General features: G+C 41.8%; 3 protein-coding genes and 1 long non-coding RNA gene across 5 annotated transcripts; 2 read left to right on the top strand and 2 right to left on the bottom strand.

Moving 5' to 3' along the window:
• Positions 1–15322: 15322 nt before the first annotated feature.
• LOC106580040 (lysosome membrane protein 2) lies at positions 15323–37911 on the bottom strand. Of its 2 annotated transcripts, XM_014160602.3 has the most exons (13): positions 37160–37894; positions 30040–30197; positions 29532–29679; positions 28826–29020; positions 27627–27718; positions 27171–27290; positions 26496–26674; positions 24430–24548; positions 23472–23545; positions 23297–23348; positions 22918–23070; positions 22098–22145; positions 15323–19361 (listed from the first exon to the last, which is right to left on the bottom strand). In XM_014160602.3, exons 1-13 carry the CDS (start codon positions 37280–37282, stop codon positions 19224–19226), a joined length of 1599 nt encoding a protein of 532 aa, XP_014016077.1. In that variant the 5' UTR covers positions 37283–37894; the 3' UTR covers positions 15323–19223. The 2 variants fall into 2 exon arrangements, with proteins under 2 accessions (XP_014016077.1, XP_014016078.1); XM_014160603.3 differs by lacking the exon at positions 22098–22145 and having other exon boundaries at positions 37160–37911.
• A 12329-nt stretch (positions 37912–50240) lies between these two features.
• Positions 50241–53392, top strand: LOC106580044 (uncharacterized). The gene is made up of 3 exons (XR_001322791.2): positions 50241–50448; positions 51893–52068; positions 52731–53392. It is a non-coding gene; the product is annotated as an uncharacterized LOC106580044 (long non-coding RNA).
• Positions 53393–53409: 17 nt separating this feature from the next.
• LOC106580042 (coiled-coil domain-containing protein 158) lies at positions 53410–63688 on the bottom strand. The gene is made up of 24 exons (XM_014160606.1): positions 63640–63688; positions 63018–63072; positions 62697–62839; positions 62288–62484; positions 62014–62123; positions 61571–61877; positions 61392–61468; positions 61111–61221; positions 60816–60930; positions 60376–60495; positions 59937–60134; positions 59375–59827; positions 58941–59109; positions 58334–58477; positions 56872–56984; positions 56496–56657; positions 56312–56404; positions 56074–56193; positions 55586–55734; positions 55291–55350; positions 55059–55129; positions 54674–54850; positions 54369–54473; positions 53410–53537 (listed from the first exon to the last, which is right to left on the bottom strand). The coding sequence occupies exons 3-24, from the start codon at positions 62803–62805 to the stop codon at positions 53428–53430; spliced, it is 3270 nt and encodes a 1089-aa protein (XP_014016081.1). The 5' UTR covers positions 62806–62839; positions 63018–63072; positions 63640–63688; the 3' UTR covers positions 53410–53427.
• Positions 63689–64036: 348 nt separating this feature from the next.
• On the top strand, positions 64037–71583 carry LOC106580043 (cyclin-G2). The gene is made up of 8 exons (XM_014160608.3): positions 64037–64252; positions 68143–68272; positions 68362–68499; positions 68729–68979; positions 69115–69193; positions 69283–69381; positions 69650–69852; positions 70081–71583. Exons 1-8 carry the CDS (start codon positions 64215–64217, stop codon positions 70193–70195), a joined length of 1053 nt encoding a protein of 350 aa, XP_014016083.1. The 5' UTR covers positions 64037–64214; the 3' UTR covers positions 70196–71583.
• The last annotated feature ends 506 nt before the right edge of the window (positions 71584–72089 follow it).

The following is a 72089-nucleotide window of genomic DNA, read 5'->3' as shown; positions in this document are numbered from 1 at the left end:
TTCAGCCAATCATTTGTGTTGTGACAAGATAGGGGTCGTATACAGAAGATAGCTCTATTTGGTAAAATGTTACTTTAACTCTGTGAAGCATTTATTTGGGCTGCAATCTGAGGTGCAGTTAACTCTAATGAACTTATCCTTTCAAAGTTCTTGAAATGTTCCAGATTGACTGACCTTCATGTCTTAAAGTAATAATGGACTGTCGTTTCTCTTTGCTTATTTCAGTGGTTCTTGCCATAATATGGACTTGGTCTTTTACCAAATATCTTCTGTATACCACCCCTACCTTGTCACAACACAACTGATTGGCTCAAACGCATTAAGAAGGAAATAAATTCCACAAATTAACATCTCAACATCAACTGTTCAGAGGAGTGCGTGAATCAGACCTTCATGGTCGAATTGCTGCAAAGAAACCACTACTAAAGGACACCAGTAAGAAGAAGAGACTTGCTTGGGCCAAGAAACACGAGCAATGGACATTAGACCGGTGGAATCCAAATTTGAGATTTTTTGTTTCAACAGCTGTGTCTTTGTGAGACGCAGAGTAGGTGAACGGATGATCTCCGCATGTGTGGTTCCCACCGTGAAGCATAGAGGAGGAGGTGTGATGGTGTGGCGGTGCTTTGCTGGTGACACTGGCAGTGATTTATTTAGAATTCAAGGCACACTTAACCAGCATGGCTACCACAGAATTCTGCTGTATCAGATGACCTGGCCTCCACAATCACCCGACCTCAACCCAATTGAGTTCGACCGCAGTGTGAAGGAAAAGCAGCCAACAAGTGCTCAGCATATGTGGGAACTCCTTCAAGACTGTTGGAAAAGCATTCCGCATGAAGCCGGTTGAGAGAATGCCAAGAGTGTGCAAAGCTTTCATCAAGGCAAAGCGTGGCTATATATATATATTTTGATTTGTTTAACATTTTTTTGGTTACTAAAGTGTCCAAACTTTTGACTGGTACTGTATGAACAAACTGTTCCGAACTGTTTCAGAAGGGAAGCATGTGGACAGCTTAACTGGGTGGGGGGTGTTGTTAAACCATGGGGGCTGTTTGAATTTTACATTTGGGAGGTGTTAAAACATTGGAAGTGTTAATTAATTTACCTGCAAAAAATTATTACACAGGTGCACTTTGTGCTGGGGACAATAAAAGGCCACTCTAAAATGTGCAGTTTTATGTGACAGATGTCTCAAGTTTTAATTTCTCTACCATAAGCCGCCTCTAATGTCATTTTAGAGAATTTGGCAGTATGTCCAACCGGCCTCACTACCGCAGACCACGTGTAACCATGGCAGCTCAGAACATCTACATCCAGCATCTTCACCTGCGGGATCGTCTGAGACCAGGCACCCAGACAGCTGATGACACTGTGGGTTTGCACATCTGAAGAATTTCTGCACAAACTGTCAGGGAAGATCATCTGTGTGCTCGTCGTCCTCACCAGGGTCTTGACCTGACTGTAGTTTGCCGTCGTAACCGACTTCAGTGGGCAAATGCTCACCTTTGATGGCCACTGGCACGCTGGAGTAGTGTGCTCTTCATGGAGGAATCCTTCTTTCAACTGTACTGAGCAGACGGCGGTTTGCTGATGTCAATGTTGTGAACAGAGTGCCTCATGTTGGTGGTGGGGTTATGGTATGGGCAGGCATAAGCTACGGACAATGAACACAACTGCATTTCATCGATGACAATTTGAATGCACAGAGATACCGTGATGAGATCCTGAGGCCCATTGTCGTGCCATTCATCCGCCACCATCTCCTCTTGTTTCAGCATGATTATGCACAGCCCCATGTCGCAAGAATCTGTACACAATTCCTGGAAGCTGAAAAGGTCCCAGTTCTTCCATGGCCTGCATACTCACCAGACATGTCACCCATTGAGCATGTTTAAGATGCGAAGGAGATGTTTCACGCTGCATGAGGAAAATTGTGGTCACACCAGATACTGACTGGTTTTCTGATTCACGCCCCTACCTTATTTTTTAAAGGTATCTGTGTCCTACAGATACATATCTGTATTCCCAGTCATGCGAACTCCATAGATTAGAGGCTAATGAATTGATTTCAATTGACTGATTTCCTTTTATGAACTATAACTCAGTAAAATCTTTGAAATTGTTGCGTTTTATATTTTTGTTCAGTGTGGCTGGCTAGCCAGCTCATATAATTACCAGAACATATCTGCCAACGTTATTGCGTTTGACTCTAGCCTACTTTTTATTCAACATAACTAGAAATGAACACATTACAAGTTAATCATTTACAAATGATTTACAAGAATGGCGAGCTGATAACTTAAATACATAATTTTTTTTCTGTTGGAGGAATTTGCTGTTACCCCTACCTCTTTCAGATATACCAAGAAGCAGGCATGGTACATTCGTGGGATCTTGGTCTGTGTATGAAAGGGATTTATGAAAGGGATTTTACAGTACAAGAGTTAGTCAACTGAATCCGCCAATAGTGTTTTCAGAGTTCAGTATATTCTCATATGATAAATCAAATCAAATTTTATTTGTCACACACATGGTTAGCAGATGTTAATGCAAGTGTAGTGAAATGCTTGTGCTTCTAGTTCCGACCATGCAGTAATATCTAACAAGTAATCTAACAATTTCACAACAACTACCTTATACACACAAGTGTAAAGGAACGAATAAAAATATGTACATTTAAATATATGGATGAGTGATTGCTGTGCGGCATAGGCAAGATGCAGTAGATGGTATAGAGTACAGTATATACATATGAGATGAGTAATGTAGGGTATGTAAACATTATATAAAATGGCATTGTTTAAAATGACTAGTGATACATTTATTACATCCAATTTTTAATTATTAAAGTGGCTAAAGATTTGAGTCTGTATGTTTGCAGCAATCACTCAACGTTAGTGATGTCTGTTTAACATTCTGATGGCCTTGAGATAGAAGCTGTTTTTCAGTCTCTCGGTCCCAGCTTTGATGCACCTGTACTGACCTCGCCTTCTGGATGATAGCGGGGTAAACAGGCAGTGGCTCGGGTGGTTGTTGTCCTTGATGATCTTTTTGGCCTTCCTGTGACATCAGGTGGTGTAGGTGTCCTGGAGGGCAGGTAGTTTGCCCCCGGTGATGCATTGTGCAGACCTCACTACCCTCTGGAGAGCCTTACGGTTGTGGGCGGAGCAGTTGCCATACCAGGAGGTGATACAGCCCGACAGAATGTTCTCGATTGTGCATCTGTAAAAGTTTGAGTGTTTTTGGTGACAAGCCGAATTTCTTCAGCCTCCTGAGGTTGAAGAGGCGCTGCTGCGCCTTCTTCACCACGCTATCTGTGTGGGTGGACCATTTCGTTTGTCCGTGATGTGTACGCCGAGGAACTTAAAACTTTCCACCTTCTCCACTACTGTCCCGTCGATGTGGATTGGGTATAAGCATTGGCTAAAAGTAGTGTACTATTTAGGGAATAGAGTGCCATTTGAGATGCAGACATGGTCTTCTCTATATCCCCTTATCCATATACCAGTCATTTGTTTACTGTTGTTTTTGTTTTTCTTATAATTGCCTATTGTAAAGTCTTTGGATCTGAAAAAAATGATTAGATCCTGGACCTGCTGTGGAGTGACCCCATGCCTCAGAATGGCTGCGTGCCCAGCGAGGTGTGGGGAGGAGGCTGCTCCTGGGGGCCAGATGTCACCCAGGGCTTCCTCAACAGACACAACATGCAGCTCATCAGCCGCTCCCATGGGTGCAAGCAGGACGGCTACAAGTTCTGCCACAACCGCAGGGTGAGAACAGTCAGGCTACAGATGTCTAAGGGTTTACATAGGATGGGTAAGACCATGACCCATATTCAAAAAGTGTCTCAAAGTCGGATTGTGGATCTAGTATCACTTCCCACCTGTCCATATAATCTTATTCATTATGATCTAAAAGGCAAAACTGACATCAGATCAGCACTACTGAGCCGAGCCCAAGAGTTTTTCCTGACCATGTGACCGGATCATGAAAGATTCTAGACCCTCGTTATAAGCTATAACTTTGGCTCAGAGTTTGTCCTGGGTCGGTATCCAGAAAGCATCTCAGAGTAGGAGTGCTGATCTAGGATCTCTCCATATGATATTATTCATTATGATTGAAAAGGCAAAACTGATCCAAGATCAGCACTCCTACTCTGAGAAACTGTGGATATGGACCCTGGTCAGGTTACAGTATGTAGCCAGGAAGAACCTCCTGGGCTTGGTAATGGGGTATTTTTAAAGCTACATCTCTTTAGGCCCATAATGCTAATATGCCCACTGACTTATCATGGCATAGGCCCACACTATGGTATTATCTCACTTGGCAGACGGGAGGAGTTGCAGAGTTAAGAGATGTAAAGCTTCTCACTTACCTGAGTCAACTTAAATGTGTCTGCTTTGGAAGTGCAGTACAAGAGGTTTCTGGTACATGTGCAACTAACTAAAACACTGCTTTACACTGTATGGTAATTATGTATAGTTTACTTCTGTACAACATGTCCTCACCCCATTCTCTGCCTCCAACTAGTGTGAAGTGGGCTGCAACAGGGGGGCCTACATGAAACTGGGACCAGACCTTGTGCCTTACTTGATTCAGTATCAGGCTAGCAGTATGACTCGAACTCACCCTGAGGAAAAAGTAAGATACAACAGACAATGGAAAATTACATTATGTATAGTTTCCCTGAGAACGTTGCGCTGTGATATTTAACATCCAAGACTGTAATTATATAGAGACTGATATGACACTCCACGAGAGAATGCTTTGGTCTCTTGTATTAAGGATCAGACAATAGCTTGTACACAACTACGCTTGCATACATGTAAACAAGATTGTTCCTACATACAAAGTATTTAGATTATTCAAGTCACAAGGAAAAAGTTTGATCTGCTCTCCCTGTCTGGCTTACAGTGTGCGGAAGGCGGGAATATTCAGCCCTCAAGGTCCTGCTGGAACAGTTGTTTTCACACAAGTCGGACCTCGTCAGTGCCTTTCAAGAGTTTGACAAAGACAAAACAGGCGTTATAACCTCAGTATAGACATGATCAAATATTATTCCAAAGGATTATGAGTTTGTGGGTTAATCCAACCAACACCCCTTTCACTTGTTTGTGCTCATATTTCATAAGAAATAAACAGACTAAAACATTAAGCAATTCCCTCTTCTCAACACAGGGCAGGTGTCTCTGAATGACTCTGCCACGGAGGTAGAAAATGTGCTGCGTCTAGGCCTGTCCTGAAGGATGCTGCTCTCCGGGCTAGCTAGCTGAGACCACGGGGGGCATGTTGGACTACCAGGAGTAGTTCTGGGAACTATCCATAAAAAGACAAATATCCTGTTTAGGAAAGGCGTGCTGCTAGCGGGACACCTCGACAACATCCGATGAAATTGCAGAGAGCCAAATTCAAATTAAATTATTATAAATATTTAACTTTCATAAAATCACAAGTGTAATACATCAAAATAAAGCTTAACTTCTTGTTAATCTAGCCGCTTGTGTCAGATTTCAAAAAGGCTTTACGGCGAAAGCAAACCATGTGATTATCTGAGGACAGCGCCCAGCACACACAACCAACCATACAAACATTTTCCAGCCAAGTAGATTAGTCACGAAAGTCAGAAATAGCAATAAAATTAATCACTTACCTTTGATGATCTTCATATGGTTGCACTCACAAGACTCCATGTTACACAATAAATGTTTGTTTTGTTTGATAAAGTTGCTCTTTATGTCCAAAAACCTCAGTTTTGTTGATGCGTTTTGTTCAGTAATCCATTGGCTCAAAGGCGGTCACAACAGGCAGACGTAAAATCCAAATAGTACCAGTAAAGTTCGTAGAAACATGTCAAACGATGTTTATAATCAATCCGCAAGTTTTTTTAAATCTAAATAATCAATAATATTTCAACCGGTCAATATAAAAGAAAAACAGGAAAGGTGCGCTCTAGGGCGTGCGCACCAAACAGGTCTGGGACTTTCCACAGTCCACTCATTGAAAGTGGTCATTCTCCCTCATTTTTCAGAATAAAAGCCTGAAACTATGTCTAAAGACTGTTCACATCTAGTGGAAGCCATAGGGAACGCAATCTGGGTCATAACCCTTTATATGGTGGATAGGCTTTCAATGGAAAAACACCCATTTCAAAATAATGGCACTTCCTGGATGGATTTTCCTCAGGTTTTCACCTGCCATATCAGTTCTGTTATACTCACAGACATTATTTGTGTTTTCTATCCAAATCTACCAATTATATGCATATTCTAGCTTTTGGGCCTGAGTAGCAGGCAGTTTACTTTGGGCACACTTTTCATCCGGAGGTGGAAATACTGCCCCCTTTCCCAAACAGGATATGGAGGTCATGGCATGTTAAATCTGTTATTTAACTTCCATATTGACCCTACTGAATAAAGATGACGCCGGAGGGGATGGCTGCCATCTTATCGGCTCTTAACCAACCACGCAATTTTTTTGCGTTGTTCGTAACTTGTTTTGTACAAGTTACTGCTCCCATCTCTGACCGAAAAGAGCTTATGGACATCAGAATTGCAATTACTCACCTCAGATTAGACTAAGAGTTTTTCTTCAATGAGTCGGACGGGAGGGATATACTACAGACACCCGACCAGGCCCAGGTCCCCGTCATTTGCTGGAGAAGGAAAAGGAGATTTTGCGGGAAAAGATCAGGGTGCCTTGTGAGGATCAGGCGATGAGTGGCTAATCTGCCTTTGCCTTCCGTCCTGCTAGCTAACGTTCAATCGCTGGAAAATAAATGGGACGAACTGAAAGCATGTATATCCTACCAACGGGACATTAAACATTGTAATATCTAATGTTTCACCGAGTCATGGCTGAAGGACGAAATTAAGAACATACAGCTTGCGGGTTATACAGTCTATTTGCAGGATAGAACAGCAACCTCTGGTAAGACACGGGGTGGGGGACTATGCATATATGTAAACAACAACTGGTGCACGATATCTAAGGAAGTCTTGAGGTTTTGCTGCTCGCCTGAGGTAGAGTATCTCATGATAAGCTGTAGACCACACTATCTACCTTCATCTGTATTTTTCGTAGCTGTCTACATACCACCACAGACTGATGCTGGCACTAAAACAGCACTCAATGAGCTGTATACCGCCATAAGTAAACAGGAAAACGCTCATCCAGAGGCGGCGCCCCTAGTGGCCGGGGACTTAAATGCAGGGAAACTTAAATCAGTTTGACCTAATTTCTATCAGCATGTTAAATGTGCAACCAGAGGGAAACATTCTAGACCACCTTTACTCCACACACAGAGACGCATACAAAACTCTCCCTCACCCTCCATTTGGCAAATCTGCCCATAATTCTATCCTCAGAGTGACTGTACGTACATACCCCAACCAGAAGCCATGGATTACAGGCAACATTCGCACTGAGCTAAAGGGTAGAGCTGCTGCTTTCAAGGAGCGGGACTCTAACCCGGACGCTTATAAGAAATCCCGCTATGCCCTCCGACGAATCATCAAACAAGCAAAGCTTCAATACAGGACTAAGATCGAATTGTACTACACTGGCTCTGACGCTTGTCATGTGGCAAGGCTTGCAAACTATTACAGACTACAAAGGGAAACACAGCTGAGAGCTGCCTAGTGACACGAGCATACCAGACGAGCTAAATAACTTCTATGCTCACTTCGAGGCAAACAACACTGCATGAGAGCATCAGCTGTTCCGGATGACTGTGTGATCACACTATCCGCAGCCGATGTGAGTAAGACCTTTAAACAGGTCAACATTCACAAGGCCGCAGTGCCGGATGGATTAGCAGGACGTGTACTCCAAGCACGCGCTGACCAACTGGCAAGTGTCTTCACTGACATTTTCAACCTCTCCCTGTCTGAGTCTGTAATACCAACATGTTTCAAGCAGACCACCATAGCCCCTGTGCCCAAGAACACTAAGGTAACCTGCCTAAATGACTACTGACCCGTAGCACTCACATCTGTAGCCATGAAGTGCTTTGAAAGGCTGGTCATGGCTCACATCAACACCATTATCCCAGAAACCCTAGACCCATTCCAATTTGCATACCGAACCAACAGATCCACAGATGATGCAATTTCTTTTGCACTCCACACTGCCCCTTCACACCTGTACAAAAGGAACACCTATGTGAGAATGCTATTTATTGACAACAGCTCAGCGTTCAACACCATAGTGCCCTCAAAGCTCATCACTAAGCTAAGGACCCTGGGACTAAACACCTCCCTCTGCAACTGGATCCTGGACTTCCTAACGGGCCACCCCCAGGTGGTAAGGGTAGGTAACAACACATCCGCCATGCTGATCCTCAACACGGGGGCCCCTCAGGGGTGCGTGCTCAGTCCCCTCCTGTACTCCCTGTTCACTCATGACTGCACGGCCAGGCACGACTCCAACACCATTAAGTTACCTACCTACCTCATCCCCATATTGTTTTTATTTACTTTTCTGCTCTTTTGCACACCAGTATCTCTACTTGCATCTGCTCATCCTCATCTGCTCACTTATCACTCCAGTGTTAATCTGCTAAATTGTAATTACTTCGCTACTATGGCCTATTTATTGCCTACCTCCTCACGCCATTTGCACACACTGTATATAGACTTTATTTTTTTCTATTGTGTTATTGACTGTACGCTTGTTTATTCCATGTGTAACTCTGTGTTGTTTGTCGCACTGCTTTGCTTTATTTTGGCCAGGTCGCAGTTGTAAATGAGAACTTGTTCTCAATTAGCTTACCTGGTTAAATAAAAGGTGAAATTATATATATTTTTTTTTAAGTTTGCTGATGGCACAACAGTGGTTGGCCTGATCCCCGACATGGTCTATAAGGAGGAGGTCAGAGACCTGACCATGTGTGCAAGGACAACAACCTCTCCCTCAACGTGATCAAGACAAAGGAGATGATTGTGTACTACAGGAAAAGGAGGACTGAGCACACCCCCATTCTCATCGACGAGGCTATAGTGGAGCAGGTTGAGAGCTTCAAGTGGTGGTGTCCACATCACCAACAAGCTAACATGGTCCAAGCATGCCAAGACAGTCGTGAAGAGGGCACAACAAAACCTATTCCCCCGCAGGAGACGGAAAAGATTTGGCAGGGGTCTTCAGATCCTCAAAAGGTATTACAGCTGCACCATCGAGAGCATCCTGATGGCTTGCATCACTGCCTGGTATGGTAAATGCTTGGCCTCCGACCGCAAGGCACTACAGAGGGTAGTGCATACGGCCCAGTACATGACCAGGGCCAAGCTTCCTGCCATCCAGGACCTTTATACCAGGCAGTGTCAGAGGAAGGCCCTAAAAATTGTCAAAGACTCCAGCCACACTAGGCATAGACCGTTCTCTCTGTTACCGCACGGCAAGCGGTACCAGAGTGCCAAGTCTAGGTCCAAGAGACTTCTAAACATCTTCTACCCCCAAGCCATAAGACTCCTGAACAGCTAATCAAATGGCTACCCAGATTGCCACCCTCCCACCTCTTCTACGCTGCTGCTACTCTGTTATTATCAATGCATAGTCACTCTACCTACATATACATATTACCTCAACACTGGTACCCCCTGTATATAGCCCCGCTATTGTTATTTACTGCTGCTCTTTAATCATTTGTTATTCTTATCTCTTACTTTTGGGGGGGGGGGGGTATTTGCTTAAAACTGCATTGTTGGTTAAGGGCTTGTAAGTAAGCATTTCACTGTTGTATTCGGCGCATGTGACAAATAAAATTTGATTAAATCCTAATGAATGTACATACTCCTCTCCCAACAGGCTAATTGTGTTTGTGTGTCCTGTCCAAGCATACTGTGGTTATATAGCATTCTGAGGGAACCCACCTGTTATGTCATGACACCTCTGTTTCAAAAACCTGATGCCAAAGAAAATATTGTGTGTCACAGACAACTCTCCCCTTGTCTGCCCATTCAGCACATCAAACAGGGTTTGCTGGAGACAATGTACCATCGTGCAACCTTGGAGACCATCTTCAGAATAGTGGACTTAGACAACTCAGGTAACAATACTGTTTTACTCCACTTTCAGTCCATGTGTTGTTTCTTCAGGTGAATGTTTTGATCCCACAAGATGTGACGTCAACCATCTGTTACCTGTGTTGACTCGGTTATTTGTTTGGGATGTGTGGGTTGCGTGCGTACACTCAGACGCCGTAGTTAGAAGCCAATCACCCTGTAATCCGTCTGTGAGGGGTTAAAGCTAATGTCAGCAGCAGGTGGTGGCTGACTCTCCAAGTTGAGAATTAACCCACTGATCTCCTAGTGTCACATCCAGCCAACTGAAGCCATTCCTGCTACCCATCTCTCCCCTCCTCCCACTGGCTCTCCCTCTCTCCTCCCTCTCTCTCATTCTCCCCCTTTCTCCTGCTTCTCCCTCCCTTCCTCCTCAGCTCTCTGGCCCTCTTCCCTCCAGGGTTTATCACGATGGAGGGCTTCCATCAGATGTGGGAGCTGCTGAGTGCCTACTTAAAGATGGAGATCACTGACAAGGCCATCTCAGACCTGTCAATCACCATAGACACCAACATTGACGAGTTCAAGGAGGCCTTCCTGCTGACCGACAATAAGAGCCGGCTGGATAGGGGAGCTTCATGGGGACCGCCACTGACCTGACAAAACTGGAGGGGGACCCCAATATATGAGGGAGTAGTGGGGCTGGAGGGGGACCCCAATATATGAGGGAGTTGTGGGAATAAGTGAAAAAAGCAGACACTCAAGACCCAATACACCCAAGACCAGGAACTACTACTAGTGGGAGTAGTACAGTATGGAGAGAGAGAGAGAGGATGGAAGAGACTGCTTGTTCATTACCTCAGGGACTAGGAATCGAGAACAAACGAATCAACCAACAAGCTGCTTTGATCTCGTTGACGCACATTGAGACACTGACACTATGGAATGTTACAGGCTAGAAGGTGAATAGAAGCCAATTCATCTCCTTGGTGATTAGAGAGATGGATGGATATAATTTTCATCATAGGTTGAAGTTCAAGAAGACACCACAGAGGGATGTGGTTTGGATTCATTTAGTCCATACGCATATGCAGAGGCCAATGAGCAATATACACAACGTCGTCATTCCAAGCAGAGTAACTTGCACATCATTTGAAACTTTCAAAAATTCAATTGATGCCAGACTCACATAAATAGATCTGGACTAAATCAAATGTATTTATATAGCCCTTCTTACATCAGCTGATATATCAAAGTGATGTACAGAAACCCAGCCTAAAACCCCAAACAGCAAGCAATGCAGGTGTAGAAGCACGGTGGCTTGGAAAAACTCCCTAAAAAGGCCAAAACCTAGAAAGAAACCTAGAGAGGAACCAGGCTATGAGGGGTGGCCAGTCCTCTTCTGGCTGTGCCAGGTGGAGATTATAACAGAACATAGCCAAGATGTTCATAAATGACCAGCATGGTCAAATAATAGTAATCACAGTGAAGAGGTCAGGTTTCCATAGCCGCAGGCAGAACAGTTGAAACTGGAGCAGCAGCACAGCCAGGTGGACTGGGGACAGCAAGGAGTCATCATGCCAGGTAGTCCTGAGGCATGGTCCTAGGGCTCAGGTCCTCCGAGAGAGAGAAAAAGAAAGAAAGAGAGAATTAGAGAGAGCATACTTAAATTCACACAGGACACTGGACAAGACAGGAGAAATAATCCAGATAACAGATTGACCCTAGCCCCCCGACACATAAACTACTGCAGCAGACTAACTATTATTGGTGCCTTAGTGATAAAGTGAGGAAAGCCATCAATTTAGTGAAACTCTTATTAGTGTACTGACTGTACTGCCATTACCAACAGACACCGGTTCACTGGATGTTGCAGTAGGATTATCTCCATGGGGACATCGGTCCTTTCTCACAAGAGCGGAACTCAAGCTCAGTGTCACCCTCTGGTTTACTGTATAAACACAACTACAGGAGAAGGAAGCAGAACCTACCTCTCCAAATGCTTTTTTGTTTGTCTTGGACCCATCACTGTAATTGTCCTAACTTTTACTAAGCCCCATAATTCCTGCCATCATAAATAAAAATGCAATTGTTGGGCAACCTTTGACTTTGCCAGATGTTTGATTCACTTGTAATTACTGTAAGTTGCTGTTGATGCTGGAATGTTATTTGACATATCGGAAGGTAACATTAGGAATGCATTGGATGTAAACACAAGTGAAGAATATTTTTAACTAAACATGCTAAGCTTGTGTACGTGTGGGTAATGAATCCAGGAATATCAGGTAGAATGTTTCTGTATTTTATTTGTGTGCGTGTGTTTCACACACAAAATCTTGATGACATGATAGCAAACTTAGTAATGTAACAATGGAAGTTCTAGAACTCATAAAAAAAAGTATGTTTGAAGCAACAATGAGTTTCTTTTTAGAGGTACAACAGAATACAGTTATTGGAGATCAATAGTGGCAAATATTAGATCATAATATCATATAACAATACATTCAAATAAAAATGTCTGAAACATCCAAAGGAAAACATTGGTGTTCGTAAATAAGAAACACTGCAAGCAGGTCAAAGCATATATATATATTTTTTTAAAGAGGATGGGAATACTGAGCTCTTTACTAGTAACCACCAGATGGCGCACATACACTACTTGTTCACGCGGATATATTCAAATCAGACAGAAGACAGTTTCAGTACTCTACTTCCTTTCCTTAATTATTACTGATGGGCCACATCTCTTTCACCTGTCATGTTCATTCAGATCAGCCATCAGGAAGGAAAGAGGACCATAAGACTTTAGATACAACCATGGGTAGAAGTGCACAATTTGCCCTACTCTCCTCCTGCATGAGCCTTTCGTGATGAATCAATATTGTTTTATTGCTTGCATGTATGATGTGATTTCTGGAGAACATTTTTTTATTTTATTTGATGTTCATTGAATGCCTACATTTGAATTACTAAACTCAACAGGAATAAGGACCTGAGAACACTAAAAAAAGATAAGCTTACATCCAGGCATTGCAGACAGTGCCCAAACATGCCTGAAATTCAGCATGGTGGTATGTCCATTTTCAAAACTACTATGGTAGAGGATATGGAGGTGGAAAAACATGTCATAAGTGTCCATTTTAAATGTTGTAGGAAGAATAGGATGGCCTATAGGAATTCTGAACATGAGGTCATGTTAGAAACGGGACAAACAGCATTATTCTATGCTGGAAGCAAGGCAAGGTTTTTTATGTTTTGACTGTGTTCCTTTGGCTGGCCAATAAGGTGACTGACTACTACAGAGGTAACACACATGGCACAGCCTGCCCTCCGACCCTCTTCTCAGTCACAACCCCCCAAAAATCTGTTAACTTTCTCTAAATTCCCTGGTTTTCCAGAAATCGTTGAAGGATATCAGATTTCCTGCTTATTTCCTCCCAATTCCAGGAATATATTAACTGGGATTTCTGGAAAACCTGACATTTTTGGGAAAGCTAGAATAGTTTTGCAACCCTAGCTAGAGGTGTTACTAAGGAGGAAAACATGACTATTTTGATAAGTTAAAACTATAGTTTGTGACGATTTCTTATAGTTAGGCTACACAAAGCTCTCCTATCCTAAATCCTCAATAACTGAAAGCAGAGATTCTAAAAACATACTATGTGAAGGCACCAATAAATATCATGAGCAGAAAAAAAGTATGTTAAACTACTACAGTCGTGGCCAAAAGTTGAGAATGACACAAATATTAATTTTCAAAGTCTGCTGCCTCAGTTTGTATTATGGCAATTTGCATATACTCCAGAATGTTATGAAGAGTGATCAGATGAATCCCTCTTTGCCATGCAAATGAACTGAATCCCCCAAAAACCTTTCCACTGCATTTCAGCCCTGCCACAAAAGGACCAGCTGACATCATGTCAGTGATTCTCTCGTTAACACAGGTGTGTGCGTGTTGGCGAGGACAAGGCTGGAGATCACTCTGTCATGCTGATTGAGTTCAAATAACAGACTGGAAGCTTCAAAAGGAGGGTGGTGCTTGGAACCATTGTTCTTCCTCTGTCAAACATGTTTACCTGCAAGGAAACATGGGCCGTCATCATTGCTTTGCACAAAAAGGGCTTCACAGGCAAGGATATTGCTGCCAGTAAGATTTCACCTAAATCAACCATTTATCGGGTCATCAAGAACTTCAAGGAGAGCGGTTCAATTGTTGTGAAGAAGGCTTCAGGGTGCCCAAGAAAGTCCAGCAAGCGCCAGGACCGTCTCCTAAACTTGATTCAGCTGCAGGATCGGTGCACCACCAGTACAGAGCTTGCTCAGGAATGACAGCAGGCAGGTGAGTGCATCTGCACGTACATTGAGGCGAGGACTTTGAGGATGGCCTGGTGTCAAGGGCAGTAAAGAAGCCACTTCTCTCCAGGAAACACATCAGGGACAGACTGATATTCTGCAAAAGGTACAGGGGTTGGACTGCTAAAGACTGGGTTAAAGTCATTTTCTCTGATGAATCCCCTTTCCAATTGTTTGGGGCATCCGGAAAAAAGCTTGTCCGGAGAAGACAAGGTGAGCGCTACCATCAGTCCTGTGTCATGCCAACAGTAAAGCATCCTGAGACCATGTGTGGCGTTGCTTCTCAGCCATGGGAGTGAGCTCACTCACAATTTTGCCTAAGAACACAGCTATGAATAAAGAAATGGTACCAACACATCCTCGGAGAGCATCTTCTCCCAACCATCCAGGAACAGTTTGGTTACGAACAATGCCTTTTCCAGCATGATGGAGCACCTTGCCATCAGGCAAAAGTGATAACTAAGTGGCTCGGGGAACAAAACATCGATATTTTGGGTCCATGGCCAGGAAACTCCCCAGACCTTAATCCCATTGACAACTTGTGGTCAATCCTCAAGAGGCGGGTGGACAAACAAAAACCCACAAATTCTGACAAACTCCATGCATTGATTATGCAAGAATGGGCTGCCATCAGTCAGGATGTGGCCCAGAAGTGAATTGACAGCATGCCAGGGCGGATTGCAGAGGTCTTGAAAAAGAAGGGTCAACACTGCAAATATTGACTCTTTGCATCAACTTCATGTAATTGTCAATAAAAGCCTTTGACACTTATGAAATGCTTGTAATTATACTTCAGTATTCCATAGTAACATCTAACAAAAATATCTAAAGACACTGAGGCAGCAAACTTTGTGGAAATAAATATTTGTTTCTCTCAACTTTTGGCCACGACAGTCTTAATTAATTAAAAGTAAAAACAGTATTTAATGGTAATGTTGGTATCGTGTTAAAAGCAAAACACAGCCATCAACTGTATTCTTTGCTACTTTATTTTTTTGGCAAATACACTAAAAATGTTTACAAAAGCATTGTATAAACATTTGTGCAGTGTAAATTATCAAAACTAAAACTAATGTATATTACATTTGAAATTGTTTTTCACCCAACATGACGATTGTCATTTTCAGCAGCAAAAAACATTTAATAACTCAGAAGTAACATGAAATGTCTGTTAGATAGTGACTGAGACCTTTAGAAACGTACACAAAATGAAATGTGAAAAAAATAGATACAGTTGCTACACTGGTTACTTGAAAGCAAATTAAGGAAATAAAGGATGGTATGGCATTACCGTTATTTTTCCATGAAGGAGAGCTTCATTCATCTATGGGTTAGATTGCTTGTACACGACCCTTGTACCCATCCAGGCACTAAGGCAATCTCCCTCCACATGCATACACATTATCAGCCTTCCAATTAAATCACTCCAGTTTGACAAAACAGTACATTGTCTGTACAAAAATGTCTACATAAGCTTATCATCCCACACACACACACACACACACACACACACACACACACACACACACACGACCATCTCGGAATTCTCTAAGAACATTTGTGAGACAGAAAAATTCAATGATCAACTGAAATGTGCTCGATGACCCCCAGTTGAATATTACTATACAGAAAAAATATAAAGGAAATGAAACAGGACCACAAACAAAAAAAAACATAAATTCAGAAAAACAAAGACAACATTGAACATATGGATACATAAATTGTGTCAGATTAAAAAAACATTTAATAAAATGTGTTTTTACATAACATATTGTTTTGTCAATACATAAAACGTATTTTTTTCTCCCGCACATTAGAGCGGCATTTTTGCATAACAAGCAATATAGATCGCCCCAGTCTCTTGATATTAACAATAGTTATGGAATTCTAAAAACCTTTTTTTTTGTTATCTTGTTGGGAAAAGACAACTCAAACACTGTTGTAAATACACTGCAATTGGATCCTGGCACTGTTTTAGATGGCTTGCATCTGAAATGGCACCCTAATCCCTAAACCGTGCACTGCTTTTGACCAGAGCCCTTTGGGCCCTGCACTGTACAAAAGGTATATGGTGCAATTACTATTAGGTAGGCGGTGGCACAACCGTTATCTCGGAGGAGAGTAGACAAGCTAGAACAGATCCATGTAGGTTATCTTTGGTCACGCACAGAGGAGCGAATGGACATAAATGATTGGGTACAAAGGTGAATGGGACTAGTCAGTCAGTGTCTCAGGTGTGTGTGTGTGTGTGTGCACACACTGTTAAGCATACAACACACATGGCTCTGGTTTGAGGTCTTATATGTTCAAGTCAAAAAAGGATAGTATGATATACTGTGATGATTATACAAGTACAGCCATGCTTGCACAATGCAATAATTGCCTGCAAGTACAGTAGGTTTCAAACTGAAAAGGCCTATTGTGAATTGGTTCTTGATATATAATTATGATATATAAAAAAAAAAAAATCAGGACCAGTTTATCATAGTACATCCCCAAAGCCATGTCTGACAGACGTCCTTACGGCACAAACTAACTAATACTTGAACAACTCTCATTTGTTTACTAGAGTATCCATCTAGACTTCCAGAAATAGTTTCCAGTTTTAACAACCCAAGCCATCATCACCCACAGAAACTAAATTCTCAATATGGACAATTCTTCAGCCACTTTAAGGTCTGCTACAATAACAACTGAGATCAAGTCCTCATCAGTTAACAGAACTGGGGTTAAAAACCATGATACTCGGTGTTACAATTTTGCAATCTATAGTCATCTGCTAATTCCAGTAAATGACAGCAAGTTTTGGGCATTGTATCCTGTGCTCAAATATTCTTAAACATTTAAGGAGTTCACAGACCAGACTTAACAATTCAGAAGAGTTGATACCAGTTTGTTGGAACAACCCTAAACAGAATATGAGCATGGATGGTTTCTCCGCAGAAAAATAAAGCCCATAGGTTATGGTAATTAATTGCAGCAATAATAGATAAAAAAATATTATTATTTTATCTACTGAAAAGCAAGTAACAAAGGCAAAGTGTCCATCTAGAATTACACCTCAGGAACCAATGAAAAACAACCCTGGGTCAAACCACTGAAATACACCGAAGGACCATTGCATTTTACATAACCCCAAAAAATACATGGCAAGTTCTCTTTTTTTGGAAAGTGCAGGAATCACATTTTGAAGTTGACAGTATTATTGACTTAGGACATTTTTTTTCCAGAAGCGACTGCCAAAAGCCTTGACACGACACAGAGACTAGTGACCAACGACAGCAACAAAAAAACACAAAATATACAGTAAGACAAATAGTGATTCAAGTGTCATGTTTGTCTGAATACCTGAAGCTCCTTGGCTAGCCAGTTGACTCTGTTCGACATAACATGCACAGCAGAAGCAGTGTGCAGGGCCTGACTGTTTATTCTAGAATAAAAAAAAAAAGTTCTCTTTACAGGGCACCCATCGTCTTCAAATCAAATCGTAGACAAGCCCATTTGGCGCATAATGCAACAAATATTGTATTACAGTGAAACGCCTACTTACAAGCCCTTTCCCAACAATGCAGTGTTAAAAAACTAAATGGTAAATATAATATGTATAATATGCTTCTAGCAGGGTACAGACTATGTGAAGTCCTGTTACCTTATGAGGACTGTATTAGCAATCCAACTTGTGCTTATTCTAAGTATCAGTACAGACACACAACGTGGGTCGACACTGTTGTTAAAATTTAAAAAAAAGTGTTTTAGGCACACCTTTGACTACTTGCTGGATTAGGTCAGAGGTAGCCTAACATTTCCCCATTACATATGTACAACTAAGATATCCAGCTTTTTACTGTATCCACATGAAGAATCAACACACTGAACAATTGTAAGGCAGAAAGTAGGTTCAAGTCTCCCTTGTAATGTAGGTTTTTCTTCCATTTTGAATATTAGATTAAAGTTTATGGTATTTCTACTTCGGCTATAGGTACAATCCCCTAACACCGCATAATGGGAAAAGCAGCCATCTACTAACGCGTTATCTTCTGACTTTGACATGTCTTCAAAAAGGTTTCCAAAAATTCCAATATGTAAAAAAAAAAGCTAAATCTCTCAGTTGTCATACTACACAGTGCCTGCATCAAGAAAAAGTAACCCATAGTCCAATCAAAACAGAACACTACAGTGTAAGACATGCACACACAGTCACAAATTCTGTTTGATGACAACTTGGGTATGTGAACTGACTGATTCATCTCAGGAAAATGCTCAACATAATATGAAGTTTGGCTCAGTCCAAAAGGATATGGAAGTAAGTACACAGTTTTGTTAGCAAACCCACATTCTGAATCGCTGAAAACTCAGTTACAGGGAGGGAGGGAATACTACTAGTCATACTATTTCACTTAAGGAGCAAAGGTTTTAATCTGTTGCTTGTTTTGGAGATAACCTCACAAACACCGTTACAAAGAAATGTTAAAGGACCTTCTGGTCTTCATTGTTCAGGTAAATACTACGGTCAGTCAGTGCTCTTTGAGCCCTGTTGGAAGGCTGATAGTGGTTGTTAATCATTGAGAATACTGACTGATATTCTACTTCAAAGTGCAGAAAATACTCACAAAACCTATTGTCCTGGCTGAGATAACTAGTGTTTCGCCATGAACCCAGCGGTGAGCTCGACAGAAAATAGACAAGTGACATTAGTAGTAGACCGGAGATGTTGTTTTGCACTATGGCAGGAAGAAAGGCCATGCTCAGCAGGAGAGTAGGACAGTCCCCAAAAGTGAAAACCCCTGTCCGCACTGCAAAACCCCGCCTTGGTTATAATACCGCGCCCAGGCTGCTCCGCCTGCCCCTCCCCTCCACACACTGCAGCCTCCATCAACATTTCTGAGCCTCCACAGGAGACATGGCGATGTAGGAGCCGTTCCTCATTGGCTGGTTGGTGTGGTTGTTTTCTGATGGTTCAACCTCTGGTTTGTCGCTGACTTGAGTGTAGGCAGTTTCGTCTTTTGCCGTCTGAAGAGGGAAAAACATTTTGTAAAGGTCAAAAGAATCCCGTCATGAAAACAACAACCAGTTATATACTTATAACTAAATTGGAAATATTGTACACATGAAAATTAAATGTTAATGCAATGTTATAGAATAAACTAATTGTGGATATATAATGAATTAATGTCACTGTAAAAACCACCAAACCCAAAATACTTTTCAACTTAAAGAACAAATATAATATGAAGCAGGAATGAGATGGATGTACACTGAACAAAACTATAAATGCAACATGTAAAGTGATGGTCCCATGTTTCATGAGCTGAAATAAAAGATCCCAGAAATGTTCCATACGCACAAAAAGCTTATTTCTCTCAAATGTTGCACTCAAATGTGTTTACAACCCTGTTAGTGAGCATTTCTCCTTTGCCAAGATAATCCATCCACCTGACAGGTGTGGCATATCAAGAAGCTGATTAAACAGCATCATCATTACACAGGTGCAGCTTGTGCTGGGGACAATAAAAGGCAGCTCTAAAATGTGCAGTTTTGTCACACAACACAATGCCACAGATGTCTGAAGTTTTGAGGGAGCATGCAATTGGCATACTGACTGCAGGAATGTCCACCAGAGCTGTTGCCAGAGAATTGAATGTACATTTTTCTATCATAAACCGCCTCCAACGTCGTTTTAGAGAATTTGGCAGTATGTCCAACCAGCCTCACAACCGCAGATCACGTGTATGACGTTGTGTGGATGAGCGGTTTGCTGATGTCAACGTTGTGAACAGAGTGGCCCATAGTGGGGTTATGGTACAGGCAGGCATAAGCTATGGACAATGAACACAACCGCATTTAATCGATGGCAATTTGAATGCACAGCGATACCATGATGAGATCCTGAGGCCCATTGTGGTGCCATTCATCCGCCGCCATCACATCATGTTTCAGCATGATAATGCACGGCCCCATGTTGCAAGGATCTGTAGACAATTCCTGGAAACTAAAACTGTCACAGTCCTTCCATGGCCACCATACATGTCAACTTGGCACAGCCATTGAAGAGGAGTGGGACAACATTCCACAGGCCACAATTAACAGCCTGAGCAACTCTATGCGAGGGAGATGTGTCGCGCTGCATGAAACAAAATGATGGTCATACCAGACACTGACTGGTTTTCTGATCCACGCCCCTAACTTTTTTATTATTTTTTAAGTACTCTGATCAACAGATGCATCTGTATTCCCAATCATGTGAAATCCATATTAGGGCCTTATGAATTTATTTCAATTGACTGATTTCCTTATATGAACTGTAACTCAGTAAACTCTTTGAAATTGTTGCATGTTGCCTTAATATTTTTGTTCAGTGTGGCTGGCTAGCCAGCTCATATAATTACCAGAACATATCTGCCAACGTTATTGCGTTTGACTCTAGCCTACTACTGTATGCATATATACTTAAAAATATAAACAAACATTTCTGGGATCTTTTATTTCAGCTCATGAAAAATGGGACCAACACTTTACATGTTGCGTTTATATTCTTGTTCAGTATATACACACACACACACACACGTATGTAGACACCCCCTCAAATTAGTGGATTCAGCTAAGTCAGCCACACCCGTTGCTGACAGGTGTATAAAATTGAGCACACAGCCATGCAAACCTCCATAGGCAAACATTAGCACTAGAATGGGCTAACTGAAGAGCTCAGTGACTTTCAATGTGGCACCGTTGCCCTGCTAGAGCTGCCCCGGTCAACTGTAAGTGCTGTTATTGTGAAGTGGAAACGTAGCGCACAAAAATCATCTGTCCTCGATTGCAACACTCACTACAGAGTTCCAAACTGCCTTCGGAAGCAACGTCAGCACAAGAACTGTTAGTCGGGAGCGTCATCAAATTAGTTTCCATGGCCGAGCAGCCACACACAAGCCTACGATCACCATGAGCAATGCCAAGTGCTGGCTGGCGTGGTGTAAAGCTCGCTGCCATTGGACTCTGGAGCAGAGGAAACACGTTCTCTGGAGTGATGAATCACGCTTCACCATCTGGCAGTCCAACGGACGAATCTGGGTTCGGAAGATGCCAGGGAAACACTACCTGCCCCATTGCATAGTGCCAACTGTAAAGTTTGATGGAGGAGGAATAATGGTCTGGGGCCGTTTTTCATGGTTCGGGATAGGCACCTTAGTTCCAGTGAAGGGAAATCTTAATGCTACAATGACATTCTAGACGATTCTGTGCTTCCAACTTTGTGGTAACAGTTTGGGGAAGGCCCTTTCCTGTTTCAGCATGACAATGCCCCAGTGCACAAAGCGAGGTCCATATAGAAATGGTTTGCCGAGATCGGTGTGGAATAACTTGACTGGCCTGCAGAGCCCTGACCTCAACCCCATTGAACACCTTTGGGATGAATTGGAACGCAGACTGTGAGTCAGGCCTCATCGCCCAACATCAGTGTCCGACCTCACTAATGCTCGTGGCTGAATGGAAGCAAGTCCTCACAGAAATGTTCCAAAATCTAGTGGAAAGGCTTCCCAGAAGAATGGAGGATGTTTTATGGCAGCAAAGGGGGGGACCAACTCTATATTAATGCCCATGATTTTGTAATGAGATGTTTGACGAGCAGGTGTCCACATACTTTGGCCATGTAGTGTATATATAATCCCTAAAGATAATTTTAAATTATAAGCAACAAGCAAGAATTGCTAACAGCTCAAAGAAAATAGCAAACGAAGCAAAATGAAGACTTACAGTAAAAGAATGAAAAGCTTCAGTAAAATCAATACGTTTTACTTCATTCTAAAACAGAAAGGAAAAAGGGGGGGGGGTTACAGAAATGCTTTATCATAATATGTTAACTATACAGTTCTTTACAATAGCTTTATTTGATAAAACAAGCTTTATCTGAATACTTTAAAATACCAATTCTCTCTCTGTGATGTGAACTCCTACTTTGTTTCTCAGCATGAACATGCCGGCAGGCCTACATCTGTGTTGTTGAACCATGTGGGGAAGATACTAAGCTAACTCTTATCTATCTGAGTCATGACTGATGGGTGGGGAATGGGGTCATGCACAAGGGGTCAGAACGACTAACCAAGACAAACACAGATAAGTGTTGAAAGTACACTGGCTAACCTACAGGATTACTAGAGTTCAGTGCCTGTACATCACTGTAGACTGTCATCATTGTGACTGTCTGCCAATGAGGAACTGCTCAGATATATACTTCCTGTTCTGACCTCAGTGGTTTCAATTGTTAGAAAGGCCAGCCGGAATTACTTTTCATACAGACATTACAAGAGGTAGGACATGATGACCATGTGAGTTTTACCATGTAAGCAGTTGGAGGTTACCCTTAGTCACCAGACCAGTGATGTTAACATAGAAGTATAAATGGTCTATATACACTAATAACCACTTATGAAATCCTTCACCACAACTGACATTGTGAGTGAAGTGCCCAATTGCGAATTAAATGCACAATTTACACCATATTTCAGAGAAGCTAATGAATATTCTTGTTTGGGGTGTCCTGGGAGTAAGTGCAGGGGTAGAGGGGAGGTCTTACCTTCTTCTGGCGAGACCTGCAGACCAGGAGGACGAAGACTACGAGCAGGATGGCGCCCATGCCCACGATGAGCAGAGGGAAGTTGGACACCAGGGTCACGATGAGCAGCAGGGTCCTCATCTGGGTAGCAGAGTCATCGTCGATAGTGGCCGTCTGGGGGAGGTGACTACGGTTATCAACCCGTCTTTACTATTTCATTAACTGGTGTTATTAAAACAGACGCTGTAAACCAGTTATTAACTAGTCTTAATAATAGACCAGTAACAAAGGATTTTCTCTGGCAAAATGTTGAAACTTTATTTGACATTTCTAGGCTGCACGTGAGGCCGACTGAATTTCACAAAATAATGGAGAGAGGGAGGGAGGAGATATGTCTTACCTCATTGACAAACATGATAGGGAAAATTGTAACGTTTAGATGTTTGGTTTTGCTGAGGAAGAGAAAATGTAATGAGGACTCAAGGTTCAACAATGGGCCTTCTCATCCTTCATACTAATTGAGTGGGAAAAGATCAGGCTTCAAAGTGGGTAAAACTGTTCTGGTCTTTACTTACGGAAAGCCTGGAACTCTGTTCAAAATGATATTGAGCTGGGCTCTCTTGCAGGCACGGATGGGGACCCCAGTGGTCTAGAAATAAAAATAAATGGAGACAGCTAATTTTAATAATCCACTGGTACTTCATAAAACACACAAATACAAAATGTCACATAGCTATTAAATACAGACTGTTAATAATCAGATTGAGACTATGTAAACAGTATACACTCGGTGGCCAGTTTATTAAGTACACCACCCCGTTCATGAAAGTGGTTCGCTCCTACACAGTGAGTCACATGTCTGTGGTTTGCTATATAAAGCAGGCAAACAGGCATTCAGTTACTGTTTCGATTGAACGTTAGAACGGCCAAAACGAGTAACCTAAGCGACTTTGAGCGTGGTATGATCGTCGGTGCCAGGCGCGCCAGTTCCAGTAGCTCAGAAACGGACGGCCTCTTGGGATTCTCACACACGACAGTGTCTTGGGTTTACAGAGAATGGTGCAACAAGCAAAACACATCCAGTCAGCAGCAGTCCTGTGGGCGAAAACAGCTTGTTGATGAGCGAGGTCGAAGAAGAATGGCAAGAATCGTGTAAGCTAACAGGCGGGCCAAACAGGAACACAATTCCCAGGTCCTGTTGTGTCATGTTGATGGCAGAGTCAGGCTTTGGCGTAAGCAGCATGAGTCCATGGCCCCATCCTGCCTAGTGTCAATGGTACAGGCTGGTGGAGTTGGTGTAGGGAGTGTTTTCCTGGCACACGTTCGGTCCCTTGATACCAATTGAGAAAGTTTAAACGCCACAGTGCATCTGAACATTGTTGCTGACCAGGTGCATCCCTTCATGGCTAAAAAGGGGTCCGACCCGATACTAGATGGGTGTACCTAATAAACTGGCCACCGAGTTCAGGGCCCATAACAGATCCCACATATTGGCCTTATGACATACATGTTAGATAAAATGTTTGTTCATACTGGATTAAGGTCAAGGTAAGTCTCATGCTCCTCCTTGTTGGGGCTCAGTCCTTCAACAGCATTAACGTACATGGCATCAGCCTGATAGAAGTGAGGGAATGACACCACGATAGGGGCACCTATGGACAAGAGGAATGAGATAGGGGTGAAACATGATTTAAAGGCCCAGTGCAGTCAAACATTTTCTGTGTTTTATATACATCTCCACTCTGAGGTTGGAATAATAATATGAAATTGTGAAAATTATGATAATGCCCTTTAGTGTAAGAGCTGTTTGAAAAGAGCACCTGAAATCTCAGCCTGTTTTTGTGGGATGGAGTTTTGGCCTGCCTGGTGACATCACCTGGTGCTAAATTTGTTAACAGACCAATAAGAAAGAGAGTTCCAAACCTCTCTACCAATAACAGCACCTTTTTTTTCTCCCCACTCAGACCACTACGAGACAGTCCTAGCAAAATTCTTGCTTGAGAAATTGCTCTTTGCCAAGAAGCTATGTTTCTTTTTTACCATTTTAATTTAATACAAATCACAGTTAGGTACTTAATTGTTACCCAGAAATGATTTGATATTGAGAAACGGCTGCATTGGACCTTAGAGACAAAAACCCCCACAAGCAACCAATATGATCAACTACCCTTGATCCTTATCCTGGACTGCCATCATGGAGGATTAAGCAAAACAAAGTCAAATGTTTGAATATTGAGGGTCTAAAAAGGAAATATCATGGACAGATGTGAGAGATTGCTAATGTGTGCTATCTGGTATTATAACCCAAGCACAGAGACAGCGGAACAGATAGCAAAAATGTGTAGAGTTCCTCCTTGCCATTGGAAAGGCAGCCCATACCGGACAGATTCTGACAAGCCATTGGAAAGGCAGCCCATACCGGACATGTTCTGACAAGCCATTGGAAAGGCAGTCCATACTGGACATGTTCTGACAAGCCATTGGAAAGGCAGTCCATACTGGACAGATTCTGACAAGCCATTGGAAAGGCAGCCCATACCGGACATGTTCTGACAAGCCATTGGAAAGGCAGTCCATACTGGACATGTTCTGACAAGCCATTGTAAAGACAGCCCATACCGGACATGTTCTGACAAGCAATTGGAAAGGCAGCCCATACCGGACATGTTCTGACAAGCAATTGGAAAGGCAGCCCATACCGGACATGTTCTGACAAGCAATTGGAAAGGCAGCCCATACCGGACATGTTCTGACAAGCCATTGGAAAGGCAGCCCATACCGGACATGTTCTGACAAGCCATTGGAAAGACAGCCCATACCGGAAATGTTCTGATAAGCAGACACGGTGAAATCATGGCTGTTTTTCAAAACCCAAGAGAAAAACTATTCCTTTGAGGTCATAATGACCATTCTGAAGTTCCACAAGGTACTAACCTCAGAGACACAATAGAATGTGTTCCATTTCATTATGTGGCACAACTTGAGTGAGTTAATAACCATCACTAAGGAATATGGAAACAACTCAAAACTGCAATAACTGACAAATGGAATTCAAACTGACAAAAGCAATTAACAAGGGCCCTAGTTCACTTGTAGCCCGGAGATTACTCAGTCATAACAGCATCCAGACTGTTGAACTTTCTCTGCTGCACCACACCGTGAATGCGGATGTTCCTTAACACACATACAGTACAGGACTTAAAAATATATCTACTCTCCCCACGAGACTTAAGGGTTACAGTAGTGCATTTATATGCCATGTGTTTGTACATGGATTGTTTTACGAGAGGAAACCATTTAGAGATAAGCCTTATCCTAGCCCTCAGGTCCACAGGTATGCAGGCAATTCAAGTGTTTTATAGCCCTCATCCAGAGTTAATCATTCACCATCTACACCATTGTAAAATCTGGATAGTCAAACATGGGAATTTCTGATATTTACTGCAGCTGGAAGCGCAGCTAGAATTGGATTGACTGGGGTATTCTTTTCAGTCCAAAACACTAAGTTATGTTGTTAGTCAAATCAAACAGTGGGTGAGTGGGGCGCATGCTTTGTTATGCAAACCAGGGTTGCAACAGGGTGACGAACCGTCTCGTACCTTCTCGGCAAACACTGACTTTAAGCACCCCGGTGCCAAGGCAGTCCCCAGCTGGCACACAGAAGCCGGCGTTGGTAGGGTTCTCCTTAGGACTCTGCAGGACATCATGTGGAGGGGCGAAGCGGTAGGCTGGGATGCCCTTCACTTCCACGTCCTCAACATAACCCAGATGGATAGACCTAGAACACAGGGAGAAGTGGGAATAAGGATATGGACACAAGACGTGTAGTAGGACTTTCTCATTATATCGAATTTATGGCAGGATTTTGAAACTCTTCATTCAGTTGTACATGTCATTTCCAGAGAAGAGTGTGAGGTCGGCGGTCTCAGAATGTGTCACATACTGTGCTGAGCATTGGGTAACTATGAGAAGATAATGTACAACTGTTTTGATTGAGTCAAAGCTTCCTTTTCATATCATGTGCAGTTTTCCCAGTTTCTCCTCATGCGTCATGGTGCTGGTTGGGCCATGCTCAGCTCACACTTGTTTACTATGATCAGGGCGTGACGTCTTCTACAGTGGTTTTATCAGTCTGAGAGGGATAGGAGTCTGTTGTTTCCAAGAATTCCTGGCTGTCACCTAAACCACTGCCCCTCTTTGTACTTTCTACTTTGACTGTAAGCAAATCATACACTACCGATAATACAAGATTTGGAGATATGACTGTGACGTACCTGCAGAGGTCAGCAGCGAAGATGTACAGCAGCTCTTTCCTGGACAACAGAGGGTGGAACACACTGCCATCCGTGCCGTTTATCATGTTGCTCTGGTTAGAGGACCACCACGACATTTCACTGTTGATAGGGGAAAGGTAAGACATCAAGAGGGCGCCTTTGTCTACATAAGGTTATTCTAACATAACGGAACCAAATATTGATTCCATTTAAACTGCCTGGAAGCCATTAAACATAAGATTTTGCAATCTGCTCTGTCATGACAGGGAGCAACTGGGAATAACCTTGGACTTTGAATACTTGAATTGGACAGATACCAAGTCATCCCCGTTCAGTGAGTAAACCCAATGGCCGGGGCAAGGACCAAAAAGCAAAATGCTGACATGAGAAACTTTCTTGTTATCCATTAAATCACAACAACATGAAGGTAGAAAAACAGAGGAAAAGGGTCCCTACGTCAGCCCGTTCCATGTGTCTATTCTTCCATATTCCATGTAGTCCCGTTCGCCAGTCAGGAACACAAACTCTCCTTCGTCGGTTCCATTTTTCTGGGAGGATAGAGAGAGCAACAATAGTTCAGTGGGACTGTCATATCAAAACAAGTACATCCAACAAACAGGGGAACAGCGGACAGGTCCAGAATTAGAAACAGACAAACGAGCTTTAATAAGCAGAGTTAAAGTTAGAACATCTTCCGTTATTGATGTTAAGTGAATTGGGAAGTCATTTCTGTGTTTAAAGTGGCTGGTTGTCGTTGTTGGAAATGTACTGACGGGGAATATTGGGCTCTAGAGGCTCAAATAAAAATGCCACTGTATTACTGTAGCCTGCCTATCCAGTTCCGTTTTCTCATAATACAGTTTTATTGGGAGTAGGTTTGGGCGATACACCGTTTATACTGTATGCTGGGGTATTTCTAAATATGGAGGGTATGCTTTTCAATACCATTTTTTTAAATGGGGGGGGGGGGGGGGGGCGGGGGGGCGGGTTGCAGTGGGGGTGTGTGCTACGCCACTGCTTATAACTAGATTTATAACTATAAGAAACCTAAGATGTGTCAAATAAAATATATCCAGCACAGGGCTCCAGTTTTGCATTTGGTTTGCTAACTTGCCATCTAAGTGGCTAGATGTCAAGATCAAGCTTCTTGGTTACAGCAGAGACATTCAATCCCCTCATGGATCAAGATCCCTGTTGCCTAAATTGTTTTGTGTGCACTTCCAGTAAAACCCCGGTATGGTACAGAAACGATACACAGTATGAAAATATGGATAGCGCCCAACCCTAATGGGCAACATTAAGACTCCGTAAGAGTGTCAAACTAACAATAAAAAGTCCCTTCCAGATAAATGCTCTGACAGTTGAGATTTGAAAGTTTAGGTACAGGTACAATTCTACCCACTGTCTACTTCTTTCTGGGATTTTCCAAATAATGCACTGAACTTGTTTATTAAATCTGACTGTTTGCTTTTTATTGCATGAGGCATTTATTGCGCAATGTCACAACTTCTATTAAAATCACAATTTCAAGACCGGCCATAACTTTAGTGAAGGACTGTATTAACAAGGACCAGCTCTGAAGTGTAATCTGAGTGAGCATATGGCTTATTACATACAGTATTTCAAGGTTTTTACTGAATACAAACAGTGCTTACCTTCCACATCAGTCCAAACATCTCGTCCACCTCTGGTTTCATGGCGTGGATTTTGGAGAGCAGGGGGTCCTTGAAGCCCCATAGCACCTCGTGAACGGTGCGGGTCATGAAGATTTCCACACCGATGGAGTTCATCCACATGGAGACGAAGGTGCGCAGCAGGAAAGAGTAGGAGTTCAGCTCGTTCATCACCGCCTGTCGAGAGAGAGAGAGTTAGAGAGTTAGAGAGTTAAACACAATCATTAGCAACATTTGTAAGTCCATAGCTTTTGTTGCCATCTGGTCTGGTCCTTGTCATTGGAAATTGGATGAAGTCCACAAAAGTCTCTGTGATAAAGTAACAAGCTTATAGGAACAAGTCACCAAGATTGTGAATTGTAAATGTGTTTTTTGCAAATCCCATTCCCCCCTTGAAGACCCTCTTGGAGAGTGGGGTCACGGCCAGGGATCAGCCATTATTGAATGCGTCCCCGGAGCCTTGCTCAAGGGCACACCGGCAGATTTGTTTTACCTAGTTGGCTCGGGAATCGAACCAGCGACCTTTCAGTTACTGACCCAATGCTCTTAACCACTAGTCCATCTGCAGCCCAACACACTGTATTGCGGATATACCATGTCCATGGCAGCTAAGATAAAGTGCATGTGTGAAGACTACAAGTATGTAGAGGTAACAAGCAGAGACCGAGAGACACACACACTAACTCACCACAGCTGGGATGTTGACTGTCCTCAGAATGTCGACCTCTGGATTACCCCGGGACTTCTCTGGGACGAAGACAAAGCTTTTGGGGTTCAGGGCATAAACCTTGGTTCCGTTTTCGAGGAAAGTTACATTTTCCCTGGGTCTGTATTCCCTGTTATGGAAAGGTGTGGGTAGAAAGGTTGTCGTTCCAAACAATCCCCCCCCCCCCCCATGTCAAACAAGTCCATGAGCAGGATCAGCAGCATGGAATAACATTCAGTCCATATGACTTTCCCAAGACCTGCATCACCAGCTTCCCATGATCAAACAAACAGATCATAAAACAAATACATAGTGGACCGAATCTTAACTTGAGATATACACACGAAACACAAATATTAGCAAAAACCTTTCATTGGTATCGATATAGGAGTTCCACTGAAGTCTGAGTTACGAGTGTTGATCTCAAGCCCTTTGTGAACTGAGGCCATCTCATTTGAAAGGAGAGCAGTTAGTGTTGTGGTCAATCTACCTGTAAGTGTAAGGTCCAATCTGGGTGACAGCTGCTTTGCCTCCTGCTAAGAACACTTCAGGGTTGGTCACGTTGAAGAAGTAATACTCCATGTAGACTGGAGGTGGTGGGTTCTTCCACGACTCAAATACTCGGCTCGCCTCAGTCAAGGTCAATTCCTACAAAAAAAGAGAGCGAAATACAGTTAATGATGGAGGACAGACCAAAACAACAATGATATCTCCAAGCATAATTTGTTTACGGTAGTACATTCCGGAGGGATAGAAAGCTATTTAGCCTAAAAAGCTATTTAAAACAATTTCTTTCATTTCTAAACTAAGGATATATTGGCTTTCAAAAGCAATTACATTATTGATTGCGGCAGCATCATCCACCAACAATCCTTTTCAGGTTATGCCAGGAGAGAGCACACATTGCAATTAATGTAGCGTACACCCTATGCCAGCACACCAAAACAGGGTAAGGGGGAAAGGTCCTTCACAGCTGAATAACTGTCAGTACAAGCAGAAAACCTGAGTGAAAACTGCCCAGGGGGAGTCTCTGTCGACTTCAGCAGGATGAGAATGATATTTGCATTTTGCTCAGGACAATCTTCAAAAAGCCTAAATTACCACCCACCATAGTGGCAGCGTGACAGTTTGAATAAACAATATGGACTAGCATCACTGTCCTATTAGTCATCATCTGAATACAGGAAAGCGGTTAAAGTTAGCCATCATGCCTGGACTAGAAAAGACAGTCGCTTCAACAAGGTAACTCAATTGTAATTAAAACTGACGCAGTGACATTCAACACCTTGAATGAATGAAGCGTGTTGAAACACGGTTGCCAAATCTAAAGAGCAAATTACTGTTAAGCGGTCTGTTGATCCATAAAATACTGGTAAGTACTCGACGCCAATGGGGCCTACCGTATAGAGAAATCGGTATTACTAACTTCAAGTGAGAAATGTCTCACTTCCCCCGTCCTTTACGTAAGGGGTTCCTGATTGCTTTCTCTGTCCTCTGAGTAAAGTGAGGTGTACTTGAGAAAGGCCTTTACCATTCACACAGCTCACTCAGCTGAAGTCTCAGAGAAGCTCAGCGAAGCTCAGCGAAGCTCGGTGATTGAAAGAGGATGTTTATTTTAAGGTGTGGCCCAACAGGGATGCACAAACTCTTCTTTCCTGTCAAGACTTTAGTGCAACCATGATTTAAGATGGTAGAATGACTCATTACAATGGAGGTGCATACTCCCTATGGAGACTTAAATGATAGGACAGTATTTTGGCTCATACACACACATTCTGAGAAACACACTCTATACAACTGGGCCAAAGGTCAGAACTCCCTAGCTAGAGCATTGAACTGGGGGGCTTACTCCTCAGGGGCAAAACAGAAGCCTATTGCTTCATTTAGATTCCAGTCAGTTTTAAAACATGATCATAACTTCGAGTGGGCATATTGCAGCAGTGAAATAGGCTAGTTTCCAGCACAAGTCATGTAAACAGTGTTCTAATAAAAAGTTAGGAGCACAACTAGGGATGCACGATATATCGGTGAACATATCGGAATCGGCTGATATTAGCTAAAAATGGCAACATCGGTATCGGCCCGACATCTAATTTAACGCCGATGTTAAAAACCGATGTTAAAGCAACCGTGCATACCTATATAACGTAGGTATATGACGTAATGACGCCGCATAAAATGTTGCGCTACACGTGCAGCACAGCATTCTTAACCGAGCCCACAATGTCTGCTGTGTGGATTGAGTAGTCATTTGAAAGAGTAAGACATTTTCAGCGAGACAACTTAAAGGCGAAATCCATTAATGCCAAGATAATGGAATTCATTGCCCTTGACAATCAACCGTTCTCTGTCGTGGGTAAGGTTGGCTTTCGCCGACTGGTCAAGCACCGGTACACACGACCAAGTGCGCTATTTTTCAGATGTTGCCCTACCGGAGTTACACAGTAAAAGCGTCACTGCTATTAGCTTCACGACATACATACTACGGAACGCCGTTTGGGTCTTTGCGTGTCAAAAAAGATACAGTAGCACTGTCAAAGCTGTACAACAAAGTCAGCAATCAAGCAAACACCGGCCACGAATTATGTGTTTACAATACCGTGCTGGTAATAAAGCATAATTTGTTTGACCGCAACTTCTGTGGTAGCTAGCTTTAGCTTGGTAAAATTACTAGTCAGGATTAAGGGAAAGATGAACGGAGCAAAGTTCAGAGAGACCCTAAATTTAATTGATTAGACATGATTTGGAAAGGCACACCTATCTATATAAGGTCCAACAGTTGACAGTGCATTTCAGAGCAAAAACCAAGCCATGAGGTCGAAGGAATTGTCCGTAGAGCTCCGAGACAGGATTGTGTCGAGGCACAGATCTAGGGAAGGGTACCAAAAAAATGTCTCCAGTATAGAAGGTCACCAAGAACACAGTGGCCTCCATCATTCTTAAATTGAAGAAGTTTAGAACCACCAAAACTCTTCCTAGAGCTGGCCGCCCAGCCAAACTGAGCAATCAGGGGAGAAGAGCCTTGGTCAGGGAGGTGACCAAGAACCCGATGGCCACTCAGAGAGCTACAGAGTTCCTCTGTGGAGATAGGGAAAACCTTCCAGAAGGACAAGGTACAGTGGCCAGGCGGAAGCCACTCCTCAGTAAAAGGCACATGACAGCCCACTTGGAGTTTGCCAAAAGGAACCTAAAAGACTCTCAGACCACGAGAGACAAGATTCTCTGGTCTGATGAAACCAAGATTGAACTTGTTGGTTTAAATCTCAAGCATCACTTCTGAAAGAAACCTGGCACCATCCCTACTGTGAAGAATGGTGGTGGCAGCATCATGCTGTGGGGATGTTTTTCAGCAGCAGGGACTAGGAGACTAGTCAGGGTTGAGGGAAAGATGAACGGAGCAAAGTACAGAGAGACCCTAAATTTAACCACAGGAGGACTCCAATCAAGTTGTAGTAACATCTCAAAGATGATCCATGCAAACACGTTGCACCAAAGCTCAATTTCGAATCTCATAGCAAAGGGTCTGAATACTTATGTAATTCATTTTTGCAAAAAAAAATCTTAGTCTGTTTTCGCTTAGTCATTATGGGGTATTGTGTGTAGATTGATTAGGGAAAAAAACTATTTAACCCATTTTAGAATAAGGCTGTATTATAACAAAATGTGTAAAAGTTCAAGGGGTCTGAATACTTCCCGAATGCACTGTATGTAGCATATTTGGTCTATATAAATTCTAGCTACTTTTTAAGCAAACGTTGTGCTCTACAAACTAATATTTAACTCTGTAAAGACATTTGTTTATTATAAAAAGCTAAAATGTTGATACAAAAACAGGTCATTGAAATTAGTCATTTGTGGAATATTACGTTTCTACACTGTGTAAAAGAGCAACCTATTGAGATGCATTACATTAAATTCTACACTTTGACGTTAACAGGGTAAAGTTTGAGTGACGACATGAGCCCAGTCATTCATTCATTGGTATTGTCATTAATCTTCTAAAGAAACTATCCCTTTTGCTTTCTTTCTGTGCCGTCAAATGTTCAGATATACTGGTAAAGTAACCAGGTTGTTAGCTACAAAAGCTAGCTAATGAGGTAACATTACTGAACAAGGTGTAAACAAATGCCCGTGAGTGGTTTTGAAATACACTTTTGAGGTCTAGGGAAGAACATTTTTAAAACATATTTTGGAGGGTATTGTTGCCTTTTAAATTTCAATTGCACACCTCAAGAGGCTGGTGTTTGGCTGGCAGTGTTTCTGTACTGCATGCGCAATAGCAGAGTTTGCAAAACAAAAGACGACCCGATTGATACAGATCTTTATGATATCATATCATTCAAAAAGGTAAGCCTACTTTGCAATTAACATTTAATTTGTTATGTTTTATGAGAAAACCTTTAGAAATGACTGTTTCAGCATTGCTGTGGTTGACAGAGGCATTCCCATGCCATTATGTCTTCAGAAAGTTACAAGAAATACAAAAATCACTAATGCATTCTTTAAAATCTAGGCTTTTGACTGAACAAATCTGCATTCACGTTTTTTTTCTTCTCTAGGGCACTCGGGGAAACAACTGCACAGTGAAGCCTATCATTACAATAATTATTATCTGGGGGATTTTTTTTCCCTGGTCGCACTGGTACTCCAAAATAAAACATCTGAGCATATGCAACCAACATGGTCGCACTTTAGAGCCTTGAACGTGAATCAACTCAAATTGAATAATCAATGCTGTACAGCAAATTATGATTGCTATAGAGTCAAATATCGCTTCCCATTAAAGAAAAAATATCCAAGTTATTTTGGAAAAGGCAACAAAAAGCCTATTTGATACTTTGAAGACATTTCCTTTTATTTTACAAGATCATTTGAGTCACCTGAATGGTGTGAATTAAAAAGTAAAGCCAAAGTAAGCTAGCTATTCCAATGCTGTGGGTTGGATTGAATGTGTTTAAAGCCAAACACTGCTTGCATACAGGATATGAGAGAGTGAGGGAAACACCAACACGTGACTCAGTCATCAGGAGTGTTCCACCAAGTTTCCACATTTTGCAATCAGTGAAGTTTGTTCTGTTTTCGAGACTAAACTGAGTCCCTTTCAAACAGATACAACTCAAGAGTGACAGTTTCTGTGTGTATAACATTTGAACTAAAACCAAGGTCTAGATTAAAAGAAGTCCTGTGTTTACCAACCTTGAAAAATGAAGGCCACCTAAAGACATCATGTCCACATCATTTATCTCTTAGAAAAGCTTAAAACCTTGATCTCACAAGCAAGCAGGGACAGAGGGTTGCGGTTTATCAATCTTATCATAAATCAAACTCACTATGTGCATGTAGCTGGTGGGTGGGGGTGGGTCACATGAGTGGTAAGGACATGAAAACATAACAACTGTTAGGGTCACTCAAAAATAAATTAAAACTTAAGCCAAAATATAAGCAGGAGTTGTGGTTTGATAACTGTTCAATATAATACGAAATTACATTCAGTGCCATATTTTTCTCTGGTTTTTCCCCCATCTATGAATTATGAAAGAAACCTGTTTGAATTAACGTAAACAGGTTTGTCACCCATGAATTTGTTGTGAAGGTTTTTTACTCTACCCTCCAAAATATAATTTGAGGAGGGGCAGAGGGTTTCTTCCTGGAAGAGCAGTCCTCTAGACCTAGATCAGGCCAGGGCTGAAACAACAAGTTAACAGAGGACTGCTGTCTGACCAAAAAATATCCTGCCTCCAGGCCAAGGAGTCCGTCAGATTCCTTACATGAATTTAACACTCCTCTCCCATCCACGCCCTTTTACCAGAAGTCCTCTAGGTAGGATACTGGAAAGTTGTTCTAAAAGTGCACCATGACATGAAACAACATCAGATCCGTTTTAGAAGTGGTACAGTTGTGGATGGACATAACTTCTTTATTTCTTATTTATCTTTTCAGTCACCGGCAATGTCCGGGCACTTTATTGAACGTAAAGCGCCTGGTAGGCTGATATTTGATATCAGGCTGATATTTGTTTGTTTCATTTCATGATGTTATGTATTCTAGGTCTAGGATGACACTACCGTATCCAAAATAAACCCAGAAGCGAATTTAACAACAGCAATTAAACTGTGGCAGGGAACCTTGGGCTGTTTTTGTCTGTATAATCTCACTGTCAGTTTGACATTTCTGCTGAGGTTCGCAGTTTCAGAAAAAGAAATTGAACCTGTTCAGATCTCTAGGACATTTTGGGGGGAGATTATTTTATAGCGTGATATTTAACCTTGTCAGCAAAGACGGGGAAGAATGAAATGCAAAGTATTCCAAAAGGGAGCTGGACTCCGAGCCTTCACGATCTCTCTCCCTTCCCCCCACCCATGCGCACGCACGCACACACACACCTCCCTACCCTCCCCTGACGGGATTCCTACCCTACTACAACCCCTGACTGATAAACCCAATAAGCCACTTGGAAAGCTCATATAAAACTTTAAATCCCAAATCAATTATATTGTGAGACACACGTGTAAATAAGATGAATACACTGCAGTTGAAGGTGCAGCAGTTCTAATTCAAATAATCTGTATCGTGTATAATAAAGCTTGACTGAGTATGATTTAAAAATATATATATAGTGGGTTTTGTACTGATGGAATAAAGCAGGTTGCTTGCTCTGAGAGCACCCATCCATGGTGATGGTTTTACCACCACGCACTGTGACATGAGCATACCCCGCATTGTAAATCTGCCAGAGATTCCATCCATAGGCTACTACAATACACTGAGTTTACATGCAGAGCTGTTCAAGAGGTTTGAATCAATGTTGCGGATTTATGAATGATACAATGTTGCGATCCTACCACAAAAACCATCACTGGTTGGTGGTAAAAAAAATGCAGCACATAAATTGGCGACCTTGGAATGCATGGTATGTTGCACTGACCCATGTTGGGTGGGCAAATGACTGGAGATGCGGATTGAGTGAACTCAATGCTGTAGCTAGCTAGCAAACATAATTTTAAAGCTCCAGCCTGGTCTCAGACTAGACGTAACATAGTAAACCAGGACACTGAAATTTGTAGCTATGTTACATTTGGTATGGTTACATAAGACATAAGGTATAACTTCAATGTCTAGCAACCCAAAAGGTTGTGTGTTCGCATCTTATCACAAACAACTTTGCTACTACTAACTACTTTTTAGCTACTTTGCAACTACTTGACATGGGAGCTAACCCATCCTCTAACCCTTTAACCTAACTCCTAACCCCTAGCCTAGTTAACCACCTTGCAACCTAGCTAACATTAGTCACAACAAATTAGAATTTGTAACAAACATGTACGAATTGCAATCTGTAACATATTGTACGAATTGTAATCCGTAACATATCATACAAATTGTAATTCATAACATATCACACGAAATAATGATCGTCAATGTGAATTTATGGGAGTCTATGTTACGTCTACTCCTGAGTCCAGGTTGAAAACTAGTAACGAGAAGGGATGGGAAATGTGACTCACCGTCTGCTGTTCAGTGCAAAGACAACAGACGTTAACAAGTTAAAGCCACCAGACAACAAAAAACTATAAAATGCATGTTTGAAGTGGGAAAAAGTTACAACTCACCTTTTTAAGCCGATTGTAAATCATTGTTTGGAAGACTTGAGCCACGACCAATGCGATGCCCACTATCAGCAGATGGGCGCAGAGAATCCCAGTAGCGTAAATTGCACATGATCTCCGAGTCATGGTGCTGGCCAGCTATCAAACTAGCTAATTTGGCAAATTTGAAATGACTTATAACACTAACGATAATACTGTCTGTAGGTTCTGATCTTTATTTTGACTTTATTTCCTCGAAGATAACTGCTACTTCTCACTTTGCCTCATACTCACTACAGACAACACTTGAAAGGAATATAAAATTGCTCGTTGATATGTAGCTATCTACTCGCAAACTGTCTTCGATTAGAATAAATACTGGTACTTAGTGCTGTCAAAAAGAAAACTGTTATTCTTCCCATACAGTCGGTGCCTAACGGAAATCGACTGTGGTGTTCTGAGGCAACGGGTGAAATAGCAGCTCGCAGTGCAGAGGACGGGCGGAAGACCTCCACTCCCTCCTTACCAGATTCAAATTAACTCGAACAAGGCGTCGTTTTGGTCTCTGGTGGGCGTGTTAAAGTCAATGACTGTATATGATGTTAAAATGTAGCGTGCTTTCCGTGTGGCTGAGGTCAGTGTTTTACTTTAAAGCACCATAATAAGACAGCACAAACTAAAACACGTTCGATATGTTTGCCGTTGATGTTCTCTACATAGTTAGCTAATGATTTGTATTTGGATACGTTCAACCAAGCAACGATTTGAAAGTAAACTTTAAGTTTCTGACAATTTTATACCAATTCACTTTCATATGAAATTGCAAGTAATATTATGAAGTAGTGAGGCTAACAACGTGAATGTGCTGAAGGGAGCTTGTGAAGGAATTGGCATCGCATGCTCATTCACATATCACCCTAGGATTGCTGCTAGCTAACTTTATAAACTGAGTGAGTGTTGAGTGTAGCCTAGGCCTACTACTGCCACTGCTTAGCAGGGTGGCATATACTATTGCGAAACTATAAAACGTTTTTAAAAAACAGTGCATCTGAATTGAGGAGTTAGCTAAATGAATGTATACTGCCTTCATACATGTTTAGGAGTAACCGACTTACTTCTCAAAATGAAATTCCGCTATATCACCTCATGTCTCTTTAAATAACGACAACATGAACATGAATAATGTCTTGTTCAGAGAACCAACGATAGTTGACGTGAACCGTTAGTTCACTGAGCAGTAAATCTTATTGGCTAACAGCCTCCCGGACCACCATCCTAAGACCACCCCCAGTGGGTTATGATTGGACAGACGAGGTTGAGCGTGTTGCAGAATTTGATCGACTGATTTCGGGGCGGGGCTCGTTTAAAGGGGGAATGGCAAAGTGAATCAGATGTGCCCAGAGAGCTGACTGGAAATCTCTAGTCTACTCAGTCAAGCTAACGTCGAGGGAAAAAGAGAAAGTGCGAAATAAGTACAGACGCATATCTTGCAGTACTTCCTACCTTCAGCAAATAGTTATCCTCTGGTTCTCCCTTGTTAAATGTTATACAATTTCCCCCATCTGTACAATCTGTACTATGCTTCGCATTAATTATTGCCTCTGCACTAATGAAAAATGCAGATACATTCACACTGCCGTTCAAAAGTGTGGGGTCACTTAGAAATATCCTTTTTTTTTAAAGAAAAGCTTTTCTTTTTTGTCCATTAAAAGAAAAGAAAATTGATCTGAAATACAGTGTAGACATTGTTAATGTTGTAAATGACTGTTGTAGCAGGAAACAGCTGATTTTTTAAAAATGGAATATCTACATAGTTGCTGATAGTAGGCCTCTGTAGCCTATCACTCCTGTGTTCCAAAGGCACGTTGTGTTAGCTAATCCAAGTTTATCATTTTAAAAGGCTAATTGATCATTAGAAAACCTTTTTGCAATCATGTTAGCACAGCTGAAAACTGTTGTGCTTGTTAAAGAAGCAATAAAACTGGCCTTCTTTAGACTAGTTGAGTATTTGTGATAAGTGATTTGCACTTTTCGCACCAAAGTACATTCATCTCTAGGAGACAGAACGCGTCTCCTTCCTGAGCAGTATGATGGCTGCGTGGACCCATGGTGTTTATACTTGCGTACTGTTGTTTGTACAGATGAACGTGGTACCTTCAAGCATTTCTTTTGATTTTCCCATGATGTCAAGCAAAGAGGCAGTGAGTTTGAAGTTAGGTCTTGAAATGCATCCACAGGTGCACCTCCAATTGACTCAAATTATGTTAATAAGCCTATCAGAAGCTTCTAAAGCCATGCCATCATTTTCTGGAATTTTCAAAGCTGTTTAAAGGCAAAGTCAACATAGTGTATGTAAACTTCTGAGCCACTGGCATTGTGATACGGTGAAAAAATCTGTCTGTAAACAATTGTTGGAAAAATGACTTGTGTCATGCACAGAGTAGATGTCCTAACCGACTTCCCAAAACTATAGTTTGTTAAACAAGAAATTTGTGGAGTGGTTGAAAAACAAGTTTTAATGTCTCCAACCCAAGTGTATGTAAACTTCCGACTTCAACTGTAGATAGATTCAGACACATTACAGAGACAACAAATGCTTGACCTCCAGATGAGTGTGAGGGGGGAGTTTAAACACAATTCTTACAAACTTGTTTGGCTGGTAGCTTATTCATTAGATGTTTGGGGCTGCTGGTGAACCATGATGTGCAGGCATAATCACAGTGACACTGGACTAGCACACTTGCCAGAGTCTTTAGGGTGTCTATAGCTAGGCTTCCATCCCATTGGCTACAGATTTTCATGTGAATATTCTAAAATCTGTATTAAAAACAACATGCACATTTTCCCATAAGAGTTGTTTCCATCAAATTGACTTTTTTCAACTCTAGGTCTACTGGTGATTTGGTCACAACATTTTTTTGCGTAGGTATAGGGAATGTGCCCAACCGGGTATTGGCACGTGCGCTCTAGCCAACAGTTTGCAGATACAGTGCGGGTATAGCCTACAATACACAATGATATATTATGGACAAAAGTGCAAGATTATTTTTATTTGTCAAATGGCAGCCAAGCATTGATCATCATGTCAGCAGAATAAGACCCTTGATATTTATTGAAAGGAGCATCAAGCTCATCACCGTGCACTTTCATCACACTGAAGTTCATCTTCATTTATTTAATTTGTAGCCTAATAAACTGCATGCTTTCCCATGATGTCGTGACATTTTTAATCCGACATGTACCAAAAAGTTGGATGTTAAATTTTAAATATTTAGGCTATATTGAAGCATAAGGTTCAAGAGGGCATGAGGAACAGCCTCTCGGATTGGAGAGGAGGCAGAGCGTTCGTTAAACTTTCCTGAATAACTGGGCCTGCCGGGAGCATATGTCGCCACGTTATTATAGGATGACTTGGGAGAATGATGATCTGCAACAGACAGCGCATCCCAGTATCAGAAGTAGAAATACAGCCAGACTGGCCTGCTACTGTGCCATTCTATACCTTAGAAACTGTCGAGAGTAGACCCATAATGGTTCCAAATGGAATTTAAACATTTAAATCACAGGGCCGTTGCGCCATTATTCAATTGACATTTTCACCTAGAGTAGAATTTTGTACTCAGTTGAAAACAATAATGCAATTATTCATTGCATTTTAGTGTTGTAGGCTAGTCTAGGTAGGATAATTATATTGTCCCTAAACAAGATCAATAGGGGAGCTTTTTTGAGCTGCGTGTCTCAAGTCTTCAATGTTCTTTCATGTGCAGTGATAAAATCAAATTGTATTTGTCACATGCACCGAATACAACAGGTGTAGACCTTACCGTGAAATGCTTAATACAAGCCCTTAACCAACAATTCAGTTCAAGAAATAGAGTTAAGAAACTAAATAAAAATTTAAAATAAATATTTACTAAATAAAAGAAAGTACAAAATAAAATTCAAAGTAAAACAATAAAATAACAATAGCTAGGCTATCTACAGGGGGTAGCAAGTCAATTTGCAGGGTACAGGTTAGTTGAAGTAATTGGTACATGTAGGTAGGGCTAAAGGGGGGGGGGGGGGGTGTCAATGTAAATAGTCCAGGTGGCCATTTGATTAATTGTTCAGAAGTCTTATGGCTTGGGGGTAGAAGCTGTTAAGGAGCCTTTTGGATCTAAACTTGGCGCCCTGGTACCGCTTGCCGTCCGGTAGCAGAGAGAACAGTTTATGACTTGGGTGACTGGAGTCTTTTACAATTTTTAAGGTCTTCCTCTGACACCACCTAGTATATAGGTCCTGGATGGCAGGAAGCTTGGCCCCAGTTATATACTAGGCCGTACGCACTACCCTCTATAGCGCCTTACGGTCGGATGCCGAGCAGTTGCCATACGAGGCAGTGATGCAACCGGTCAGGATGCTCTTGATGGTGCAGCTGTATAACTTTTTGAGGATCTGAGGACCCATGCCAAATCTTTTCACTCTCCTGAGGGGGAAAAGGTGTTATCATGCCCTCTTCACGACTGTCTTGGTATGTTTGGTCCATGATAGTTTGTTGACGACGTGAACACCAAGGAACTTGAAACTCTCAACCCGCTCCATTAGAGCCCCGTCAATGTTAATAGCGACGTGTTTGGCCCTCCTTTTCCTGTAGTCCACGATAAGCTCCTTTGTTTTGCTCACATTGAGGGAGAGGTTGTTGTCCTGGCACCACACTGCCACGTGTCTGACCTCCTCCCTATAGGCTGTCTCATTATTGACGGTGATCAGGCCTACCACTGTTGTGTCGACAGCAAACTTAATGACGGTGTTGGAGTCATGCTTGGCCACACAGTCGTGGGTGAACAGAGAATACAGGAGGGGAATAAGCACGCACCCCTGAAGGGCCCCCGTGTTGAGGATCAGCGTGGCAGACGTGTTGTAGCCTACCCTTACCACCTGGGTGTCGGCCCGTCAGGAAGTCCAGGATCTAGTTGTAGAGGGAGGTGTTTATTCCCAGGGTCCTAAGCTTAGTGATGAGCTTGGTGGGCACTATTGTGTTGAACGCTGAGCTGTAGTCAATGAACAGCATTCTCACATAGGTGTTCCTTTTGTCCGAGTGGGAATGGGCAGTGTGGAGTGCGATTGAGATTGTGTCATCTTTGGATCTGTTGGAGCGGTATGTGAATTGGAGTGGGTCTAGGGTTTCTGGGATGATGGTGTTGATGTGAGCCATGACCAGCCTTTCAAAGCACTTCATGGCTACCGATGTGAGTGCTACGGGGCGGTAGTCATTTAGGCAGGTTACCTTCGCTTTCTTGGGTACAGGGACTATGGTGGTCTGCTTGAAACATGTAGGTATTACAGACTCAGTCAGGGAGAGGTTGAAAATGTCAGTGAAGACACTTGCCAGTTGGTCTGCGCATGCTCTGAGAACATGTCCTGGTAATCCGTCTGGCCCCGCGACCTTGTGAATGTTGACCTGTTTAAAGGCCTTTCTCACATCGGCTACGGATAGTGTGATCACACAGTCGTCCGGAACAGCTGGTGCTCTCATGCATACTTCAGTGTTGATTGACTCGAAGCGAGCATAAAAGGCATTTAGCTCGTCTGGTAATCTCACGTCACTGGGCAGCTCGTGGATGGGTTTCCCTTTGTAGTCCGTTTGCAAGCCCTGCCGCATCCAATGAGCATCGGAGCCGGTGTAGTAGGGTTCAATCTTAGTCCTGTATTGACGCTTTGCCTGTTTGATGGTTCATCTGATGGTATAGCAGGATTTCTTATAAGCATCTGGATTAGTGTCCCACTCCTTGAAAGCGGCAGCTCTAGCCTTTAGCTCGATGCGGATGTTGCCTGTAATCCATGGCTTCTGGTTGGCATATGTATGTACAGTCACTGTAGGGACGACGTCTTCGACGCACTTACTGATATAGCCGGTGATTGGAACATATTCCAATCTGTGCTAGCAAAACAGTCCTGTAGCGTAGCATCCGCTTTGACTGACCACTTCCGTATTGAGCGAGTCACTGGTACTTCCTGCTTTAGTTTTTTCTTGTAAGCAGGAATCAGGAGGATATAATTATGGTCAGATTTGCTAAATGGAGGGCGAGGGAGAGCTTTTTATGTGTCTCTGTGTGTGGAGTAAAGAAGGTCTCGAGTTTTTTTTCCTCTGGTTGCACATGTGACATGCTGGTAGAAATTAGGTAAAACGGATTTAAGTTTGCCTGCATTAAGGTCCCCGGCCACTAGGGGCGCCACTTCTGGATGAGCATATTCTTGCTTGCTTATGGCCTTATACAGCTCGTTGAGTGCAGTCTTAGTGCCAGCATCGGTTTTTATATCCTTCGCGTCGGACTCATTAAAGAAAAAAACTTTGTCCAGTTCGAGGTGAGTAATCGCTGTTCTTATATCCAGAAGATCTTTTCGGTCATAAGAGACAGTAGCAGCAACATTATGTACAAAATAAGTTACAAACAATGTGAAAAAACACACAAAATAGCACAGTTGGTTAAAAGTGTAGTGCATAAGGAAAGTACCAAAACACCTTGATATAAGCAAGCAGATGAGTACATTTGGCTAGGATGGAAGCAATTATATAGTACCTGCGGAGTGAATTTAAACCAGGGAAAAAACGCACTACCCTCCCCTGTGCCCCCCCCAAAAAAAACACACAACCCTCCCCAAAGCAACAAAAAACGTTTGACAACGATCCCCAAATTTGGAATCCTTGCATAGGAGGGCCTTGCATAGCAGAGAACCAATATTCTATAGGGGACAGTTATCACGTTTTTAGGTTCATTTGTTTCACAAGTTAACCTTCATAAACGGATCACCCCATGTTGAGACTGGATGCCAGGGTGTCATAGCTCAAGCTCATTGCCACCATATGTGGTTTCAGGGACATTTTTCAAATTACCTTTGGGATTATGTGTCATTCCCAATTTGAGATGGAAGTTGGGTGTAATAAGACACGGGTGCTTTTAGAGCACATTGTGAGCAACCAGCCTTATTTACAGTTAACACCTGCTGCTTGACTCAAGGACATGTATTTACACAGAACCTCTATGGAGTGAATTAGTGGTCAGATAACAGGTTAGGCGTAGGGAAATGGATGTCGGCCAATAAAGTGTCTTATTTTCGTGACCTGGAAAATTAGGCAAATATTTATAAAGAACAGTCATTGGGTGTTGGCCCTAAAGCCTGCCAACACTTTGCATATCCGCCCTGAAATTATTGTTGGCAAAACAGTCAGCCACTCTTATTTTACAATGAGATATAAATCCAGCACCAAACTAATATACAGTGGGGCAAAAAAGTATTTAGTCAGCCACCAATTGTGCAAGTTCTCCCACTTAAAAAGATGAGAGGCCTGTAATTTTCATCATAGGTACATGTCAACTATGACAGACAAAATGAGAAAAAAAATCCAGAAAATCACATTGTAGGATTTTTTATGAATTTATTTGCAAATTATGGTGGAAAATAAGTATTTGGTCACCTACAAACAAGCAAGATTTCTGGATCTCACAGACCTGTAACTTCTTTAAGAGGCTCCTCTGTCCTCCACTCGTTAACTGTATTAATGGCACCTGTTTGAACTTGTTATCAGTATAAAAGACACCTGTCCACAACCTCAAACAGTCACACTCCAAACTCCACTAAGGCCAAGACCAAAGAGCTGTCAAAGGACACCAGAAACAAAATTGTAGACCTGCACCAGGCTGGGAAGACTGAATCTGCAATAGGTAAGCAGCTTGGTTTGAAGAAATCAACTGTGGGAGCAATTATTAGGAAATGGAAGACATACAAGACCACTGATAATCTCCCTCGATCTGGGGCTCCACGCAAGATCTCACCCCGTGGGGTCAAAATGACCACAAGAACGGTGAGCAAAAATCCCAGAACCACACGGGGGGACCTAGTGAATGACCTGCAGAGAGCTGGGACCAAAGTAACAAAGCCTACCATCAGTAACACACTACGCCGCCAGGGACTCAAATCCTGCAGTGCCAGACGTGTCCCCCTGCTTAAGCCAGTACATGTCCAGGCCCGTCTGAAGTTTGCTAGAGAGCATTTGGATGATCCAGAAGAGGATTGGGAGAATGTCATATGGTCAGATGAAACCAAAATAGAACTTTTTGGTAAAAACTCAACTTGTCGTGTTTGGAGGACAAAGAATGCTGAGTTGCATCCAAAGAACACCATACCTACTGTGAAGCATGGGGGTGGAAACATCATGCTTTGGGGCTGTTTTTCTGCAAAGGGACCAGGACGACTGATCCGTGTAAAGGAAAGAATGAATGGGGCCATGTATCGTGAGATTTTGAGTGAAAACCTCCTTCCATCAGCAAGGGCATTGAAGATGAAACGTGGCTGGGTCTTTCAGCATGACAATGATCCCAAACACACCGCCCGGGCAACGAAGGAGTGTCTTCGTAAGAAGCATTTCAAGGTCGTGGAGTGGCCTAGCCAGTCTCCAGATCTCACCCCCATAGAAAATCTTTGGAGGGAGTTGAAAGTCCGTGTTGCCCAGCGACAGCCCCAAAACATCACTGCTCTAGAGGAGATCTGCATGGAGGAATGGGCCAAAATACCAGCAACAGTGTGTGAAAACCTTGTGAAGACTTACAGAAAACATTTGACCTGTGTCATTGCCAACAAAGGGTGTATAACAAAGTATTGAGAAACTTTTGTTATTGACCAAATACTTATTTTCCACCATAATTTGCAAATAAATTCATTAAAAATCCTACAATGTGATTTTCTGGATTTTCTTTCTTCTCATTTTGTCTGTCATAGTTGAAGTGTACCTATGATGAAACTTACAGGCCTCTCTCATCTTTTTAAGTGGGAGAACTTGCACAATTGGTGGCTGACTAAATACTTTTTTGCCCCACTGTAAGTTTCACAAGTAGACCGGCTCCTAAAATGTAATCTGTTTCCCATTGACTATTTAAAAAAAATATATATATATTTAACTCGGCAAATCAGTTAACAACAAATTCTTATTTACAATGACGGCCTACCCCGGCCAAACCTGTGCCAATTGTGCACCGTCCTGTGGGACTCCCAATCAGGGCCGGTTGTTATACAGCCTGGAATTGAACCAGGGTCTGTAGTGACACCTCTAGCACTTAGATGCAGTGCCTTAGACCGCTGCGCCACTCAGGAACCCGACTTTTCACGATCACCATGACTTTATTGTAATTTGGTTTACCAATAGGTTAAATCCTGCTAAAATGCTGTTTGGACAGTATTGGAGACTACAGACTGAGCTGTTGAGTGCAGTCATGCAACATCCTTTTACTTCAGACAACCTTTTACATGCCATTCCCTGGAATCAGACAAAAGATGCCCATTGGTTATAATCCATAGGAAAGGTTATACATCATATCATTAGACGTTGCTTGTTAACAAAAGGGAACTTACTTGAGTGTTATGAATATAATTGCGTGTTAGTTCAATGTACTAATAAGTAAGTACTATAACAATCCCGGGGGTCGGGCCATGCTGGAGGGGGGTGGCATCTGTTCAAACAAGAGAAGCGAAAAATACTGAAACAAATCATCAGGGAAGAAAGATAATAGGCAAGTAATGCAGCAACATTGTTTCTGGGGGGGAAAAACGGTTTGGTTAGTGAAGCGAAAACTGATTTTATTTGTACTTGCTCCTAAGAGGGGCTCCTGAGTAGTGCAGCGGTCTAAGGCACTGCATCTCAGTGCTAGAGGCATAACTACAGACCCTGGTTTGATTCTTGGCTGTATCACAACCGGCCGTGATCGGGAGTTGCACAATTGGCCCAGCGTCGTCCGGATTAGGGTTTGCCCGGGGTAGGCCATCATTGTAAATTAGAATTTGTTCTTAACTGACTTGCCTAGTTAAATAAATAAAAATTGACGGCCCATACATACAACACTATTTGATCATATTGGGAACAAAAACTTTTGGGTGTAAGGGACATATCCTTTGTGCACTCTAAAAGGGTCCAGTGTGCATATAAGGCAACCATTCATACATACCAGGACAAGGAGACTTTTATTTAGAAGGTAAATCATTTTGAATAAGTTCTTCTAATCTAACCCGTCTGGGTATCAGTTTTCCCCACATATCATTCATTGTTTTCTCACAAGTTCCTGTCCTAGAAGCAAGAAAGTGTGCCCATAGCGCTTAGTTTGCACTTTGGCGGCAGTACCTGTTGCACAACAGTGAAGCATTTCTCAGACAAAAGCCACTATTATTCTGACATTTCTGACACCGGACGTGCTTGTTGCACCCTCGACAACTACTATGATTATTATTATTTGACCATGCTGGTCATTTATGAACATTTTTACATTTTAACATCTTGACTATGTTCTGTTATAATATCCACCCTGCACAGCCAGAAGAGGACTGGCCACCCCTCATAGCCTGGTTCCTCTCTAGGTTTCTTCCTAGGTTTTTGGCCTTTCTAGGGAGTTTTTCCTAGGGAGTTTTTCCTAGCCACCGTGCTTCTTTCACATGCTTTGCTTGCTGTTTGGGGTTTCAGGCTGGGTTTCTGTACAGCACTTTGAGAATATCAGCTGATGTACGAAGGGCTATATAAAAATAAATTTGATTTGATTTGATTTCACATTTTTTAAATAAAGTGGTGATCCTAACTGACCTAAAACAGGGAATTCTTACTCGGATTAAATGTCAGGAATTGTGAAAAACTGAGTTTAAATGTATTTGGCTAAGGTGTATGTAAACTTCCCACTTAAACTGTAGATGTGGTCCTCATATTCCCAACATTGAGTGGAAAACTTTGCAACAAGACTAAGAGGATGCAATGCAACTTTTTGAAGTGTAAACAGAAATGAAAATTCACTAACTGCAGATTTATAAAAATGTAAATAAAATACAAAACATAAATGTTTTACATAATCTTATTGCACACATTTTGAGGAAAAGCCTGACAGTGCTGCAACTTTTTTTAAATTGTTTTACTTCTCTGCAGATTTCTGAAATCTACGATTGCAGATGACTATAAAAAACACTAATGTTGTCCTGTTGCTTTGGTTCCCAAGTTGTTGGGACATTTTTGGAAATGCGCACTCGATTGCCAACACCCAACATCAAATGGAACAAGATATACAATGGAATATATTACAAAATATGATTAGCCATAGAATAATAGTTCCACACACACCCACTTAAGTTAGTTAGAACGTTTACATCATGCAAGGAGTATTAATGTTAAAGTACACTGACAACTCCACCTTTACAATCATACTTCGACGTTCAAGTATGTCACGTGTCACATTGCCAAAGTTTGTACATGTAAATAGTTTTTGTTTTTTGGGAGTATATCGTACAAATAATCCTGAGATCCTTTCGATTCCAAATATTTACTTCTCTTATGGATCTGCCAAATGGCAAGGCTCCAGGGAGAGTCGGACCATGGTCAACGCAACTATTTGGAGGCATCATCCAGCTGATCACAACTTCCAAACGGGTCATATTTCAGTCAATATAAATTCATGACACAATTGATGAAATTGTTTCCCAACTAGAAATGCTTGATATTACATCGTAGGGAGAATTTATTTTACACCTCTTCAAAACCTTAAAATCTTACAGTGACGGTTTACAAACCTCAGGGTGCAAACAAACCCATTTTCATATTTTGAATACGTTAATACTTCTTCTAGTCCTTTCATATACTGTATACAGTACAGTCTTGGTAAGGTCTATTTATTATCAAGTGTTCTGAACCACATACCACATTTATCAGAAGACAGTAACACGATGGTATGATGGAAGATAGTACAATAACCTAAACATGTCAAGGAAAGTGGGCAGGCCTTGTCAAAGGGACAACCCCTTGTGAGATGGTCCTGGAGCCAAGAGGACATATTTGCCAAAGAAGTTAAAATATGTCAAATAAAATAAAATTGTATTGGTCACATACACACGGTTAGCAAATGTTATTGCGAGTGTAGCAAAATGCTTGTGCTTCTAGTTCCGACAGTGCAGCAATATCTAACAAGTAATATCTAACAGTTCCACAACAAATACCTAATACACACAAATCTAAGTAAAGGAATCGAATAAAAATAAATAAATATAAATATATGGATGAGCAATGTTAGAGCGGCATAGGCTAAGATGTAATAGATAGTATAGAATACATATACATATGAGATGAGTAATGCAAGATATGTAAACATTATTAAAGTGACTAGTGTTCCATTTATTAAAGTGGCCAATGATTTCAAATCTGTACGTAGGCAGCAGCCTCTGCGCTAGTGATGACTATTTAACAGTCTGATGGCCTTGAGATAGAAGCTGTTTTTCAGTCTCTCGGTCCCAGCTTTGATGCACCTGTACTGACCTCACCTTCTGGTTGGTAGCGGGGTGAACAGGCAGTGGCTCGGGTGGCTGTTGTCCTTGATGTTCTTTTTGGTCTTCCTGTGACATCGGGAAACAAAGTTCATAACCTTTCTGTGACAGCTCCAACAGGCCTAAACTGTTTCACAGTTGGTCGACAAGGTCAAAATGCTGTGAGAGGCATTTACTAAAGGCTGGGACTTCCACAGACCACTAATCCATGAAGTGGAATTTCACTGGCCTAACAAATGGTGCCATGTTGATGGAATCGAATGCTGATGACACTGATGATTTGTCATTCAAGAGGCTGTGATGTTGTTCAACAGTGTTGACCTCAGTCCTGTGACACAGCAGGAGGAATACATGGCGCAAGAAGGAATGAAAACTCTGAAGACCTCATATTACACGACAGGCCGAATTTACAATGTTAAACAATCCTTTCTTTTCCCACTGGGCACACAGTGGTTGTACAAACATTGTTTCAACATAATGTCAATGATATTACGTTGAACCAATGTGGAATAATGTTGAATTGACATCTGTGCCCAGTAAGTAAGCACTCTTTTGTCAGAATAATATATATTTTTTAAGAAATACCACAATCTAGTGGTCAAAACAGTAAGGCTGTATGTAATAATTTTGTTCTTATTTTTTATGTGTTAAGGTTTCATTTATTGTCAATCATGGTGTACAACAGTCCATATTTAAATATGGCTAAATAAACAATGTACATATGTAAATATAGCTAAATAACAAAATTAAGGGTCTCTGGATTTATATTTGTGACATCGCATAAGAACCTCCGATTTAGCGCCAAAACACCGTTACCATAGTATCCACATAACGAACAAACTTTCGATACTGGAATTATGAAAGGGTCGAAGGGCAAGACTCGTTTTACTTTCAATACATGGACATTTGACAAAACAAGGACACGTAAAGACTGATAAAACATTTCAAAATGGACCAATGGAGACCAGAACGATGCTGCCTGCCTAGCCTTGGTAATGTGGATGTGCTGCTAGCTAGCTCGTTACATCTCTCACACAAACGTTAGCTAATGATTGTCGCTAGCTATTGTGGGAGTACCTAAGGACTTAATGGTCAACGTTGGTGCAAATGTTGACGGTCGACCACTAGAGTTAACTGTAGCCCATAGGCCGGCAGATGGCGACATGGCGTCGTTTCATTTTACCAATATCACTGACAATCTGACTCAATATCGCCAGCTTCCGGCCTTTAGGCTAAATTTACGGTTAAGTCCTTAGCTACTCCCACCTTAGCTAGCTAACGTTAAAGACAGCACTGGGTTGCATTTGTTATAGTGATAACAGTCATACTTTAATATCTGGCTGACATATTTTGTCATATGTTTAATTGACTTAGTTGGCTTAGCGTCGTCCGGGTTAGGGGAGGGTTTGACCGGGGTAGGCCGTAAATAAAGGTTACAAATAAATAAAATGTTTAATTGACAAATAATTCAAGACCTTCCACAATCTACTGTCGCTGGAGCTTCCAAATGTGGGCAATGTGAAAGTAATCGCCGTTTAGCTTTTACCCCACAGGGACAAGGAAAAATGTATTGAGAGATTCAATGGGCTATCATCGTTAAGTAACATAGTAGATACAAAGCATTGAAGCGTTTAACTGCAGGGTACTTCCACATCATATGAAGGAATGTGCCTACCTGGATTTGGGGCCAATTTCATCGTAAAACGTTTCCTTGGTGTTAAATACAGTCTGTGAACAAAGTTATAAATTGATGGTTCGGATTACGGGAGGCCATATTCTTTTCCAGTTAAAGGGTTGTACAGATTCAGTTAGATCAGTGGACCATACTTTTTGAATGGCTAGCTCAGAATTTGAGCATTCTAAAAGTTATTTCTGGAGATCAGTTATTTTGTGAGCCCAGATAATTCATTTATAAATCCCATCATTGGATGGTTCGGTAGTTGGGATGTTCTACGTCTCTCTCTGATAAAACACTAAGGAAGTGCTTCTCAAAAGAGCAGGCTTGCTTCTGTAAGCAGAATGCTCTGCAGCAGGCACACAGGGAGCATGTGGTTGCAGTGGAGCACAAACTCAAACAGCATCCTCTGGCTCTGTACCCACATTAAGAGCATGGCATGCCCCCAGAGGTGAGTGGCAGGTAGATAACAAGACTAATTAGCGATGTCATGACATTGAAGATAAAATATGCCTCCTCCTTTTTGCAATAAGACATAAAGGGCATCTTTCCAAACACATCGAAAGGGTTATAGTCCAAGAGAATGCTTAATCTGCGTCCGAGAAACCAGACCCTAAAATATACATCAGATGGCCCACGCACACACTTCTGAATTATAAAAGTAGTCAACTCTTACGCTGTTGTTACAGCATGACTTTGTTTTGCTTACTTGTAACAACACAATTGAATGTACTACTTACTGTTTGTCTTTCATCCGATAGTTGTTTGATCAGGTTATACGTGTCCTGGGCCCGGATATGTGTGTGAACAGAGCTTCTGCAGTGACTTCACCAGAAAAAGAGGAGCATGTGGACGACTGCACTGAGCTGTGTGAAACCATCATGCAGGAATCCGAGTCAGAGGAGGAAGTGAGAGAGGGACCATCGGTCACCGCAATGTAATTTCCAGATAAGTTTGTTTTGGGGCAAACTCTTCATCACTAGGGTATAAACTGTAGTGCAGGACCGGTTCCTGACATAAGCGCTTGCTTAGAGCCCGTGGCCGCAAGGGGACCTGTCCACCTGCCAAAAAGTGTCCCCCCTGCGTCACAGTGGAAATCCCATTGTGATGCAGTGGGGGACACTCTTTGGCAGGTATTATTTAGCATGACAAGTCCCTGACCGAAAATAACTCAGTCGGGATCTCGACTTACTATTGAGAGTAAGAATAGTCTTGCCATCTATCTTAATGTGTAGTAATCATTGCCGAATATCAACTGGACATGCAGCGCATGTGCCCTGACCTTTAGTCATTCTCACTTGTTAGTCATTCTCACTCAGATATCATATCAACATGTGTAGAATTGCAGGAAAAATCCTCTCTCCACCGTCAAGAGAGGGGCCATGAAAATGTTTTTCTGTGAGGTGGGGGACCCCTCAACCAAATCTTACTTAGGGCCTGTCATGCCAAATAATATCCCGCAGAGGGGGACACTATTTGGCATGACAGGCCCCCAAAAGGCTAGAGCCGGCACTGATCTACTGGTATAAGTACTGGTGATGTATGATATATAGCCAACAGTCTGTGCTGTTGTTAACCCTTTTCTTTTTTTTGCTAAAGGATGGACGATTCCTGCCCAAAGAGCTGCAAGCAAAGCAGAGCAGTGCCAAGGAAGACCAGATAATCAATGTCAAACGACTGTGCTCCACATCTCAAGAGGACATCAAGAAAGTCAAGCTTTTCTATGACTGGGTCGCCTCATTGGTAAGCACAGCGAACACAAACCGGCCATGACCATAAAGAAGGTGAGGAGGACTGCGTACATAAAACACAGGACGTAGGGGTTTTGAGGGTGTTGCAGCACCCCCTGAAAAATCTATTTTTTTCCTTCACTGAAGAGGAGCGAGACAATTGATCAAGGCCAGATGCAGCAGGCTCTGCTTCAACACGGAAAGGGAAATTGGTCCTTCAGGCATGTTTCAATAGGCATTATGTAGGTCAGTTTCACAATAGTACACAAGAATTAGACACTATGCTGGTAAAAAAGAAAAGTGGATCTTAATCTGGAAACTCGTGAAAAATTATGTTTAGAAAACATTGCCTGTCTGTCAATGCATGTACATCACAGATCATCCTCAGTTACCTTGAATAAATGACATTTTATGAATAACTAGAGATGCTAGCCTGTTTATCCTTCTGTCATCATATTTAGTGCCAATCTTGTGGTGTTGAAAGTAACATGCCATGGACATTGGCAATTTGAATTAATAATAAAAAGACAATTCACAATACTCAGTGCCTTCATTTAAATACAAGTTTATTTTTGTTCCACATGTAGACATTCACCCAGAGCCTTGCTTTTATAAAGCCTCCCTTTGTCTTTGAACATCAACCTCCTCTCCTGACCTTTTATCATAGAGGACATGTCTGTAAAAAAAAAAAGACAAAAGCTTCTCACAGAAAGTGAGTTTTCATATCAAATTGCAACTGAAGGACAATACAGTTTTTCGGACATAAACAGCAAATGGAATTTCTCCGGGATTAATCAGGAATTAATGTTTCTCTGACATTGAAAAAAAAATATATATAAATTAGACGGGTTGGTTGTTTAGCAACAAAACCGATGCATGCTCAACAATGGGGCAAAACAGATGGGTTGACTTCGATTGTTGACAACATGTAAACTATATTTTGTCTCCAATGTTTATTAAAAACCAATACATTTGCACAATGAGCACTTATTGTCTCACAAATAGCTAGCTTGTGAATTTTATCCATATTAGCACTGACATGAAATCAGTCAAAAGAAGACATGGTATCAAGAATAAGATGAAACTAGCTGAAACAAGTAAATTGTGATTCCCCACATGGCAGTTTCTTGTCATTGTTGGTAGCCATCTGGCCATCCAGAATCACAACAAGTCACGGACTTCTGCCCCATTGAAGCGTGTGCATCGTTTGTGACGTTGTCAGCTAAACCATCTATTTATACATCATGAAATTGACCTACCCCCAAGCCAATATCCTCTTTTTCCTGATTACATTTTTATTAAAGATTTGTCTGCTACACGAGGCAGGGAAGGACAGACATAACAAGGAAGTCTGGATTATCACAACTGTAGAGTGTGGACAACATTGGTATCTAGGCTAATTAATTCAACACTAAATACAGATTCAGTTCTTTAGCACTGATGTCAGTCACCGACCACTGCACAACAGTCATATGAACTCAAAAAACAGTGTCTTTGCTCAACAAACCTTGGTTCTTCATCTGCAAGTCATCCACCATGTTTTGAAGGCTGTCCAGTTTCCCTTGCAAGTGCTTGCATGTGTGTCCTGTCAACTCAGCCTGCGGATTGGCCACTGGACAAACATTTCAAGTGAAACCACAAGTAACTCACTCAGAGGTCAACAGAGTTCAGAAATTCAAACATTATTATGATGACATACTGTAGTAACAGAGGAACTCCAAGCCCATTTAACTGGTGCAAAGAAGGCCTCAGTCATCTCCCACATTGGTTACACAACAGAGGTGTAATAATACTGAAGGCAGTAGGACTTACAGGTGCACATGTCTGCAAGAGGGCTTCCTGCCTGAGGCAGAGGCCTGCTCGGTTGTAGATGCGTGGGGCTGTGGTCAGTAGTCAGGAGTGAGTGTACAGGGGACGTGCGGCCCAGTGCCATGGCTCGAGGTGACGATGTGTAGCAAGGCAGAGATGCAACAAAAGAGAAGTCCTGGCCTGTAGAAATAGCAAACGATGTCTAAAGTGGAGGAAAGATTAACTGATCAAAATGGTATATACCTTAATCATATTACGTTTGAGGGGACCACATGGATGATAAAGGAGACTAGAAGAGTGATACGAAACGTGTGAAATAAGGGAAATTAAGCACATGCTTTGTTAACTGTGTTTAAGCGGTTGGTCGTACCAACAAAGACAAACTCACTCTCGCTTGAGAAGGTGCTGTATAAATTCCGCTCATCCAGATCAGTTGTCCTAAGGAGGTCAGGCACACCACTACACATATTGCATACACAAACATGCATTAGAAAGATGCCACAGACACTGCACATGCATGTGGCCTGAGGAGTAGAAAAGCCAAGACACGGGTAGGGGCCGGTTGCCAACAGCCATGCTCAGGCAGTCAGACACAGAGGTTCAAGGATACATGCTCTTACCTGCTGTAGGTCCCCTTTGTCGTTTTGGCATTATTTGTACAAAAATTGGTGACTTCATTGCTGTAAGATAAATATTTTATTGTATTACATTTGAATGAAAGAGGCTCCACGTTATTTTAGTTAATGGGTTGATTGAGAACCAAATAGAACAATCTTTGTAAACATTTGAGTAACATGTCTCTCTAGTGGTTGTGAAATAAATTGATTGGCGCACACTATAAAATGTGGGGTGAAAACTGGTAACATCATGACCTCTAATGGTCACATGATCTATAATAGATGAGGACAGACTTACAGGGTGGTCCTGTGCACTCTCTCTGGAGCAGACTTCCTTTTGATAATGCTGGTGTGTGGTCCGGGGTTCTCAGAAATTACACGTCGCAGCTCTTTGACTAGAGAACGCAGCTCCATAGTGGGGCTTTTCAGCAGCCGCTGAGACTTCAACTGCAAGAGGGGTGAAGAGGTGCTGTGTAAAATACCATTATGGCCAATACCAATAAGGATTACAGTACATTCAACACAGAAATCTTTTGTTTACTATCTGGAATCCCTCCATGCTTTGAATAAATTGGCTTAAATCCGGCCGTTCCAGAGTCAAGTCAAACGGTTGATGAGCGAGTCTGTCGTGCTACCACAGGAATGCAATCAGGGTGTGTTCTTAATTTTGGGGAAGTCAGATGTGCTGAGCTTGTATCTTTGTTTTCCACAGCCGAATAAACAGCAATAAAGCCAGGCCCTGGGAGGATTGGAGCCATTTTGTAGGAGGTTTCTGTATTGATTTACCTCTAGCAGGCCAGTAGAGCGGTGCTGGGTTGAGGGTAGTGCATTCCGGGCTGTTGGGCTTGTAGGGGAAGAACGCTGAGCATTCCCTGTGTCTCGCAGGTTTTGACCCTGCAGCTCCTGCTGAAAAGACACCGCACTTGAAAAAGCACACAGTAGAAAAGGTAGACAGAAACAACAAAACATCATATGCATTAGACCTCTATAGAGGCAAATGGACACCCGTCTTACTGAACTGTACCTTCACATCCAGAGCATGCTGCAGCTTCAGCCGCACAAACGCCTGCTCTTGCAACTGGATGAAGTCTTGACAGTCAATAATGCTCCCAGACATCTGAGGAACGTAGCAAGTGTAAAAATGGGGGTCGGTCAAAGCGTATATATACATCTCTCTTCATACTGTGTGATAAAGTGAGTTTACACACCACCTTGTTTAGGGTCACCTCCAGTTTGGCCACTTTCTCCCTGAGCAGTCTCTCCAGGGAACGGACGGTCTCCAACTCAGCTGCCATCTGTCTCTTCTCCTCTGTGACTGAGGCCAGCTCCTGGACCTGACGCTTACTCTCCAGACTCTGGTAACGCTTTTCCTGGGAAGAGAGAGACCATATTGAAAGGCAGATTATTATACATTTAAGTAAACACTAGAATCCCTTGTTTAAAATCCCTACATAATTAAGGACACATGCCTTATTTTCTGCATGGAAGCCAGGGCATGTGTAATAGTGAGAGACAAGGGAGATTAACTCAGAATTTGGAGTTTTGCATCATGGAGCCCTAAAGCAGACTTTGAGGTGTTCCTACTTGGCTCATTTTGTCCATGGTTTCCTCCAGTAGTTGGATTCGGCCCTGGAGATAGTGGATCTGGTCTCGCTTAGTTTTTATCTGGTTCTGCATTCCCATGGTAACCTTCAGGCCTGGACAGAAAAGGGGAGGCAGGGCAGAGAGGATGAGTCAATCAAGGTTCATCTACTCTCATCTCTTTCTGTCTACTCAATGGAGGGGGGGAATTAATTAAAGCCTCTATTATACTGAAATTATATTGACATCTAAACTTGTTTTCCAGGATGCTACTAAGAGGCACATCCATGTTCAAAAGTAGTTTTTTTTGGGACGTTATACAGATTAAAACCAACCATTTCCGGTGGATTGACAAATGATTCCTGTTAAAAGTATCCTGTTTTTTAAATTAAGCGATACAGAGTTGGTTACAATTCCAATTTCATCCTCCAGAAGAGGCAAAACGAGTATTACAGCACACAATATGGCTAAAACGCCAATGTACTGATAGAGAAAATAGCAATTTTCTTGGAAAATAAAAATGTATAAGGAAAGTATCATGTTTATGAATGACATTGTAAATAAAGACAGTAAAATTGTCACCCAAGCTATTAACAAAGGTGTATGCCCAATACAAAAGTACAACAAAGTCGTCGCAGCTCTGCCACAAAAATGGAAGAGGCAATTGCTCAAAAGAGAAAGGAATGAATTGGTTGGTCTGCCTCCAAAGAAAATCCATGCATGGCTTAAAATGACTAGTATAAATTGTAAAATGTATCAGTTTTACTTAAGGTCGATAGGTTTGACAACTATGCCAAGGCATCGGGTTTATGAACTGATAGACAAAACAACAATCGTCACATCAATCCGTTCTTTTTAATTAAAACTATTATATAAAATTCTCGTCACAAAAAGAAGGCTCAATATATGGGGCATTGAACAGTCATCCCTGTGCAGACTCTGCCACTAGGAAACAGAACCAATAGATCATCTCTTTTGGTTCTGTCCTTCGGTGGCTCACTTTTGGAATCAGGTCCAGGATTGGTTGTTAATATAGTCAATGTCTGTGTGGACCTACTAACAGTACTGTTAAGAGATCTGAAGAACCACGATCAAACAATGGAAAATATGATTATACTTTTAGGTACACAATTTATTTTGGTGGGGCAATCTCGATAGAAATGGTACAAATAGAGAGGTTTAGACCCTTGTAAGACACCACAGTAAAACAGATGTATATATTGCAAATCAAATAGTAAAATGGTAGTGTACTGGGAAAGATGGGTTAGTCTGGAAATATGTTGGTTGGATTTTAAAAAAATGTATTACTTCCAGAGCTATTTACTCATCTGTTGCAATAGTCAGTTCTCTCGACTAAAAACCTCATGCCTAAACACAGTGTATATTTCCCATAATCATACAAACACAAAATTCTCTGCTATATTATAATGTTGTCCGTGATGTTTGTCAGATATGCAGTGCTGACCGTGTTCGTCCGCCCCCTTTAGGGTCCTCCTGGCCTGGTCCATCTCAGCCCGGGTGGTCTTCAGCTGGGCTTTGAGACTCACCACTACACCCTCCTGCTCCTCACTCTTACTGCTGTGGAGCCTCTTCAACTCCTCATGCTCCTCTGGATGACAGACAGATGGACACACACACACAAAGCACAATGAGGGCTTGGTTGAACATGAAAAACAGTACATGCTGAAGTGTTTTTCCAACACAGTGTAGCAACTTCATCATTATTCTTGCCTTTTGCCACTAAAGACCTGTATTACCCCAAAGACTGGAGAAATGGAGGCCGTTATATCTAATCACTGAAAGGTCTTCAATATTACAGAATTAATAAAGATCATAATTCATAGAGAAACGTTAACAAATAACGGTTTGGTCACAGGAGTAAAACATTTAATTGGATAAATCAAGGACACGACGTCAACACAATTGTTTATGTTGATTAGGGAGCCAGCCTCAAGACGGATAACCACAACACTATCCTGCTGATGAAAGAACTGACAGAGAGGCTGCGCCATTTTATCTGTGCACGGGGAATATTCTCATATGAAAGCCATCTATAATGACAGCTAGTGTACCTGTGAGGGTGACCAGATGCATGCGTTGCATCCCTAGCTCAGCGGTGAGCTTCTGTTTCTCCAGTTTTAGCTCCTTGACACAGTGGCTCTGTTTGGACAGGCCAGCCTGCTGCACTCGCCTCTCCTTCTCCAGCACTGCCAAACACTCCTCACGCTGCTCCAAGTCTGTCTGTACAGGGCGGGACACAGCAGTGTTTGAACATTATTGATAGGATAGCTTTGAAAACACACCCAAAAAGAAAACATTGGAGTATTATAATCCAAGAGAAGGAACAATTCTTGGTGTTAACTGAGGATTCCCTTTAGCAGCCTGTATGACCTCTGGCCCAGAGGTGGAGGAAACAACCAACCATGAAATTAAAGTAGGATGATGCAAATAAACTATGATCAAAACTAAGTAGTCAACTAACTAGCTAACTAACTAACAAACCAACCCTTAGCTGTTGGATCTCCAGCTTGTGCTCACTGAGCTGGTTGCTGAGGCGGCTCTTCTCATCGTGCAGGGAGTCAATGCTACGGCCATGCTGTACCGTCATCTGAGTGGTGCTCTCCATCTGCAGCCGCAGCAGGTCCACCATCTTCTCCCGGTCCTCCAGCTTGAGCCTCAGCACCTCAGTCTCTGCCCTGAGGGCCTGGCAGCGGCCTTGGGCCTCCTCCAGCCTGGTCCGGCCCTGCTGCGCCTCCTGTTGCCTCAGCTGCAGCTCCCTGTCCCTCTCCTCCAGCAGCGCCTGGACCCTCTTCAGCTCCTCGTCCCGGTCCCCATGTAGGGCCTGCAGTCTCAGCTCCTCGTCCCTGGCCCTGTTCAGCTGGTCTGTGGTCAGTTTCAGCTCCCCTCGCAGCACAGCCAGCTCCTCCTGCTGCTCCCATTGATGCTTCTCGCCCAACAACTGGCAGAGGAGATACAAAATAGTAAGTGTTTGACAACTAAGGCCTTGAAGTCATTTTTCATTAAAAAAACATTTAAACAAACAGCTCAAGGCTTAATTTCATTCTCACCTGAGCCTCCATCTGTGCCTGGCAGTCATCTTTGAGAGATCCCACCAGAACCTCCAGCTGCTGCACCCCCAGGTGTCGCTCCTCCAGCTCCCTGCGCAGCCCGTCGCTGGTCACACTGTGGCCCGTGTCCCGCTCCCACAGCTGTTTGGTCTCCTCCTTCTCAAGGGCCAACTCCTCACGGGCCTGTCGGAGCTCTGACTGACCCCACACGTAACACAGTACCCACTCTTACTCATCGCTGTTTGTGTTCATATGTTTGGATTTATTCAAAACGTTTTTATTTTTTATCAAAGCCACTTTACCATTTATATATCAAATACATTGATAGATGTAGGCTTTCTGGAATCTAAAAAAATTTGCAATGTTCTTTTTCCACAGCAGCAGGGAGCACACTATGGCTGTATCCTCCCTGTTTATGTCTGAGGCTGGGCTGTCTTACCGTGAGCTGGCAGAGCTGAGAGTCCAGCTCCTCTGCCTGCTGGAGAGATCTGTCTCTCCCTCTCTGGGCCTCCTCCACCTGAGACTGGGCCTCAGCCAACTGCTTCTCCAGAGCACTCACCTGGCACACAACATCATGACAACCCAAACCTTCAGAACCTTCACATAGAATATTACCTTGCAGGCTGCTGAGGGGAGGACAGCTCATAATAATGACTTAAACGGCACTAATGGAATGACATCAAACACATAGAAACCATGTGTTTGATACCACTACACTTATTCCGCTCTAGCCATTACCACGAGCCCATCCACCCCAATTAAGATGCCACCAACCTCCTGTGTTACAATGTCTACCTCCTAAACTTCTGTTTGAATAGGCCAAGGCCACTATCATTATTCTAATAATTTTACAACACAATAGGGATATGTAGCCATTACCTTGTCTTCATGGATCCGCTTGGCATCCAGTAGATCGGAGCGCAGGGTGGAGAAAGCTGACTCCAAGTCCTTGACCTGACACTGGTGCACTGAAGCCTGACTCTCACCTTGTTTTCTGGTCAGAAGGAAATAATGCATGTTTTTGGACACTTTCTGAAAGATAAGACTGATGTCTCACAACTAAATTAAAATATAGGTGATATAATTCATTTGGGGGGGAAAGAGAGAGCTTTGAATTGAATTCAACTCAGAAAATGTGTAGATATTGTATTGCTAGTTAATTCACGTCTCTCACTGTAACAATTCCACCTGGACACACAAGCTGGAGGCACTGCTTCTGGAGCTGCTCAATTTCTCAGTCAATATCGCCACCTCCTGGTCATGACTGGTAATAAGCTGCTCCAGTCTGGAAAAGAGCAAAGCAAGCCAAGCAAGGCAACTTGACATGTCGCCTCAAGGAACTTATGTCGTAAACATACTTACAGTTTTTAAAAAATCAGAGAAGTGAATGAATGACTAATCCCAGGTAACCCAAGTGGCTGAGGCAAGAATTGTCAAAAGTTAATGAAAAAGTACCTTTCCCTTTGCTCCTTCAACCGTATCTCTGCTTTATCTTGGCATTTCTGTTCTTGAGTCTCCATCTGCTCTTCCACCTGGCACAATGAGTTTGGAATAGAAAGATACAATATCAAGACCAACATGTCAAACCTTTGACAAAAGTGTTTAGAGTGGCATAAAACATAAGACTGTATTACCAGCAGGAATCTTTCTCTCAGATTGTGATTCTCATGCTCCAAGTCCTGTAATACTTTCTCCACCGCAACTCCCAGTGCATCATGGCTGGTGTACAAATAGTTTCTACACCGTTTCTCATAAGCCAACAGTGTGGAGTGAACCTCCTGTAGTGTACGCTCCATTGACTCTGCTTTCCTGCTTTGTGACTTTGCTTCCTCCTCAGCCTCCAGTAGCATCTGGTCCCCTGTCTGTTTATTGATTTGCAGCACTCTGATTATTGCATGCATTTTCCCCATTACATCTGCCTGTTTTCTGCTCTCTTTCATTCTGAGGGACAAAACAATTAACATTGGCGCAACTTATATCCTTTACTTCCTTACTTTTACAGTTAAAATGAGCTGAGATCTGTCCAAAGGTATACAGTACAAATGGCCTACATTGCAAGGGTTTTAGCATGAATTACCTTAGATCAGTCAGGGCATCTTTCTCAATCTGTACCTCGTGCAACTTTGTCTGCAGCTTGATGATCGACTGACGCAATTTGAACTTCTGCTGTTCATGAAAAGCAAACATCTGAAAAAGTATTAGCAAATGTGCTGCAATCAATGGCAACTCTGTGGCACAGAATTGCATGGCTTTTGATTCAAATAATTTAGTTCAGGAGGCCTCCTTCAACCAGATTATATCAACAACTCTCGCAGGAAAGGAAAATAAATAGTCCTCCATCTCAGACTAACCTCACTCAGCTGCTTTTGGAGCTCCGACACCTGCTGAGAGTAGTCCTCTATTACATTTTCCAAAACATCTTTCCCAGGGAAGGTTACGCCACTTCTGACCACCTCCAGATCCAGGCCATCCCGGGCATATGTAAGAGGCTGGATCAAAGACGGTCGGTACGGAGACAGCACTTCTGAGTTATCCTCTGATGAACCATCTGTAAAAAAAAAAAAAAAAAAAGATACAAAAAAGGGGGGGGGGGGGCAAAAGAAAAAACGTGTCACAGTAAAGTACTACAGGTAGTATCAGAATTCAAAATAGGTTAGTGTCATATTTTGATGTGTTACTGTATAGAGCTAGTACTAGCTATCGTGTACGCATTGCAATGGCTATATTTTTATTAATGATACAAGAAAACCTCATACTCACCCATAAAAATGGGAAAGTAATTTATTTGTGAGGGTGAGCTGCTGGGAAATGTGCGTCCCATTTTCTCCATGGTAATGTTTGTTGCATGTTCCACTTCTTCTTGCAGCATTTGGGTCTCCTTGGTTCGTCTGTTGAGCTCCTCACTGTAAAGAAAGCCAACCTAACAAATTCGCTTCCAAATGGATGATGGTTCATGGTGCAAAAGGCAGACTGTTTTCAAATACAGGTAGGTAGTTAACGTTAGTGTTTTGAAAAAGGAGGTAGGGCAGTTAACAGGTAACGTGTTATCTAGCTAGAGAAACTTACAAGTGGAAAAATTACCTAAACTCATCCAGATTCTTGTACCTTTTAGGGACAGTACTGGTGTCATTTGTACCTGTAAGGTAGGGATAGTTATCTTAATTAGATAGCCTAAGGGGGTGGCTCAGTGCTGATGGCGCCAGGGATCAGTACTATGACAAAAACGTTGCTAGCTAACGACGTTATAGCTAGCTATTCAGGTTAATTGACTTACTAGTTGTTGTTGGAATCTCGTGCAATAATCCATCATCAAACAATTCAGACGATTTATGGATAGATAAATCACTATCTTTGGGTATGGAATTTTGAGATACAGATGACATTATCAGTTGGTTAGCTATCTGGTCGTGTGGGATAGCATGTGCAAATTAACAAACGGCTACAAGTAACTACTATGACGTTAGGGAAGCTTAATCGCTCGCCATGGAAACCGTTGATTTCGTGCTTTCTTCAAAGTTGGTGGATTTTAGAAACGGTAACGTTAGCTAGCTAACGCCACAAACTTGTTCATGACTTTATAGATACCATCTCAAGAACTAACAGAAAGATATTTACTTTACTGTTAAATACAAAATATTAAAGGGTAGTAGAACCTGTTGTAGTTCTCACAGTTTACGAGACACGCAAAGATTTTATAACTAACCCAAGATAGACCACAGCCTGTTGTTTCCAATGGGGACAAATGAGTCATACTGGGCAGAACAAGCCCGAGCTAGCGAGATCCTATTGGCGCGTTCTAGAAATTATTTGCATGTTTCGTTTGGGAACGCCTACTCCGTGCAGTGCGCCTGTGCAATACCTAAATTCGCCTTTACACTCCTAAACAACGCGATGTATTTTTATTTGGCAATGCTCATAACATATTATAGTTTTAAGAACAGAAAACCTTTTCGAGATCAAATGTTTCATCGATGAGAAAATGTGCAGAATGTCGGACAAAATCTATCTCGGTCCATCTTCTCCCACTGCCGGCCACTGGGCTTCCTCTCACCATCATATTTGGTAGTGATTGGAAACGCCAAGCGGAAGCTTCACATTTATACATTCGTCGAAATATATCTCATTGTTCTATCTGTGGTTCAAGCGTTGTTGTTTGTATTGAGTTCAAGACGGACATTATCAACACCAACATTACATTAGATGACCATTTAGGAAACATAGTGTTAATTTACGTTATAGCTAACATAATCGAAATGGGAATGTGAATACTGATTTGATATGTGCACAAATTCGTCTTGTTCCAAGCGTTTGGCAAGGTACGAAATTGCTCTGTCTTGTTAGCTAACTTAGCTCACATTAGCTAGCCTAGCTTGTTGACACTTTTTGCTTTGCAGCTGGTATACTGTATACTCTTAGCATGTAATTTTGACATACATGGGATCGTTTTTCATTAAAGATTATTGACGTTAATTAATTGCGTCAAAAATAATGTCACAATATGAGCTTGATGCGTGACCTATATACGACCGTTTTTTTCAGCTAACGTTAGTAGCAAGCTAAATAATATAGTAATAATTCGATGTTTTTTATTTAACCTTTATTTAACTAGGCAAGTCACTTAAGAACAAATTCTTATTTACAATGACTGCCTACCCCGGCCAAACTCAGACGACGCTGGGCCAATTGTGCTCCGCCTATGAGACTAAACTGCTTGCTTTTAAATCCATCCATTCTACTATCAATAAGATTTTGGTGGATACTTTTTAAGAAATAATGTTAAAGATGACAGGCAAAGGTCTCCATGTAAACCATAAAACATAATGTTAATTTAGACTTCATTAAATAAGCCTCAACAGCAATTTTGTCTATCACTACATTTGGCTGTTATTTCTACATTATGGTGAATGTCATTTCTGTCCATAACATCATTTGAGGACATCATTTCAGGTCAAAATGAAAAGAACAATACTGCAAGCAACACAAGTTACAGATTTGGCTTTTGTTTGTTAGCTGATTAACTCCAGCGTTTACAAGAGTTGAGCGGCGACTTAACATTTTTTAAAACTAGCTACTGATTTCAGCACCCAAAGAATAGCCCACAATTACACACAAGATTGTTCTGTGTAATTGTGTACTATTCTTTGGTTGCTGAAATTAGTCGTTTTTTTTTTAATGACATTTTATGTGACATTGGCGCTCCAGTCCACCCACCCTAGACACTGCTCAACTCCATTGTAAATTGAGGAGTTGAGTTTAGGCTGCTTGGATTTGAGTCCTTTTCTGGATCAGAAATGAAGAAAAATGATACTGATATGAGAATATGTGGGGAATAAACGTTTGTCAATAATGATCACTCATATGCAGATAATGAGACAGGATATAGTTGTTAGTTAGTCAGCTATAGCCAGTCAGTGAATTCCCTATCAACTTGATGATGCTGCCATTTAAAACAGTGAATACTAGCTAGCTAGCTACATTTTTGAGTTGATAAGAAATTGTTGGATGGCACAACACATGTATATCATTGTTAGCTAGCTAATCAACTTATCTGGCAGAAATATTTGTTTCCTAATAAGTAAACTACCAAGCTAGCTAGTTAGCTCTAGAAAGCTAGCTAGCTAGACAGCCATTGGTGCTGCCTGCAGTCAGCTAGCCAACTAACATTAGCTAACCACCAAAACGTGGCTAACTACAACATGAAAATAATATAGCTATTGTATTTCTGATCAAATATTACCATATAGCTAGACCCTTTCTAATAAATGTACTCTGGAAATATAAATAATAATATATGTACTCTGAACAAACGGTTACCTAGAAAACGTTAGCTATCCCTATTGTGTCTAAGCTAGCTAGCTAGCTAACCAAGGATATCAATGTGATCTCTCCTGGCAAAATTCCTTTAAATCTTTTTCTCAATCTCAAATACTCTCACGACTGTAGCACTGTTCCTAAATAAAGATAATTGTAAACAGCAGTGAAGTTGGAAGTGATTTTATTACTGTTAGCTAGTTAAATGGAGAACATTGAGAGCAATCGTAAAGGCGTCTTTTTGTAGGCACTAACAGAGGCTTAAGGCCTGCACATACACAGGTTCCGTTTGCTCCTGTCAGAACTCGGCTAGGGGAAGCAACTATTAAGTTCATGTTTTAAGTATCCCTATATTTCTGTCATTACGGTGCTATCACTCTGTTGTTACGGTGCTATCACTCTGTTGTTACGGTGCTATCACTCTGTTGTTACGGTGCTATCACGCTGTTGTTACGGTGCTATCACGCTGTTGTTACGGTGCTATCACTCTGTTTTTAGTACGCCTGCGCAAGAGTCTCACTGGAGATGGACCTGGCCAAAGTGCAATGGCAACTATGTACTGTGGAAATACGATTAATTAAACGTTGTTCAACTGGAACCTAATCGTTGTCATTTTTAGTTAACAGCAACCGTCTGTGCTCGCATAATTCCTAAAGACCTTCACTTTAAAAATGTGAAAAAGCAGCAATATTACTCTTTGTTCCTCTTGAAGCACCGTAGCAACAACATAGCGAGAAACACATCCTCAAAATAGTAATAATTAATCTAAGATAAATCAAGAAATCTGTCATTAATTTGGAAGTTTTTGCCGAAGAGGTCTTAGTCGCGCAATTTTACATCTAGCTAAGATGTTTGGTGCATGAAAACTAGCCGTCTCTCGTTGAATGACAACGAATTCTTCATGTTCCCACACCTACTAGGAGTAGTACTGCTGACCAATCACCGACGAAGGTGTGTAGGGTGCAACTGCATTCCGCAATTCGGGACATTCCTGCATCTCCTGTACATAGACGGGGAGGGGTAGGGACACAGTAGGTGGCAGTAATGCACTATGACGTTGGATTCCAACCGCCGATAAAACCCACAGAAGAGGCGCGGCCGACAATGGTAGCTAGCTAGCTATAGCTAGTACGCACGGGCAGAAGGCGTCTTTCGCCCTCGGTGTCGCTAACTAGCAAGTTAGCTAGCACACGGTGTTTGCCAAGCCTCTCGCCCGCTGTGCTAGCTGGAGGCGGGGGCGACCGGTAGACAGTTGCAGTTGCACACTATTGCCTCAAGAAAAAAATGTGTGTGCTGGAACAGTCGGAAAAACTGTTTTGACTGGGAAGCATGCAACAGAGTTAACTGCTCCATCGCTCGTTGGCTAAAGCCTATGTGAAAATTTAATAGGGTTTTTGGATAAAAGGCCAAAATAAGGTCTGTGGTAAACACAGGCTTCGGAGATCTTATACGTTTTGTTCTATATGATCATCTTAATCAGCTAATGTCACTTTTTGTGAATTTTGAAGCATTTATGTAATCAAAATAAGGCTTCATAATTCATAAAGGTCATGTTAACTGACTGATATTATCTCATAGAACAAAACGTATAAGATCTTCTAAACCTGTGTTAACCTCAGACCTTATTTTCGGCGTTTATCCCAAAAACCCAGTCTTTCCCCGTTAATTTCCCCCCATTGGAATGGCTGAACGAACCAGAGGTTTAATTTCCGTTTTTTAGGACTACAAACTGGCGAGCTCTTCTGCAGCATAAATCTGACCAACCGCCGACAGCTTCATGGCGCAGGGCAAGTGAAAAGGGAAAAATACTTAAAAATCCCAGCAACGGATGATTTCCTGACTGAAATGAGCTGGATCAAATATAAAACGTGAAATAGAGTTCTGATTGTGTTCTCAACGGTACAATATCGAGCATGTGAGCTCAGATATGTGTGAAATTGTGCACTTAAATCAGATAACTGAACCTTTTCAGATGATGGCATTTTCACAATTACCTGAAATGACAAATTCCAAGCATTTCAAAGGCACATGTTGACAGGTGGTCGTTCTTAAGTGTTATATCAAGGATACAAAATCTAATCTGAACAAAATATTATTGCTGATTATTTTATCCTGTGTTTAGCTGTTGTGTAAAGAGTTGTTTTTATTTTTACAACTGGGAAACCTTTGCCTGTCACTGTTTTAATTATCAATAATGCTATGCTTTTCGTTTTTAAGAATTGTATTGGGCCTATTGTAATACATAGCTAGCAATCTAGCTAGCTATGATTATGGGTGGCTGCCATTGACATTTTGACACCCTGTGGGTGGGGTAAAGCAGTCCCCCTTTCTCTGAGGGAAATGTTACAGTTTATTTGTTTTGGATCTAATCACATAAAACAAAATGTTTTTTCAGGATGCAGGATCTTCAAGACCTTGACAATGAAACATGTTGGCTTGTCAAAGAGCTAAAGTCATACATTGCTCAAGAAGCAGACTTTTTACCAAGGGAAACTGGCCTCAATATAATGGAGTCTGCAGCAGAGGTAGGTATTGCTATCCCATTGACCCAGTTTTATATACTGTACTTACCTTTCAGCAGTGTTTTGATGTGGTATTTAACATTCATTTTCAGAATCACAATGGAGTCTCTGCAAAATGCAGAAATGCCAAAGTTGAAGACCTGTGGAGCCTGACCAGTTTCTTTGGTTTCAGCACCCAGACATTTGTCCTAGCTGTCAATCTACTGGATAGGTTCTTAGCCATTATGAAGGTGTGTATTTTAAATATATTTGTTTTGTGATGTGGTCATACTGAATACTGAATATTCTACATAATTGGCATATTTGATGAATTTTTTTAAATTATTGTTTGATACCTCTGTTGTTGTTTACGTTATGTACATTTGCATGCCTTTTATTTCGTTTTTTTATTTTAATAGAACTCTGCAGAAGTAGCCCACTAATGCTGACTAGTATATCACTATAATGGTATGTTCACAGGTCCAACCTAAGCACTTGCCCTGCATTGGAGTCTCCTGTCTCCATATTGCTGCCAAAATGGTTGAGGACGAGTGCAACATCTCACCCACCCATGAACTCATCCGCATCAGCCAAAGCAAGTTCACTGTTTCTGACCTCAGCCGAATGGAGAAGATCATCTCTGGAAAACTCAACTTGGAGCTCAAAGCCGTCACAGCCTTAACCTTTTTACACTTATACCATGCTGTCATTGTATCACTTACATCAGAAAGGTGAGCACTTTGTTTCTTAATTGATCACTTTTCGCATTATGTCATCAGTATTTTTCCAATGGCTAGATGCTGTAAAGTTGATATCCTAATGATCAGTTGACATGAGGATCACATGAGAGTTCCCTTTATTTTAAGGGGGGAGATCCCAAGCATTGGGAGACTGGAAGCCCAGCTAAAAGCCTGCTTATGCCAGCTTATTTTCTCTAAAGCAAAAGTAAGAATTATTCCCAATACACTTTTAAATGACAAGAATGTTAACTTTGAGTTGTAGGACTGATAAGTTTTTTTATTTTTTTTCTTCAGCCATCGGTGCTGGCACTGTCTGTCATAACTCAGGAATTTGATGCCCTCCAGTCTCTTGCTATGTTGGAAATTGTCCAAGAACTCAAAAGGCACCTAAAGGTATTATACAGTTTACTTACAGAGCCCTCAGTTTGATATGATGGTGTTGTGACCAATGGCATTTATTATATTGTTATACTACAAAGACCCACTAAGGCTGACACTGACATTATATTTTACCCTGGCACTGAACAAGTGAAGTCATCTGACAACATGCTACATGGAAACTAGCGCCTTCTGGCTTGGATGACTACTCTATTTATTTATATTTATTTATTATATTTATGTCTTCCGCCAGCCTCTCAAATGTTTCCTGTTCCCTTCACAGATTGTTGACAGTGAGTTACTCTACTGGAGGGGACTCGTGGCCAAATGCATGACTGAGTACAGCTCAGGTGAATGTAACAAACCAGACAACAAAAAACTGGTGTGGATCGTGTCCAGACGAACCGCCCAAAATTTGCACGCTAATCACTTCAGTGTCCCTGAACTGCCGACTATTCCAGAGGGCAGCTGGGGTGAAAGTGAGAGGTAAACAAACAGCCCCTTTTAATGCACTTCACTGTTTAATAATAGAATAACATTTGATTACATTAGAGCTACTGTGTGTTAACATAAAGGCTAATTATTAAATTGAACCGCAACGTAATGCACCACATCACTTCTACATTGCTATGATGTTTCAGGGAAGAAAGAAAAGTTAACTCACTAATCTGAAGATAGTAATGATTACATCTGTTCTCCCCTGCATATATTTAGTGAGGATTCCTGTGAGGATATGAGCTGTGAAGAGGACAGCCTGTGCGGCTCTCCTGGCAGTGATGCAGAGGGAGCCTTCTTCCCCTCGGAGTTTTGCAACCAGGGCAGAAAATGATACTCCTCTCTTTTTGACGAGCTTAAATTCTCGATAGAGATTGTATGTATAACCAGGGTGCTAACTGTAACTTTTCCCTAAATGTAACTTTCCTTGTCGTTTGTAAAAACATTTATGTTAATTACTATACAGTATGTGTGACAGATGGGTATCTAACTCAAGTTGCCTGCGTGACTTGTTAGACCTCTGAGCTAAAGTCTAGGTGTGGAAGCTAACACATCTTCCGGTCCAAAGTAAGTTTACTGATCATGGGAGCGTATTCAACAAACCACCTCTGCTACGTACGTATGTATTCTGGAAATACTGAACAACAGGCCCTACCAAGTGCCTGTGTTAATCCATGTGCAGTTTTTAAACTTTTGTTATGATTTTAGATAAGATCTTAGTGGAATTTAAATTGCAATATCTTGGCAGCTGACTGGCAATAAGATCTCAAAATGCCTTTTTAAATATGTTCCTGGTGTCAATCTATGTCAAAACTTGACACATTCCAGTTGTCATTAAAGGGATAGTTCACCCAAATTACAAAATGACACATTAGTTTGCTTACCCATGTAATAAGCAGTCTATGCACAAGGTATGACAGCAATCTATGCTTTGGTTTAGTATCCCTGGCACTGTTCCACATGGTAACATTTTAGCATTTGTGGCACAAATCCCATTCAAGTCATCGGTATTAGCAGTTTTCACGCATGTCCAAATCATGCAAAAGTATCTCAAATTGATTATGAAGTTCAACAAAGTCACTTCTAGATGTTTTGAGCATTTTGCATGAAAAATACAACGTTAGATTTGTTCCACAAATGATAAAACTTTAGCATGTGGAAACAGTGCTAGGGATGCTAAACCAAAGCATGGATTGCTGTCATACCTTGTCCATAGACAGGGTAAGGAAACCAATACACTATGTCATTTGGGTGTACTATCCCTTTAAGCACAAGGGCAAAATTATTTTCTTCCTAGGATGTCCGTCCCGCACACTAACTGTTCAATCAATGGGAAATGCCCAACATCGGTACATTGTGCAAGTTTTACCGGTTTTATAGAATAGTATTATTGTAGTAGTTGCCAGTTCACCATGTTATTGTAATGTGTTTGTGATTATACGCAGGATGATACTGTATTCTATTAATGGGGACTTGTATGGAAGTATGTCAATGGGATTCTGTTAGAGAATGATGTTGATTCAGTACACGTGCAAAATATTTATATGTAAATGAATTACACATTTACATAACTTGTATAAGAAATTATAAAAAAAAGTGAATGTTTTATCATTCTTTGTGAATAAGCCATTTTATGTTACTGTATATCAACATGTTGTTATAAACAAACCATGTTTGCTTGGAAAAAAGAACCCTGCAAATAAAAGGATTACAATTTTTAAACCCTGTTGTGTATTCCCTATTATTGTTAAGGCCCAGTGCAGTCAATGATTTTCCTGTACTTTATACAGTGCATTCAGAAAGTATTCAGACCCCTTGACTTTTTCCACATTTTGTTACGTTACAGCCTTATTCTAAAATTGATTAAATTGTTTTTTCCCCTTATCAATCATTATGGGGTATCACAATACCCCATAATGACAAATATTTTTTTTATTTAATTTGTTTTGCACATTTATAAATAAAAAAATAAAAGAATGAAAAATCACATTTACGTAAGTATTTACGTAAGTATTCAGAAGCACCTTTTGCAGCGATTACAGATTTGAGCCTTCTTGGACATCTGTATTTGTGGAGTTTCTCCCATTCTTCTCTGTAGATCCTCTCATGCTCTGTCAGGTTGGATGGGGAGCGTCGCTCCACAGCTTTTTTCAGGTTCCTCCTGAGATGTTCGCTCGGGTTCTAGTCTGGGATCTGGCTGGGCCACTCAAGGACATTCAGAGACTTGT

This window comes from Salmo salar, chromosome 20 (assembly GCF_965601325.2).
Source record: "Salmo salar chromosome 20, fSalSal1, whole genome shotgun sequence".
NCBI classification, from domain to species: Eukaryota; Metazoa; Chordata; class Actinopteri; order Salmoniformes; family Salmonidae; genus Salmo; species Salmo salar.
The sequence above is the reverse complement of the archived record's forward strand: the minus strand, read 5'-3'. Positions and strand labels throughout refer to the sequence as shown.

What these genes read in the sequence shown, in the direction of transcription:
- LOC106580040 (XM_014160602.3), bottom strand. Translation starts at nt 37,282, where the DNA reads ATGACTCGGAGATCATGTGCAATTTACGCTACTGGGATTCTCTGCGCC. An exon ending in TTTACAATCGGCTTAAAAAG is followed by an intron (nt 30,198 to 37,159) that starts GTGAGTTGTAAC and finishes CTTTTTTTGTAG; the next exon opens with GAATTGACCTTGACTGAGGC. An exon ending in GACACATGGAACGGGCTGAC is followed by an intron (nt 27,291 to 27,626) that starts GTAGGGACCCTT and finishes CCCTATCAACAG; the next exon opens with TGAAATGTCGTGGTGGTCCT.
- LOC106580042 (XM_014160606.1), bottom strand. Translation starts at nt 62,805, where the DNA reads ATGCTGCAAGAAGAAGTGGAACATGCAACAAACATTACCATGGAGAAA. An exon ending in TGAGAGAAAGATTCCTGCTG is followed by an intron (nt 61,469 to 61,570) that starts GTAATACAGTCT and finishes TCATTGTGCCAG; the next exon opens with GTGGAAGAGCAGATGGAGAC. An exon ending in AGCGGATCCATGAAGACAAG is followed by an intron (nt 60,496 to 60,815) that starts GTAATGGCTACA and finishes GTTGTGTGCCAG; the next exon opens with GTGAGTGCTCTGGAGAAGCA.
- LOC106580043 (XM_014160608.3), top strand. Translation starts at nt 64,215, where the DNA reads ATGTGCACAAATTCGTCTTGTTCCAAGCGTTTGGCAAG. An exon ending in TTATTTTCTCTAAAGCAAAA is followed by an intron (nt 69,194 to 69,282) that starts GTAAGAATTATT and finishes TTTTTTCTTCAG; the next exon opens with CCATCGGTGCTGGCACTGTC. An exon ending in AACTCAAAAGGCACCTAAAG is followed by an intron (nt 69,382 to 69,649) that starts GTATTATACAGT and finishes TTCCCTTCACAG; the next exon opens with ATTGTTGACAGTGAGTTACT.